We start from the raw sequence: 72,089 nt of genomic DNA, 5'->3' as shown, positions 1-72,089 counted from the left end.
GCGGAGAACAAACGTAGAGATTATGGTAGGGTACGAAACCACCTCAAAGTTATTCTTTCGGATCGATCTATTAAAGACTTCGTACTATAATAACACCTTGAGACACAAATCAACCAAAACCCTAATGTCATCTAGATACTCCATTGTCACCTCAAGTATCCGTGGGCATGATTATACGATATGCATCACACAATCTCAGATTCATCCAACCAACACAAAGTACTTTAAAGAGTGCCCAAAGTTTCTACCGGACAGTCAAGAACGTGTGACAACCCCTATGCATAGGTTCATGGGCGGAACCCGCAAGTTGGTCACCAAAACATACATCAAGTGGCACATGATATCCCATTGTCACCTCAGATAAGCACGGCAAGACATGCATCAAGTGTTCTCATAAAAGACTCAATCCGATAAGATAACTTCAAAGGGGAAACTCAATTCATCACAAGAGAGTAGAGGGGGAGAAACATCATAAGATCCAACTACAATAGCAAAGCTCGGGATACATCAAGATCGTGCCATAGAGGGAACACAAGAGAGAACACGAGAGAGAGAGAGATCAAACACATAGCTACTGTTACAAACCCTCAGCCCCGAGGGTGAACTACTCCCTCCTCGTCATGGAGAGCGCCGGGATGACGAAGATGGCCACCGGTGATGGGTCCCCCCTACGGCAGGGTGCCGGAACAGGCTCCCAAGAGGTTTTTGATGGCTACAGAGGCTTGCGGCGGCGGAACTCCCAATCTATCTTCTTATTCGATGGTTTTAGGGTACTTAGGCTTATATAGGCGAAAGAAGTCGGTTGGGGGGTGCTCGAGGGGTCCACGAGACAGGGGGTGCGCCCAGTAGGGGGGGGGGCGCCCCCCTATCTCATGGGCTCCTCGAGTATCTTCTGACGTGGACTCCAAGACTCCAGGATGATAATCTTCCAAAAAATCATGTTGCCAAAGGTTTCATTCCGTTTGGACTCCGTTTGATATTCCTTTTCTTCGAAATACTGAAACAGGCAATAAAACAACAATATGGGCTGGGCCTCCGGTTAATAGGTTAGTCCCAAAAGTAATATAAAAGTGTATAATAAAGCCCGTAATCATTCAAAACAGATAATAAAATAGCATGAATGCTTCATAAATTATAGATACGTTGGAGACGTATCAGCATCCCCAAGCTTAATTCCTACTTGTCCTCGAGTAGGTAAATGATAAAAGAAAGAATTTATGAAGTGTGAATGCTAGAAGGTGCACAAGTTTGATCAATGATAATTTCAATCACCTTTTCTAACATGATTATATGTCATAACAGTAGTTCATCTCATAAAACTTTTCATGATCAAGTAACAAGCTATTCACATGTTAAAGCATAGACCATAAAATTTCTTGAAAACTAGCAAACTTCATTCTTAGTCATCAAACAATTGCAATTCATCTTATTTTCAGGAAGGGTCTATGTTAGAGCTTTGAATTAGCAAACTTCACATACTCAACTATCATATAGTCTTCTACAATTGCTAACACTCACGCAATACTTGTGGTTATGAAGTTTTAATCAGACATAGAGAAAGATTGGGGCTTATAATGTTGCCTCCAAACATATTCACCTTTGGGTGATGTCAACAATAATAGTTCATGCTAACGTACATCCAATTTGATATATATATCAGGATCACCCTAATACAAAGTGCTTGCCAAAGGATAAAATGAAAAGGGAAAGGTGAAGATCACCTTGACTCTTGCATAGAGTAAAAGACATAAAGTAAAAGATGGGCCCTTCACAGAGGGAAGCAGAGGTTGTCATGCGCTTTTAGGGTTGGATACACAAAATCTTAATGCGAAAGAACGTCACTTTATATTGCCCCTTGTATATGGACCTTTATTATGCAGTCCATCGCTTTTATTGCTTCCATAACAAGTTCGTACAAAGCTTATTTTCTCCACACTAATAAGTCATGCATATTTAGAGAGCAATTTTTATTGCTTGCACCGATGACAACTTACTTGAAGGATCTTACTCAATCCATAGGTAGGTATGGTGGACTCTCATGGGAAGCACAATAGTATCTCTACTTGGTGCAAGGAATTTTGGCTAGCATGAGGGGGAGAGGCAAGCTCAACATGTTTGAATGATCCATGACAATATACTTTAACTGATATGCGAGAAAACATAACCCATTACGTTGTCTTCCTTGTCCAACATCAACTCTTTAGCATGTCATACATAATGAGTGCTCACAATTATAAAAGATGTATATGATAATATATTTATATGTGAAATCTCCCTTCCTTCAATATTCTTTCATGAATTGTTCAAATGACTAATACAATGCTTGCTAACCATCAATAAATTTACAACCTCTACTTCTTAGATGTGAAGTCATTAATCCCCATGTGATAAGCAAATGAAACATATATAAATTCAGATTTATGACATTCAACTCATTCAACCATTTACTCATAGGATATAAGTGAAGCATATGAGTAAATGACAAACCACTCCAAAAAGATATAAGTGAAGATCAATGAGTAGCTAAATAATTATGCAACTATGCAAAGACTCTCTCTCATTAAAGGATTTCAGATCTTGGTATTGTATTCAAACAGCAAGCAAAGCAAAATAAAATGACATTGCAAGGATAGCACAACTCATGTGAAGAAGCAAAACTTAGGCTCAACCGATACTAACCGATAGTTGTCGAAGAAGAAAGGTGGATGCCTACCGGGGCATCCCCAAGCTTAGATGCTTGAGACTTCTTGACATATTATCTTGGGGTGCCTTGGGCATCCCCAATCTTTAACTTTATGTCTCCTTAATTCCTATCATATCATGGTTTCTCTTTTTATCAAAAGCTTCATTCACAACAAACTCAACAAGAACTCGTGAGATAGGTTAGTATAAACCAATGCAAAACCTTATCAATTTCTACTGTAACAAATCACTTAAATTATTATTCAACATTGCATACTAAATTCCTCTGCATATTTAAAACTCCTATCCTCAAATAGAATCATTAAACAAGCAAACATATGCAAACAATGCAACCATAACAGCGATCTGCCAAAACAGTACAGTCTGTAAAGAATGCAAGAATATCAATACTTCCCTAACTCCAAAAATTATGAGAGAAAATTCCCACTGTAATAAATTTATCATAGCTCAATATGCAAAAAGATTCAACATTATACCATTCTCTGACTTTTCTAGGGAATTTTCGCAAGAGCGGTAAACTTTCTGTTTTCAAACAGCAACATGTATACTAGCAAAATAAGCATGGTAAAGGCTATCCTTGAATTTTTTTATTGAAAATAAGTATGAAAAACATTAATCTAAATAACAGCAAGCAAACACTAACAAGAGAAAATGACGCTCCAAGCAAAACACATATCATGTGGTGAATAAAAATATAGCTCCAAGTAAAGTTACCGATGAACGAAGATGAAAGAGGGGATGCCTTCCGGGGCATCCCCAAGCTTAGGCTCTTGGTTGTCCTTGAATATTACCTTGGGGTTCCTTGGGCATCCCAAGCTTAGACTCTTGCCACTCCTTATTCCGTAGTCCATCGAAGCTTCACCCAAAACTTGAAAACTTCAACCACACAAAACTCAACACAAAACTCGTAAGCTCCGTTAGTATAAGAAAATAAATCACCACTTAGGTACTGTAATGAACTAATTCTAAATTCATATTGGTGTAATATATACTGTATTCTAACTTCTCTATGGTTCATACCCTCCGATACTACTCATAGATTCATCAAAATAAGCAAACAACACAATGAAAACAGAATCTGTCAAAAACAGAACAGTCTGTAGTAATCTGTATCAAACGTATACTTCTGGAACTAAAACAATTCTGAAATAAATTGGTGGACCTGAGGAATTTGTCGATTAATCCTCTTCAAAAAGAATCAACCTAAAATCGCTCTCCAGTAAAAAATGGCAGCTAATCTCGTGAGCGCTAAAGTTTCTTTTTTTACAGCAAGATCACATAAACTTCACCCAAGTCTTCCCAAAGGTTCTACTTGGCACTTTATTGAAACAAAAGCTATAAAACATGATTACTACGGTAGCATAATCATGTGGACACACAAAAACAGTAAGGGTAAATATTGGGTTGTCTCCCAACAAGCGCTTTTCTTGAATGCCTTTTTAGCTAGGCATGATGATGGCAATGATGCTCACACAAAAGATAAGAATTGAAACATAACGGGAGCATCATGAAGCATATGACTAGCACATTTAAGCCTAACCCACTTCCTATGCATAGGTATTTTGTGAGCAAACAACTTATGGGAACAATAATCAACTAGCATAGGAAGGCAAAACAAGCATAGCTTCAAAACTTTAAGCACATAGAGAGGAAACTTGAAATTATTGCAATTCCTACAAGCATATGTTCCTTCCTCATAATAATTTTCAGTAGCATCATGAATGAATTCAACAATATAACCAGCACCTAAAGCATTTACAAGCATAGAAAATTTATTACTCTCCACATAAGCAAAATTCTTCTCATTCGTAATAGTGAGAGTATCATAAGAGACTTGAACACTATAGATTGTTTCCACATTAAAAGAGTAATGTTCAGAAAAAGTGTAATCATAATCATGAAAAGTTTTATAAATATAATCATCACTACTTTTTATAGCATAAGTTTCATCACAATAATCATCATAAGTAGCAACTTCGTTCTCATCATAATTGATTGAAACCTCTCCCAAGATAGTGGAATCATCACTAAATAAAGTTGACACTCTTCCAAATCCACTTTCATGAATATTATAAGATTAAACATCATCCAAAATAGTGGGATCACTACTTCCTAAAGTTGACACTCTTCCAAACCCACTTTTATCAATATAATCATCATAGGTACAAGGCATGCTATCATCATAACAACTTTGCTCATCAAAACTTGGGGGACAAAAAATATCATCTTCATTAAACATAGGATCCCCAAGCTTGGGAAAATCATTAATTTCAGCAAATGTATTCTTAAATATTTCATACTCATCAAACATAGCTTCCCCAAGCTTGACCCCTTTCATATCATAAGCATAATCACTCTCATCGTTAAAAATATGGATAGCACCAATAGTAAAGCAATTATCATCATCACAATGAGTAGTAGGAGCAACATCATTTGGGAGGGATACCTTATACCTTTGTTGCTCCTTCTTTTCTTTTTATTCTTCACATTATGTGTGGGTTCAACCTTCCTCTTTGAGCACCTTATTGATGAGATTGGTTGAATAGAAAGCTCCTCCTCGTTACCTGATTCATCATAAGAAATAATAGGAGGATATTGGGAAGTCTCTTCCCTTTCATTAGTATTCTCATCATCTTCTATTTGCTTTCTTTTCTTTAGGTACTTGGCAATATAAGGATTTCCAATGCAATTCACCGTATAATACAAATAAATCTTCTCTAGATCAATATCAAGGAAATGCTCAAGATTAAATTTTGGAATAAGCTTAGTTGCACGTTTCAATTCTTCATAACCCAAAAGCAATCTAAGTTCATTGTAATGAGAAAGGGAGATCAAATCATCCCAAATTTTGGACACGATCCGATCATGAAACAATTTGCATTGGAGATGTAAATGATCTTGTTCATTGCAAAATTCACAACGGGAAATATATCTTAAATTCTCCGCACTCTTATCTAGCCTTTCTTGCAATCTCTTAGTTTCTAAATACTAATGCTTCTTGCAATATATATCTTCTCTATTTGGTGTGTTCATGCAAACATGCACTCCACAAAAGTTGACATGCTTATGAGAGATATTTTCATCATGACTAGAGAAATCATCATTAGTACTATGGATATTCAAAGAGTTCATACTAACAACATTGCAATCATGCTCATCATTCAAAGATTTAGTATCAAGCATTTTATAGATTTCTTCTTCTAGCACTTGAGCACAATTTTCCTTTTCATCAAACTCAGGAAAGACATTAAAAAGACGAAGCGTATGAGACAAACTTAACTCCATTTTTTGTAGTTTTCTTTTATAAACTAAACTAGTGATAAAACAAGAAACAAAAAGATTCGATTGCAAGATCTAAAGATATACCTTCAAGCGCTAACCTCCCCGGCAACGGCGCCAGAAAAGAGCTTGATGTCTACTACACAACCTTCTTCTTGTAGACGTATTTGGGCCTGCAAGTGCACAGGTTTGTAGGACAGTAGCAAATTTCCCTCAAGTGGATGACCTAAGGTTTATCAATCCGTAGGAGGCATAGGATGAAGATGGTCTCTCTCAAGCAACCCTGCAACCAAATAACAAAAAGTCTCTTGTGTCCCCAACACACCCAATACAATGGTAAATTGTATAGGTGCACTAGTTCGGTGAAGAGATGGTGATACAAGTGCAATATGGATGGTAGATATAGGTTTTTGTAATCTGAAATAATAAAAATAGCAAGGTAACTAATGATAAAAGTGAGCATAAATGGTATTGCAATGATAGGAAACAAGGCCTAGGGTTCATACTTTCACTAGTGCAAGTTCTCTCAACAATAATAACATAGATAGATCATATAACAATCCCTCAACATGCAATAAAGAGTGATTCCAAAGCAACTAATAGCGGAGAACAAACATAGAGATTATGGTAGGGTACGAAACCACCTCAAAGTTATTCTTTCGGATCGATCTATTAAAGAGTCCGTACTAGAATAACACCTTAAGACACAAATCAACCAAAACCCTAATGTCACCTAGATACTCCATTGTCACCTCAAGTATCCGTGGGCATGATTATACGATATGCATCACACAATCTCAGATTCACCCAACCAACACAAAGTACTTCAAAGAGTGCCCCAAAGTTTCTACCGGAGAGTCAAGAATGTGTGCCAACCCCTATGCATAGGTTCATGGGCGGAACTCGCAAGTTGGTCACCAAAACATACATCAAGTGGCACATGATATCCCGTTGTCACCACAGATAAGCACGACAAGACATACATCAAGTGTTCTCATAAAAGACTCAATCCGATAAGATAACTTCAAAGGGGAAACTCAATTCATCACAAGAGAGTAGAGGGGGAGAAACATCATAAGATCCAACTACAATAGCAAAGCTCGGGATACATCAAGATCGTGCCATAGAGGGAACACGAGAGAGAACACGAGAGAGAGAGAGAGAGAGAGAGAGAGAGAGAGAGAGAGATCAAACACATAGCTACTGGTACATACCCTCAGCCTCGAGGGTGAACTACTCCCTCCTTGTCATGGAGAGCGTCGGGATGATGAAGATGGCCACCGGTGATGGCTTCCCCCTCCGGCAGGGTGCCGGAATGGGCTCCCGAGAGGTTTTTGGTGGCTACAGAGGCTTGCAACGGAACGACAGACCCTGGGGTCTGGATCGAGGATTTTATCCTGCATATCCACATGGCTCGTGGGGACGACCTCCATGCCATCAAATACCTTCCCCTCAAGTTGAAAGGACCAGCTCGGCACTGGTTGAAAAGCCTCCCCGAAATTTCAACCGGAAGTTGGGAGGAACTCGAGGATGCTTTTAGGGCAAATTTTCAAGGGACCTATGTCCGACCACCGGACGCGGACGATTTAAGTCACATAATTCAACAGCCCGGAGAGTCCGCCCGCAAACTTTGGAACAAATTCCTCACTAAGAAGAATCAAATTGTCGACTGTCCGGACGCTGAAGCCCTAGCGGCCTTCAAGCACAGTATCCGGGATGAATGGCTCGCCAGACACCTCGGCCAAGAAAAGCCGAGGACAATGGCAGCCCTAACAAGCCTTATGACCCGCTTTTGCGCGGGTGAAGACAGCTGGTTGGCCCGTAGAGGCACCAGCGACCCAAGTACATCCGAAATCAGGGATGGAAACGGGAAGCCACGGTGCGATAAAAACAAACGTCGAAAGGAAGAAAGTCCGAACAACACAATGGTCAACGCCGGATTCAGGGGCTCTCGACCCGGTCAACAAAAGAAGACACTTAAAGGCAGCAACGAAGGACCGTCCGGCCTGAACAAAGTCCTGGACAGACTGTGCCAAATTCATGGCACCCCAAAAAACCTGCGAACCACACTCACAGAGAATGCTGGGTCTTCAAGCAGGCCGGCAAATTAAATGCTGAACACAAGGGAAGGGAAACACCAAGTGAAGACGAGGATGAGCCTCACCAGCTGAACACTAGGGGACAGAAAAAATTCCCACCAGAGGTAAAAACAGTAAACATAATCCATGCGACTCACTTATCCACGAGAAGGCGCGAACGCGCGCTCAGAGACGCATGCGCTATGGAGCTCGTTGCACCCAAACTTAACCACTGGTCGGCCTGCCCGATCACCTTCGATCACAGGGACTACCCGACTAGTATGCGGCATGGAGGATCAGCTGCCTTGGTGCTCGACCCAATAATCGACGGATACCATCTTACTCACGTCCTCATGGACGACGGCAGTAGTCTTAATCTAATATGCCAGGACACTGTCCGCAGGATGGGGGTAGACCCATCCAGAATCAACCACAATAACACCACCTTTGAAGGGGTGATACCATGCGTCGAAGCCCACTGCAGGGGCTCCGTCGTACTAGAGGTGATATTTGGCTCCCCAGGCAACTTCAGAAGCGAAAAACTACTCTTCGCCATCGCCCCCCTCCAAAGAGGTTATCACGCATTGCTTGGGAGAACGGCCTTTGCCCGCTTCAATGCAGTACTGCACTACGCCTACCTTAAACTCAAGATGCCCGGTCCATGCGGCGTCATCTGTTGGGTAACGTTGCAGAAAACAAAAATTTTCCTACTCGTTTCACCAAGATCATCTAGGAGTTCATCTAGCAACGAGTGATTAGATGCATCTACATACCTTTGTAGATCGCGAGCGGAAGCGTTCAAAAGAACGGTGATGATGTAGTCGTACTCGACGTGATTCAAATCACCGATGACCAGCGCCGAACGGACGGCACCTCCGCGTTCAACACACGTACGGAACAGCCACGTCTCCTCCTTCTTGATCCAGCAAGGGAGGGAGGAGAGGTTGAGGGAGATGGCACCAGCAGCAGCACGACGGCGTGGTGTTGATGGAGCTGCAGTACTCCGGCAGAGCTTCGCTAAGCACTATGGAGGTGGAGGAGGTGTTGGGGAGGGAGAAGGAGGCAACCAAAGGCCAAGGTGTTCAGGTATGAAGTCCCTCCTCTCCCCCACTATATATAGGAGGGCCAAGGGGGGTGGCCGGCCCTAGGAGATCCAATCTCCTAGGGGGTGCGGCGGCCAAGGGGGGTTTCCCTCCCCCCCAAGGCACCTAGGAGGTGCCTTCCCCTCCTAGGACTCTTTCCCCCTTAAACCCTAGGCGCATGGGCCTATGTGGGGCTGGTGCCCTTGGCCCATTAGGCCAAGGCGCACACCCTACAACCCATGTGGCCCCCCGGGACAGGTGGACCCACCCGGTGGACCCCCGGGACCCTTCCGGTGGTCCCGGTACAATACCGATAACCCCGAAACTTGTCCCGATGCCCGAAACAGGACTTCCCATATATAAATCTTTACCTCCGGACCATTCCGGAACTCCTCGTGACGTCCGGGATCTCATCCGGGACTCCGAACAACATTCGGGTTACTGCATATACATATCCCTACATCCCTAGCGTAACTGAACCTTAAGTGTGTAGACCCTACGGGTTCGGGAGACAAGCAGACATGACCGAGACGACTCTCCGGTCAATAACCAACATCGGGATCTGGATACCCATGTTGGCTCCCACATGCTCCACGATGATCTCATCGGATGAACCACGATGTCGAGGATTCTATCAACCCCGTACACTATTCCCTTTGTCTATCGATATGTTACTTGCCCGAGATTCGATCGTCGGTATCCCAATACCTCGTTCAATCTCGTTACCGGCAAGTCACTTTACTCGTACCGCAATGCATGATCCCGTGACCAGACACTTGGTCACTCTGAGCTCATTATGATGATGCATTACCGAGTGGGCCCAGTGATACCTCTCCGTCATACGGAGTGACAAATCCCAGTCTTGATCCATGTCACCCAACAGACACTTTCGGAGATACCCGTAGTCTACCTTTATAGTCACCCAGTTACGTTGTGACGTTTGGCATACCCAAAGCACTCCTACGGTATCCGGGAGTTACACGATCTCATGGTCTAAGGAAAAGATACTTGACATTGGAAAACTCTAGCAAATGAACTATACGATCTTGTGCTATGTTTAGGATTGGGTCTTGTCCATCACATCATTCTCCTAATGATGTGATCTCGTTATCAATGACATCCAGTGTCCATAGTCAGGAAACCATGACTATCTGTTGATCAACGAGCTAGTCAACTAGAGGCTCACTAGGGACATGTTGATGTCTGTTATTCACACATGTATTACGATTTCCGGATAACACAATTATAGCATGAATAAAGACAATTATCATGAACACGGAAATATAATAATAATGCTTTTATTATTGCCTCTAGGGCATATTTCCAACATCATCACCGTTAACGAAAGTACAGAGCGTTCCTTACACACGGAAGAATACGCGATGGATCTAGCAGCCGGACTCTAAGCGGCCTCTAATACTAGAAAGCATGATTGGTCATTAAGACCATAGACACGGTTAGACGAGTCCGGCAGCCCAGATCAACCTGATCTAGGCGCCACACATGTAATCCCATAGAGGACACCACGGGCTATAGATAATTAATAAAGCCCAATTCTCGGCCTAACCTCATTAACATGCCAATGTCTAACACTTTTACTATCCATTAGTGATAACTAACTTTTCGCACGCTTATGTCATACTCTTCTCCATGAGTTTTTCTTTTTACAGACACCATTCGTGCGACACCCTCCCAGGCCACGGCACAACGGGGACAAAGGCGCAGACGTGCAGCAGGGCCCTGCTCAAAGGTCTCTTTAGATTAAGCCCCTATGTAAACCTTCTTTATTGTCTCTTGTTGCTTACACATCCCATGGGTACTACACCCACAAAGAATACTGCCGTTATTGGCATTTCGCCACGACAGACTAATGTACATACCTAGGAATACAGGGTTCATAATAAGGGGCGTTACTCAGCCCAGTAAAGTCCGAATACCTTCGGGAGTGTTCGGCGTCGCGAGTTTGGCCTTATATGCATCAGCTCCGAATCATGTCTTTGGTCAAATGTTGGGTTTGCCCGGCTCCTGGGTTCGCTGCCTTATGTTCCATTCTTATCGGCTAAGGCGGCCAAAGGAGAACTACTACGATTGTGCCCTGGTTATTCCAGATGAGCACCTCAGTAGAGAAAGTCGAAAACTGACTGTCATGGTATAGCGAGAGACTATTCAACCACTCGAGGACTTATCGGAATCTTTAGGATTTCTCCGCATTAACGAAGGACCGCTTCCCGGTCATGTACACACGCGCCCATATTCGGATGCACGCAAAGGTACCAGGGGCTACATAGTAGCCCCGCCGTCAAACTCCTATGGCTAAGTGAAAGTGTTACAGCTATATAGTCCGGTTGCCTAGTTCGACATGCGATCACCTCCTTAATGGACCAAGACGTTGGATCAAGTGTGATTACGCATACTTTTCGCGAACACCCCCGCATTGTGTGCGTGGGGGCTGAAGCCAATGACTGCTAACTTTTAGATTACACATATACATAAAAACGGCCGCACGGGAGGCACAATAATACTTTCAGGCAAAAAGTATAAATATCTGCTCCATAATTAAAATAACATTGTTTTTACAATGATAAGATTTGTCACTCAAACATGACATTCTTCGAGCACTGAGCCTCTATTAAGCGAGCACCTTCTACTACCTGATCCAAGTAGTGCTCGGACGAATCTTGGCCTCCCGCCGGATTCTGGGTCGCAATGATGGTGGCCTCCATATCTGTCCAATATGCTTTAACGCGGGCAAGGGCCATCCGTGCACCCTCTATGCACGCCGACCTCTTCATGGCATCAATTCGCGACATGGCACCAAGGAATTGTTGCACTAAACCAAAATAATTGTCCGGCTTGGGCCCCTTTGGCCATAGATGGTCTATCACAGACCGCATTGCAAGTCCGGATAGCCTGTGGAGCTCGGCCACAACAGCCATTCTCTCACTCAAAGGCAATGTGCGCGTTGGAGCGCTGAACTGCGACCAGAACAGCTTTTCCACTTCATCATCTCTTTGATCCTCAAAAAACTTGGCCGCATCAGCCGCACTCTTCGCCAAATCCGCATAGGCGTCCGCAGGACTCCAGCGTCGATCAAGAGGAGCGTACTTCGGATCTAAAAACTTCATCCGCAACAAATAGGGGTTTCCAGCCGCGATTTCTCCGGCCTGTCGAAGCTCCTCCCGCGCATCCCTAATGTCGGAATGCGTCTCCTTGGCCGCATCAAGGGCCTTCTTAAGGTCAGCCTTATTTGCCTGATTTTCTTTTTCAAGCAACTCATACCGGTTGGCGGCGTTTTATAGCTCCACAGCCATTTCGGCTATTTTGTCTTTGCTCCGGCGATGAGAAGCCTGTTCGGCTCTCAACTCTTCGGCGCCTTTAGGGCAGCCGCATCGCTGGCCCGGGCCTGTTCCTTGGCCAGGGCAAGTTCCGCCCTCAGGGCTTCCACGACATCAGCTCCATCTGCAGTCCAAACATATAACATTAGCATTATGCTCCTCCCAGTTTTTCCTACAAAAATAATAAGGAAAGCAGAGCACATACCCTGTGACTTGTTAAGCCGCTCGTTCACCAGTGTGATATCGACATCAATAGCTCCAATCTACCTTCTTAGTTCGGCAACTTCAACGGACCGGTCGGCTGCCGGATCCTTCGACGCGTGTGTATAAATACAGCGCGATCATTACTTACACAATATGATCCTCCGTTTGCCGCCTAGGGTGGACAACCAGAGTCTTAGGGGCTACTATCTATATGGAGCACACCTAGCGCGTGCGTCACAGCCAAAAAATTATGTATTTTTCAGTACATACCTCAAAGCCTCTGAGCAGGCTCGTAAAGGCTTCATTCAACCCGCTTGTGGCGGATGAAATCTTCTTGAGCACTGTGCTCATTAATGAACGGTGCTCCTCCAAAAGATCAGCTCACTCTAGAAGGCTCGTCAGTGTGTCCGACCGAACGCCGAATTGTGCTGGACCCTTCTTATCTCCCCCCGTGGGAGCTGAATGCTCTGGGCTCAGGCCGGCCAAAGTACTAGCTTCTGGCTTCGGCAGATCTGGACTCCTCCGTGACAACACCTCGGGGTCGCCCGCTGTCGGTGTCAAAATCGGCAGATCTTGGGTAGGGGGTCCCAAGCTGCGTGTCTTAGGATCGATGGTAACATGAACACGGGATTTTACCCAGCTTCGGGCTCTCTTGATGAGATAATACCCTACATGCTGCTTGATTGACTTTAATGAGTATAGGGGTTACAAGAGTTGATCTACCCTGAGATCATATGTTGTGGTCTAAACCCTAGAGGTATGATGAGTAATGTCATAATGATCTATCGACTAGCCTGGCCTCAGTTTATATAATGTACCAGAGGCCTAGGATAACAAGAGTCCTAGCCGAATATGCCGGTGGGGAGGAGTCCTTGTCTTGATCACAAAGTCTTGTAGAATCTTCCTTGTATGCGGCGGCCGTCCGAACTGGCCCATGAGTATACGTCCACGGGGGTCCTCGGCCCAATATAACTGATTGGGAGACGACGTGGTGAGTACCTCCTAGTCCAGGACACCGTCAGTATCCCCCTGAACCGGTCTTCAAGTTGGGGATGCTCCTCGATTCTTCTGAATGGTTCTTCATCTTCGGTCGTCGGTCTTGAAAACTGGTTCAAAAAATCTTCTTATCTCCAATCTTGAGGATCGCCAAAGTGAATCCGAAGAGTTTACACGTCGGGTATCCGAGGAGCCCCTTTAAGTTTTCGGCCTTTATCATTGCCTTGTTATTTTTATGCCACACCTCGGGTTTGAAGTTGTTCCCAGGCGGCAGTGTCCTCTTGCGTCCGAGCTCCAATGCCGAACTGCATTCGAGGTATGTTTGCAGCTGAGCACCAACACCGGACCGCTTTCGAGCTCCAACGCCGGAATGTATTCGAGCTCCACCGCCGGACTGTATCTGAGGAGTATTGTTACAGCCAAGCTCTATCGCTGAACTGCATCTGAGCTCCAACGCCGGACTATGTCCAAGCCCCAACGCTGGACTATATCCAAGGTGTCATAGATCACCTTGGTTCAAAAAAGTTGAAGGAGTTTAGCCGAGCTTAATGCCGGAAATGCCCTTTATGGAGCCAGCCATTGGCATCCGAGTTTTATGCCGGACTGCTTCTGAGGTGGTGCACCACCCCGACTGCGGGCTGATTTTTTGATCGGTGTAGTTTATTCTCTGCCGAGATATATAGCCAGTAGCCCTCAAGGTGTGTGTATCAGTCTAAAACCCGAGATGCACCTGAAGGATGACATAAGACCGCTGATCCCAGTAGCTCCTGAGACTCGGGTTGATTCGCAAAATCAACCTGAGGATCAACTCCTAGCTTGGTAGAATACTTCGGGACACAAAAAGCGGTGTGCAAAGTCCTCGAGACTCAGGTTGGGTGCGGCCGACCAACCTGAGGATCATAATCTCCTCAGAAACTGTATTGCACTTAAAATTTTCTGCATTGAAATGCAGTAGCCCCCGAGAAATTGGTCGGGTGGCAACACCAGATTAGGGGATCGATGTGCCTCTTTAATATTTATAAATAATGATAAGCCCGAAGCCCAGTAGCCCCCGAGCCTTAATGCAGACACGGGTGGCCGAATTGAGGATCGATATCCAGAGTAAAATCACAAATTATGCGCCTCTGGCCCAGGTTAGTGTTCGGCGACAGTTGAGGTCAAGCCGTAAACACTTCGGCCAATGTTATGAATGGCTCGTCATTTAATACAGTCATCGGACCGCTGACCAGTTTACGCTTATTGTGACAGTCAGTTTTTGGCTTTCTCCACTGAGGTGCTTAACCATGCGAGCTAGAAGCATGATCGCAGTGGTTCTCCCTTTGCACACCTAGCCGAACAAAGCGGAACGTAGGAGGCAAGCATAGGAGCCGGTCAACCCAACTATTGACCAAAGACACAATTCGAAACTGATGCATATATAGCAAGATCCGACAATTTTTGCTGAATCCCTAAAGGTGTCTGGCGTTGCACTGCGAGACTTATGCGGAAAACACACAAATAGTTGAAAAGTGCCATAGGATTTGAAAACCAAAAAACTTCAGTAAAAACTCGACGTCCGAACTAGATCAAGTGTTCGCTGCCAATCCGAAAATTGGAAAAAAAATTGTGCTTCTGTCGACCAAGAAGAAAACACATTTACAACTCATATATAAATTTTAAGAGCCCCCAAGTGACTTGGGCAAAAGAATTTTATGTACAATGATTGTATGTACCGAAGATCGTATATCATATTTGTGTTCACCCGAACTTTATACGTGTCTTAACCGACCGTCGGCTTCTCCCTCTTCGGTCAAGGACCGAAAAGTGTTATGTACTCCCCCTGTCGAGAATATCGACGGTGTTTCCGATAACCAGGCAATCAGGCCGTAAGGCTGTAACAGACAAAGCGCGCTCAGGGAACTTATATTATATTACTGACAAAGTGTAAGAAGCATCTTCGAAGAAAATAGTACCCCCACCGATACCTTTCTTCGGTAGCTCAATATTATTATGAGACTTGTGCAATAGATTTTTTATACTCATGAGTTCCGTTGTGTGCCGACAATTGTTGAAAACAGTTAGAGTGCTAGCTTTCGGCTTCACCCAGTCTGAGGTCCGGCTCGGATGAACCGATCGTGACAATCGCAGATGTGCTCCCTTTACTCCCTAGCCGAACAATCGAGAACGTAGGGGTAAGCACAGGAGCCAGGTAACCCAGCTTGCAAATCACTTAAGTCAACATGGTGCATATTGTGGCGTAATACACGAACAAGGAACGAAGCCGTACAAGTATAATCATATGCAAGAGGAAAAGCTCCATCAAGGGAGCCCCCAAATAAACGGGGTATTTGAATATGTGCGTCACAAACAAAGTTTTGACAAGGAACTTTGTCACAAACAACTTTGTGCCAAAAAGTATAATGCTTGTTCGAACCGAAAAAAATTTAAAACTGAAAGTTTTTGAGCATGAAAGCAACTTAGCTGGTTAATGTGCTCGGTATTGATGATGCGATTCGGGCTTGTGGTGGGGCGAAGACGCCCATTGATCTGCGACAGATCCGACAAGGTTTGCAGTCCTCGGCATGGCCGAGGTCCTAGCCCCCAGGCCCGAGGTGTCCGAGCCAGGAGTTCGGTACTCTGGAGTAGTGACCGCGCAACGCAGTCAAAATTGATTACCTGCACACATAAAACGGTGCGGTCTAGGAAATAATAATAATATATATAATCCTTGAATAATTGTTTTATGAGAGAATAATTTATTTAAAGAGATGTAGCCTGGCGCCGAAGCCAATGTCGATGCAGCGCATCGGCGTGACACAGTGAAGGCATGACAAAGGGTGAATTTGCAGGGTGGTCCGAGTTTCGGATGCGGCGTTCGCCGAACTGTGTACAAAAACTGACCGAACCACCACACGACCGTTTTTAATGTGGCCTCCATTTGATAGACCTGTGTACAGATGATGGAACAAACCAGAGTAATAATACTTTAAGAAAAATAAGCGAGCAAAAATTGTTAGGATTAATAGCACCTGGTTTATTTGTTGTAGTAGTCAGATGAAAAGCGACTCCCAAAATCGAGAATCGATCCGCATACCCATTGCCTGATGGGCGATAAAGCGACGGCATGGCGATGCCGGCAAAGGTTGGCTTGCCGAGACAAAGCCCCTGGTCCAGCTAACGTGACGAAGCTGGTCGGCTGGTGACGCCGAAGTCACCGGAGTATGTCTAGCCGAGGTGACGGAGCAGGCCGGTGAGGAGTTGTTGCAGCTGCCACGTCAGCCGAGGTGTTGAAGTAGTTCGGCGTGACGGATATTGGCTCGAAGAGGCAACAGTGCGGGCATGCCGACCCAGGTTGTCACTTGTGACGTGGTCAATGCTGGCTTGATGAAGTGACCATGCGGCGATGCCGGTGTGCCTGCTCTGTGTAATCCATGTAGAGGCGATGTTGGTGACGATTTATCCTTCGCGATGCCGAACTATTGTTCGGCTGGCCGAGATGATGATCCAAAGAAGATGAGCTCGGCTCAACAAAGCGACGACGTGTCTAGCGCAGGTCGGCCGCCGTGGAGTGATGTTGTCGAGCCGGTTTGACACCGGCGCGATGGTGAAGATCGTATTGTAAAAATAGTTTTAATATTAATGGGATGTGTTTGAGAATAAAACACAATACCCCATACGAAAACGTCCTTCAAAAAGGATGTCCGAAATCCCGTTCGTAAAGGAGATGAACTCGGGTTGGATTCGTTCTCGCGCAGAAAACAGATCCAAAAAGCGATGCATTAATCAGAAAGTTCCCGGAGTTTGGACGGTCGGATCGAGCTGAATTTTTGGCAAGTGGTAGATATGGGAATTCCGCAGCCGATCAACGGTTGGATCTTCCAAAGGACGTCCGAGCTAGATGCTGGACACCCCGCTCCAAACTCGTCCGGATTCTCGTCCAGATTCAACAGGGCTCCGGTATGTCGGAGATTGCCGGAGATTCCTCCATCGGAACTCGACGAAATTTTTGCAGGGATGTAGTAGACTTAATTCAGCATAATTCCACTGAAGCAATCGTTTAGGCGACACTCGAGGAGGCGGTGGCAGCGGATACGAGTTTGCTGTCAAGAAAAACAACACGGTCGCCCGAGGGCAATGTTGACGTTGAGCCCCCGAGCTCCATGGATGAATCCTCCATGATCTTGATAGAGATCAGAGTTGATGTTGATGAAGGCCCTCATCCGAACATGACGACCGGAGGTAGGGCGCAGTCTTCGGTCAAGCCAAGGTGACCAGTCGAGCTGGTGACGAAGAAACCGACGTCGCAGTTGACCTGCAGTCGAGCCATTGATCCTTTCGCCGGTCACATAGCGGAACTCTCAATGAAAGCACCATTGTCGGTGTCAAAACTGGCAGATCTCAGATAGGGGGTCCCAAGCTGCGCGTCTTAGGATCGATGGTAACATGAACACGAGATTTTACCCAGCTTCGGGCTCTCTTGTTGAGATAATACCCTACATGCTGCTTGATTGACTTTAATGAGTATAGGGGTTACAAGAGTTGATCTACCCTGAGATCATATGTTGTGGTCTAAACCCTAGAGGTATGATGAGTAATGTCATAATGATCTATTGACTAGCCTGGCCTCGGTTTATATAATGTACCAGAGGCCTAGGATAACAAGAGTCCTAGCCGAATACGTCGGTGGGGAGGAGTCCTTGTCTTGATCAGAAAGTCTTGTAGAATCTTCCTTGTATGCGGAAGCCATCCGAACTGGCCCATGAGTATATGGCCACGAGGGTCCTCGGCCCAATCTAACTGATTGGGAGACGACGTGGTGAGTACCCCCTAGTCCAGGACACCGTCACCCGCCTCACGAGGCGGAGAGGTTGGTGGGGTCTCACTCCCCATCATCTCCGGAAGGAGATCCCCCGAAGATGAACTCTGTTGAGAAGAGGTGCTAGCCGGACTGCAAAGAATAGATCTTGGTTATTGTTCTCGGAGAAGGAAGTAGTACCTTCGTATTTACGATTAACTTACAGCTCGGCTGAGGGCTGGCCCGTTGACGGGCATGGCACGGTGAGGACGCCCTTCGGGGCAGGGCCCCCTGGTGAAGCTTTCTTCCCTTGTTTGGCCACCTCCGTCTCCAAGTCTTCGGAGGCGGCCCTTTTCTTCCCGCGAGGGGAGGAGGCCTTAGATTCCCCTCCCCGACTATCCTCCTTTGGGGAGGTAGCAATTCCCCCGGTTTGGATGCGCAATGTGTGAAGTTCTACTTCTCTGTTCTTCCCTTCGTCTTTCCCCGAGGGCACTTTGCTTAGCACACGATTAAGCATATTGGCTATGGCGGACTAGGCGAGCCTTCGGGAAGTGGCGCCGGACACCTGATTCTCTCCGCCTTGCTGCGCCATTCCTGGCTGCGGAGGATTTTCAAAATAATGTTATGATAAATATAAACGAAGTGTTCGGTTTCTGGGTTACTTACTTGGGTATCTGGGCGATTGCAGCTCAGGCCCGCATCCTCGGTGGTGTCCGGACACTTTGCTTATGGTCCGAAGAATAACTTACATATCCCTTCGAGCGTCAGGCCGAAGAAGTGCAGAATAGTCCGCGGACCTTCCGGATTGAACTCCCACATCCGGAGAGGCCGGCGTTTGCACGGCAACATCCGTCGGACTAGCATTACCTGAATTATGCTGGCAAGGCTAATGTCCCTCTCAAGAAGCTCCCGGATACGGCTCTGTAGTGTTGGTACATCATTAGCAGGCCCCCAATCCCGTCCTATATTGGTCCATGACACTAGTTGAGGAGGAGGACCCGAACGGAAGTCGGGGGCAGCCACCCACTTTGTGCCTCTGGGAGCCGTGACGTAAAACCACATCCGCTGCCATAGATCGGACACCTCTGGGAAGGAGCCCTCTGGCCATGGAGCGTCTGTGTTCCTGCTTATTACTGCACCTCTGCACTCCGCATGTCACCCCTCAATCATCTTCGGCTTCACATTAAAGGTCTTGAGCCATAAGCCGAAGTGCGGGGTGACGTGGAGAAAGGCTTCGCACACAACGATGAACGATGAGATTTGAAGTATGGCGTCCGGAGCTAGATCGTGAAAATCTAGGCCGTAGTAGAACATGAGCCCTCTCACAAAGGGATCAAGGGAGATGCCTAAGCCGCGAAGAAAGTGAGAAACAAATACGACGCTCTCGTTGGGCTCGGGAGTGGGGATGACTTGCCCTGGGGCAGGAAGCCTATGCTTGATGTCGGCGGTCAGATATCCAACCTCCCTAAGCTTTGCAATGTCCTCCTCTGTGACCGAGGAGGCCACCCACCGGCCTTGGTTGGATCCAGACATGATGGAGTATCCGAGGTGCTTGAGTTTGGGTTTCGAGTGTTAGAACTCGAGATGTGAAAAGGCGCAAGCATGGTGGAAAAGAGGGATAGGCCTCGAACCCTTTATAAAGGGGGTGAATATCAAGCGTCATCAGCGTGACCGCTCGGGACTTGCCTAAAAAAACACGGAGTCCTACCAACAGGCGTCATGGGGCTGCACGCTCCCATATTGATGGGAAATCCCGCGATAAGAGGAGCACGATCTCTGCTTGGACAGGATGTGCCAATAAAACCGCCTCGCAATGCGTATCGAGGCAGGCCAAGAAAAACCGGTTTGTGTTGGACCAGACCACAGCGTAAGAGCACACCGTGCAAAAATTGCCAGCAGATCGGATTTATGAAGTGCTATGCTCTCTACAAAGTGTGCGAGAATTATCTCGCAAAGCCAGACACAATCATCGATCTATTTTGGAGTATTCGGAGATGGAACCCGCCTTGCAATGGCGAAGACAAACTGCGCGCCGAACTCATCGTCATTGAAGCCTGGTTCAGGGGTTACTGAGGGAGTCCTGGATTAGGGGGTGTCCGGACAGCCGGACTATATACTTTGGCCGGACTGTTGGACCATGAAGATACAAGACTCAAGACTTCGTCCCATGTCCGGATGGGACTCTCCTTTGCATGGAAGACAAGCTTGGCGATTCAGATATTATATTTCCTTCTTTGTAACCGACTCCGTGTAAACCCTAGCCCCCTCCGGTGTCTATATAAACCGGAGGGTTTAGTCCGTATGAGGACGATCACAACATTCATAATCATCATAGGCTAGCTTCTAGGGTTTAGCCTCTACGATCTCGTGGTAGATCAACTCTTGTAACACTCATATCATCAATATCAATCAAGCATGAAGTAGGGTTTTACCTCCATCGAGAGGGCCTGAACCTAGGTAAACATTGTGTCCCTTACCTCCTGTTCCCATTGGCCTTAGACGCACAGATCGGGACCCCCTACCCGAGATCCGCCATTTTTGACACCGACAATCCCCCTCCGGCAGGGTGCCGAAACGGGCTCCCGAGAGGTTTTTGGTGGCTACAGAGGCTTGCGGCAGCAGAACTCCCGATCTATCTTCTATGTCGATGTTTTTAGGGTACGTAGGCTTATATAGGCGAAAGAAGTCGGCCCGGGGAGCCTCGAGGGGTCCACGAGAGGGTAGGGCATGCCCAGGGGTGTGGGCGCTCCCCCCTATCTCGTGGCCTCCTCGGGGATCTTCTGGCGTGAACTCCAAGTCTCCCGGATCATATTCTTCCTAAAAATCACGCTCCTGAAGGTTTCATTCCGTTTGGACTCCGTTTGATATTCCTTTTCTTCGAAATACTGAAACAGGCAATAAAACAACAATATGGGTTGGGCCTCCGGTTAATAGGTTAGTCCCAAAAGTAATATAAAAGTGTATAATAAAGCCCATAATCATTCAAAACAGAAAATAAAATAGCATGAATGCTTCATAAATTATAGATACGTTGGAGACGTATCAGCATCCCCAAGCTTAATTCCTACTCGTCCTCGAGTAGGTAAATGATAAAAGAAAGAATTTATGAAGTGTGAATGCTAGAAGGTGCACAAGTTTGATCAATGATAATTTCAATCACCTTTTCTAGCATGATTATATGTCATAACAGTAGTTCATCTCGTAAAACTTCTCAAGATCAAGTAACAAGCTATTCACATGTTAAAGCATAGACCATAAACTTTCTTGAAAACTAGCAAACTTCATTCTTAGTCATCAAACAATTGCAATTCATCTTATTTTTAGGAATAGCAAACACCAAATACTCAACTGTCATATAGTCTTCTACAATTTCTAACACTCACGCAATACTTGTGGTTATGGAGTTTTAATCGGACACTGAGAAAGATAGGGGCTTATAGTGTTGCCTCCCAACGTATTCACCTTTGGGTGATGTCAACAATAATAGTTCATTCTAACTTACATTCAATTGGATATATATATCAGGACCACCCCAACACAAAGTGCTTGCCAAAGGATAAAATGAAAAAGGGAAAGGTGAAGATCACCTTGACTCTTGCATAAAGGTAAAAGACATAAAGTAAAAGATAGGCCCTTCGTAGAGGGAAGCAGAGGTTGTCATGCACTTTTAGGGTTGGATACACAAAATCTTAATGCGAAAGAACGTCACTTTATATTGCCCCTTGTATATGGACCTTTATTATGCAGTCCGTCGCTTTTATTACTTCCATAACAAGATCGTACAAAGCTTATTTTCTCTGCACTAATAAGTCATGCATAATTAGAGAGCAACTTTTATTGCTTGCACTGATGACAACTTACTTGAACGATCTTACTCAATCCATAGGTAGGTATGGTGCACTCTCATGGCAAAAACTGGGTTTAAGGATATTTGGAAGCACAAGTAGTATCTCTACTTGGTGCAAGGAATTTTGGCTAGCATGAGGGGGAAAGGCAAGCTCAACATGTTTGAATGATCCATGACAATATACTTTAATTGAGATGTGAGAAAACATAACCCATTACGTTGTCTTCCTTGTCCAACATCAACTATTTAGCATGTCATACATAATGAGTGCTCACAATTATAAAAGATGTCTAGGATAGTATATTTATATGTGAAATCTCTCTTCCTTCAATATTCTTTCATGAATTGTTCAAATGACCAATACAATTCTTGCTAACCTTCAATAAACCTCTACTTCTTAGATGTGAAGTCATTACTCCCCATGGGATAAGCAAATGAGACATATATGATTTCAGATTTATGACAATCAACTCATTCAACCATTTACTCATAGGATATAAGTGAAGCACATGAGTAAATGACAAACTACTCCAAAAAGATATAAGTGAAGATCGATGAGTAGCAAAATAATTATGTAACTATGTGAATACTCTCTCTCATTAAAGAATTTCAGATCTTGGTATTGTATTCAAACAGCAAACAAAACAAAATAAAATGACATTGCAAGGATAGCACAACTCATGTGAAGAAGCAAAAACTTAGGCTCAACCGATACTAACCGATAATTGTTGAAGAAGAAAGGTGGGATGCCTAACAGGGCATCCCCAAGCTTAGGTGCTTGAGACTTCTTGAAATATTATCTTGGGGTGCCTTGGTCACCCCCAAGCTTGAGCTTTTGTGTCTCCTTAATTCCTTTCATGTCAGGGTTTCCTAAATCTCAAAAACTTCATCCACACCAAACTCAACAAGAACTCGTGAGATAAGTTAGTATAAACCAACGCAAAACCTTATCATTTTCTACTTTAACAAATCACTAAGATTATTATTCAACATTTAATACTAAATGTCTCTGCATATTTAATACTCCTATCCTCAAATAGAATCATTAAACAAGCAAACATATGCAAACAATGCAAACATAACAGCAATCTGCCAAAACAGTACAGTCTGTAAAGAATGCAAGAGTATAAATACTTCCCTAACTCCAACAATTATGAGAAAAATACTACGCTGTAGAAGATTTATCAGAGCTCAACATGCAAAAAGATTCAACGTTAGATCATTCTCTGACTTTTCTAGGGAATTTTTGCAACAGCGGTAAACTTTCTGTTTTCAAACAGCAACATGTATACTAGCAAAATAAGCATGGAAAGGCTATCCTTGACATTTTTATTGAAAATATAGATGCAAAAACATTATTCTAAATAACAGCAAGCAAATACTAACAATATAAAATGACGCTCCAAGCAAAACACATATCAAGTGGTGAATAAAAATATAGCTCCAAGTAAAGTTACCGATGAACGAAGACTCTTGGTTGTCCTTGGATATTACCTTGGGGTGCCTTGGGCATCCCCAATCTTAGGCTCTTGCCACTCCTTATACCATAGTCCATCGAATCTTTACCCAAAACTTGAAAACTTCAACCACACAAAACTCAACACAAAACTCGTAAGCTCTGTTAGTATAAGAAAATAAATCACCACTTAGGTACTGTTGTGAACTCATTCTAAATTCATATTGATGTTAAACCTACTGTATTCCAAGTTCTCTATGGTTTATACCACTTAATACTAGCCATAGATGCATCAAAATAAGCAAACAACACACGAAAGGTAGAATCTGTCAAAAACAGAACAATCTGTAGTAATATGTATCAAACGTATAATTCTCAAACTCAAAAAAAATTCTGAAATAAATTTCTGGACCTGAGTAATTTGTCTATTAATCATCTGAAAAAAGAATCAACCTAAAAGCACTCTTCAGTAAAAAATGGCAGCTAATCTCGTGGGTGCTAAAGTTTCTGTTTTTTACAGCATGATTATAAAGACTTCACCCAAGTCTTCCCAAAGGCTCTACTTGGCACACACACTAATTAAAACATAAAAGCACATCTAACCAGAGGCTAGATGAATTATTTATTACTAAATAGGAACAAAAATCAAGAAAAAATAAAGTTAGGTTGCCTCCCAACAAGCGCTATCGTTTAACGCCCCTAGCTAGGCATAATGATGGCAATGATGCTCACATAAAAGATAAGAATTGAAACATAAAGAGAGCATCATGAAGAATATGACTAGCACATTTAAGTCTAACCCACTTCGTATGCATAGGAATTTTGTGAACAAACAACTTATGAGAACAATAATCAACTAGCATAGGAAGGTAAAAACAAGCATAGCTTCAAAATTTTAAGCACATAGAGAGGAAACTTGATATTATTGCAATTCCCACACGCATATGTTCCTACCTCATAATAATTTTAAGTAGCATCATGAATGAATTCAACAATATAACCAGCACCTAAAGCATTATTTTTATGATCTACTTGCATAGAAAATTTACTACTCTCCACATAAGCAAAATTCTTCTCATGAATAGTAGTGGGAGAAAACTCAACAAAATAATTATCATGTGAGGCATAATCCAATTGAAAATTAAAATCATGATGACAAGTTTCATGGTTATCATTACTCTTAATAGCATACAAGTCATCACAATAATCATCATAGATAGCAACTTTGTTCTCATAATCAATTGGAACCTCTTCCGAAATACTGGAATCACTACTTCCTAAAGTTGACACTCTTCTGAACCCACTTTCATCAATATAATCATCATAAATAGGAGGCATGCTTTCATCATAATAAATATTCTCATCAAAACTTGGGGGACAAAAAATATCATCTTCATCAAACATAGCATCCCCAAGCTTGTGGCTTTGCATATCATTAGCATCATGAATATTCAAGGAATTCATACTAACAACATTGCAACCATGCTCATCATTCGAAGATTTAGTGTCAAACATTCTATAGATTTCTTCTTCTAGCACTTGATCACAATTTTCCTTTTTATCATACTCATGAAAGATATTAAAAAGACGAAGCGTATGAGACAAACTCAAATCCATTTTTTTGTAATTTTCTTTTATAAACTAAACTAGTGATAAAACAAGAAATACAAAGATTCAATTGCAAAATCTAAAGATATACCTTCAAGCACTCACCTCCCCGGCAACAGCGCCAGAAAAGAGCTTGATGTCTACTACACACAACCTTCTTCTTGTAGACGTTGTTGGGCCTGCAAGTGCACAGGTTTGTAGGACAGTAGCAAATTTTCCTCAAGTGGATGACCTAAGGTTTATCAATCCGTGGGAGGCGTAGGATGAAGATGGTCTCTCTCAAACAACCCTGCAACCAAATAACAAAGAGTCTCTTGTGTCCCCAACACACCCAATACAATGGTAAATTGTATAGGTGCTGTCGGGGATATACCCCGCGGTATGACCCGGTCGGAGTCGTAAACCGGCCGGGACTTGGTAAACCGGCGGATGGTAAACCGGCAGACAGTTAAGACAGATGGCTAATTCAGACGGTAAACCAGCGGGTGTTAAACCGGCAGATGGCTAAGATAGACGGTAAATCGGCAAGTGTTAAACCGGCAGAGTTAAGACAGATGGTAGCACCGACAGGTGTTAAGTCAATCATAACCCGGCAGACATTGTTAAACCGGCAGACGTTGTTAAACCGGCAAACAATCTTAAACCGGCAGACAATGTTAAACCGGCAGACGTTAAGAAGCCCAGGAAAGGAAGTCAAAATAGTTTAAGTTAAAGTCCGAGTTGGACTCCACATGTAACCCGCCCCTTCAACTTATATAAGGAGGGGCAGGGCTCCCCAAAGAGGGACAAGCAAGAAACAATCTCTAGGGCTAGACACAACTAAAGGAGAGCTCGTTTACGGCGACTCCCTCATAATGATAATGAGATCTAGCCTCAAATAGCATGTAGGGTTTTTACCGGATGATGTTTCCCGGGGCCCGAAGCTGTCTAAACCCTTGTCTTGTGTTGTGTCTCTCGATTCCGCTCAACCCCTCTCAAGCTACCACATAGATGCGTCGGCCTCGCGACTAAGTCCTCACACTAAGTACATCTGACATGATAATTCGACGACAGTTGGCGCCCACCATGGGGCGCGCGCATGGTGGTGTTAAGTTCTTGGAGGGATCTTTTTCAGGGTTCGAGAAGATCGTAATTGGTCTGATGACAAAGAATAAACGCTGAAGAATTCACATCAACTATGAGTTTCATCAGTCAAAGATTGAAGAAGGTTTCCATAGCAGAATATACAAGATTGAGATCGAGAAATATTTAGGGTTGCATCTATGCATCACCATGTCCTACAATCGGTCGAAAGCTGGCAGTATATGTTTTTGTTATGCGCCGTCCGCACCGTCGATCCGCTGAGATCGGCAAGGGATCAGTTTTGCCAAGATAAACTGCCACTTTATGGTAATCTGCAAATCGCCGTTGCTACTTGAAATACAAACCGAATTCAAGATGGTTGGAGACAGCAATCACGTGTCACGCACGGTGGCGGTTTACGGCTACGCGAGATCTCCCGAATCGATCAACCTAGCAAACGTGTATAATGAATCAAGTATCCTTAGTGCTGATCGGGGTCACACACGTATAAGTTAAATATCCATAGCGCCTGATGGATGCCAACCCACCTGGAGATCCCATGTGCAACCGTAGTACTTGCATGGATTCCAGGAAGAGATTTAAAAAAAAGGAGAAGGAGAAGCTGTCCGAAAAGTCTCCATCGACAGGTTGGGCAGACCAAGACCAATTGGATTCAGACTACAGGAAAAAAACTGGCCTTCCTTCTAGCGCTAGCCGCCGCCCTCTGGACCGGCCACGACCCGGATCTCGCTATCGCTGCAGCTGTTGTTTTCTGCCTCAATGTGCCTTTTTTGCCTCGGATTCGCCAAGCTGTCCGCACTCCGGCCCGGATTACAAGCTCGTCCGCCCCTGCAGCTGGATTCAACAGCAACCGTCGAGTTGCCGGCCAGAAACACACCTCCGCGGCTAACTCGCCGGGGGACGGTTTGTGCCCACTGCGCCCCGCGCTCCTCACTCCTCCGCGGCCAAGCTCACCCTACCGTGGTCAAACCGCCGGCGCCCATCCACCTCGGCCCAGCCACCTGCTGGCCTTGCCCACGCCTGCGGCTAATTCGCCACTCATCGGATGTCAGAGCCGCTGTGCAGGTTCGCCCTGCCCCTCCTTCTCGCGGACAATTCTGAACCGGTCGCGCCTCCATCTCATCGCACGAGTTCACGGCGCGCCAAACCGCCATGCACGATTCTGAATCGTCGCGCCCCCAATTCACCATCAATATGGTGCACAGTAAGAGGAATTCAAAACTGAGGAGAATCTGTAAGTTGGTACAGCCGGACGATGATCCTTCTTCAGAGGATAAACAGATGCTAGCGACGAGGGATCCTAATAGCCGTTTGAAATTAGAGAGGAGGGAAGACCATGTTGAGTCCGATTCAACTAATGCATATGGGGTGTGAGCCAATTCAACCCGTACTTATGAGAATCAAGCCAATCAATTTATGAAGATAAGGTAATCCACACTACCGTGGGTACGGCCGCGTACTGCATCACTCCATCCAGCGCCGCCAGCTACGACCTCCGCCCCAGTCGTCTGCTATGGTACAGCCGCTGCCACAGTTAAAGTCGCTCGCCAATCTGCAAGTGTGCGGGGACGGGCGATAAGCCGGCACACATGGACAGCATCAGCTGATATCAGTGGTGAACCGGCGCGCGGGGAGCAGCAGTATCGAGACCCCCAGCAAGGAGAGGCGCCGACGGTCCGTGACTGGTTTGGCTCCGCCGCTGACTCCGACTTGTCAGCCGTCAATGAGTTTCCAATAAATCGCTCCCATCGGCCGTTGTCGACTAGTTGCCTTGGCCTTGACTTCGCCTTGCCGGAGGTGATCTTCAGCCGCGGCCTCGTTGAGCCACCGGCGCCCCTCTGTTTTCGCCACGGCCTCGCTTCCGGAGTGAGCCGTTTCCACAACCACCTCAAGTTGCTTCCGCGATGACCCGTCGTGGCATATTAAGCCGCCACAACCGCGCCCGACCGCCGGGTCACCACGCCTATTCCCGCCGTCTGGCCGCTTCCCGAGTAGCTGATGTACGGCTTCCGGAGCCACCGATGCGCCAAGTCACCTCCACCAAGAGTTGTTTCGGCCAGATCAAAGTTGGGTTCTTGAAGCCGCCGGCAGAGTCGCCGTACTTGTGCGCTGCCGGGCCTAACCTCGTACACCGCTCCGTTGGGTTCCAGAACTGTTGGTTGAGTCGCCGTACTCGTGAACCGCCAGTTTTTGACCCGCCAAGCCCCGGATTGTTATCTCTGCCACTGACTGCGAGCGCCATGTCCGTAGAGGCCGGGTTATCAATGGGGCGATTCTTCCGTGACGAGTCAACGCCAAGCCACGCCTGGTCTTGCTCCAAACCGCCCAACACCGTGAACCGCCAAATTGTTATGACTGCGACTCTGCCTCCGCCGGTGAACCGGCCTCCCACTTCAACCCACCGCCCGGCCGGCCTTGAGCCGCTTGCCACGCTGCCCTGTTAACCCGCCATGGGGTGCCTTTGCTTCGCCGTTTCTGCCGCGAGCGGACCCGGCCCCGCTCGCCTGATGAACCGCCACGCGATGAATTGCTGTACAGCCTCGTCAGGCCGGCCGCGCCTGAGCTGCTGTCTTCGGGTCGTGGCTCGCTCGAGTCTTGTTCCGCCGGAGTCCGATTGACCCGCCCAGAGAGACATCGACCTACAGCCGCGCCTGAGCCACCTGATGGCCTCTTGCGCCTGCCTCTATTGACCCGCTGGGCCGACGCACCCCTGCCGGGCAGCCTTGTCTTACCAAGTGCTAAAAAAAAAGAGAGACTGAGGGTCACGTGGATGTTATATTACATCACATCAGCGGAATTCAACGTTCATATACTATTCATTATTATATGGCATCAACATCTGTGTTCATCCGACAAAAAAGCCAGGTGATATCCATCTAAGTATATTTTTGGCACATATAGTTTTTGTCAAAAAGCAATTACTTTGGTGTGTCATATATTTTGTGCAGGACCATGATTAATTATAAGGGTGGTGCCATGGTGTGCTTATGGAGAATGCATTAGCATCGTCATACACTGGCGTCCGCGCTTATTTTCTATTGATTGGGTGTGCACAAGCTGCCACCGTGCAGCTCGATCTACATCGACTCGCTGGAACTATGTCCACGATTGACTCGCCTGTCCGCGTGTGCTATTTATTGAGTATGAGCAAGTCACTGCTTGGGTAGCCCGGTTTTTTCTTCCAGTACCTTGGAGGCAAATTATCATTCAGCCGCCGTCTGCACTGGATGGATCAATGGACATACGCACAAATCGCTGCCACTACAGTTTGGTCCACTTCAAACAGCCAGTTGGAAGGAACCATTGGCCGAGTTGCTGACACGGCTCATACATGATCATTTATAACCCGCCGCAGTCACCTCAACCTTCTGTGGATTTACATCGTGTTATCAAACACTAATGATATACATCTTCTGCTATGGTTAAATACAGAGAATCTCAAGACAACTACTTGAGTCATCTTAAAACTCGGGGGCTATGATGATATGATTCAGCAAGTCTTGCCAGTTTAAGCAAATTCAAGTGCCTCAGGACTTTGAAGAAAAAGATAACCCGGTCCCGGAGGCTACTATATTGATGAAAATTTAAAGGCCGTCAGAGAATTTCCGGCTCAAAAAGTATATGACAAAATTCCGGCTCAATGAAGAAGTTCCGGGTCATCAAAAAGGATTCCGGTTCAAAATCCGGTTCAAGACACATCTCTCTCTCATAAAGCGTTCAAGCTTTCCAAATATCCGGTTTACAATCCGGTTCAAGGGAAATTTATCTATCACGAAGCTTTGAAGCTCTAAAAAATCTGGTTCAAAAGCCAGTTCAAGGGGACATCTATCTCCCACAAATCTCTGAAGCTGTCAATATCCGGTTCAAGAAAAATTTATCTCTTGCAAAAAGTTAAAAGTTGCTGAAGAGGACCTGTTGCCATGATGCACGGTTCAAACATGGGTATCCCGCCTTATTGGCTTATCATATTATTGGTTACATGGGGGCTTCACCTTACAAAGCGGAGTTATGTCCATTAATCCGGCTATCACGCCACAGCATAGCTTGGGAGCTTCACACCCAAGGGGCCAAAGACAGTCTGGATGCTATGCACAGCTCAAACATAGGCACCCAATGAGCACAACTCATCACGTTACTTGGGGGCTCCTTGTGTCAAATACCAAGGAGTTTGAATGGACCCTTGTAGCTGGGTATCGACCCACGGCTTGGAAGCCTGGTATATTTACCTAAAACCCCGGGTTAACCTGCCTTCATCAAGTAAGACACTCCTATCCAGGTCATCCTGGCACGGCCCTCCGAACGTTTGACAGTTACTCTCATTGAGACCCTGCACTTGTCAAAGTTAAAATGGTGATTGGTTAGTTGGAGGTCCATCTTAAAAGGCTTTGTTAAATGGTTCAACTCAGCGGCCTGGCAGCCCACAAAAAGCCTCGAATTTGGGCCTGGCAGCCCTCAAAAAGCCTCGACTACACGGTTTTATTTGCCTTTGTCAAGAATTTTTTTCTTTTGATAAATTTTATGTTGAACCGGTGTCTATTGACCCGGCATGACTATCAGTCATCAAATTAACCCGGTGTTCATTAACCCGGCTCGACTTTCAACTACAAGTTGTCAGTACATAATCACTTATAATCCGGTGTTTATTGACCCGGCCTGGCTTTGGACTATAAGTCGCCAGCATATATTTGGATTGCGCCATTGGAATTATGCGCTTATAAATCATTGGGTATATTATTCAAATAGCCAACATGGCTGGATTTCTATTATGGTTATCAATAACCAGTATTATGATTAAGGTTTTCAAAGTCACTTTAGCGCAATGGCTATCATATTATCAATGGATATGATTTTTATTCTACAACTGAAGGAATAGTCCCGAGTTGCTGCAGGCTTACAACCCGGCACTTGAGGGCTACATTATTTAAGTTGAGATTACATCAAATATGCAAGTCTCATGTCGCTGCAAGCATGCACCATGACACTTGGGGGCTAATGCAAAGTCATTCTTTGTTCATCTTAGTGAAGACCCGGCTCATCACATTATAATGAGCCGGCCCTTGGGGGCTACCAATTGCTCCTGTCAAACAATTCAAGGTACAAAGATTTTTATTTATTATATTGAAGGGTCCACTGCTCAGTTGGTAAAGCACAAGGCTCTTAACCTTGTGGACGTGAATTCAAGCCCCATGATGGGGGTTACATCATATGATGTTATTTTCATTGAAGTATACATCAAAGTCCCAGCTCAATATTATCTTACTGAGCTGGCCCTTGGGGGCTACACGCTGTTGTTTAAAGTTTACAAGATTATATTTACAAAGTCCCTGCTCATTATTGCATAATGACCCGGCCCTTGGGGGCTACACTGGTTGAAGTTTTTTTTGAGCATCAGGAAATTACAAGTCCCAGGTTGCTGCAAGCATGACAACCCGGCACTTGGGGGCTACATATGTGGAATACTCAATCTGACTAATGATTGAGATGAACAACCTGGATTTCTTCAAGATTGTGATATTTATATTGAAGCAAGTCTTAAGCTGTTGCTATGCTATCTTCTTAAGACTTGGGGGCTACAAGTGATAGTCATATAAGAGGTATATCTTCAAGCTGGATGTTAATTACAAGTATGACCCGATGCTATCAATATTTATAAATCGGCAAGTTCTACATTCTTAAACCGGTTGAAGATCAGATGAGTATTTCAAGGACCAATATTGTTTTAAGCATTAGGTGCTGAATCAAAGGAGTTATTCTTCACAATACATTTTCTATGAGAAACCAATGTCAGCAAGTTGATTAAGAAGCTGGCCTATTAAACCGGATTTTCTAGAAGAAGGAAGCGACAAGGACTTAAGGATGATCAGGATCAGTTTAACATGGATAAATCCAGATTAAACTGGGGGCTAATGTCGGGGATATACCCCGCGGTATGGTCGGAGTCGTAAACTGGCCGGGACTTGGTAAACCGCCGGATGGTAAACCGGCAGACAGTTAAGACAGATGGCTAAGTCAGACGGTAAACCGACAGGTGTTAAACCGGTAGATGGCTAAGACAGACGGTAAACCGGCAAGTGTTAAACTGGCAGAGTTAAGACAGATGGTAGCACCGGCAGGTGTTAAGTCAATCATAACCCGGCAGACATTGTTAAACCGGCAGACGTTGTTAAACCGACAGACAATGTTAAACCGGCAGATGTTAAGAAGCCCAGGAAAGGAAGTCAAAATAGTTTAAGTTAAAGTCCGAGTTGGACTCCACATGTAACCCGCCCCTTCAACTTATATAAGGAGGGGCAGGGCTCCCCAAAGAGGGACAAGCAAGAAACGATCTCTAGGGCTAGACACAACTAAAGGTGAGCCGGTTTACGGCGACTCCCTCGTGATGATAATGAGATCTAGCCTCAAACATCATGTAGGGTTTTTACCGGATGATGTTTCCCGGGGCCCGGAGCTGTCTAAACCCTTGTCTTGTGTTGCGTCTCTCGATTCCGCTCAACCCCTCTCAAGCTACCACATAGATGCGTCGGCCTCGCGACTAAGTCCTCACACTAAGGACATCTAACGTGATAATTCCATGACAGGTGCACTAGTTCGGCGAAGAGATACTGATACAAGTGCAATATGGATAGTAGATAAAGGTATTTGTAATCTGAAATTATAAAAATAGCAAGGTAACTAATGATAAAAAGTGAGCGTAAATGGTATTGCAATGATAGGAAACAAGGCCTAGGGTTCATACTTTCACTAGTGCAAGTTCTCTCAACAATAATAACATAGATAGATCATATAACAATCCCTCAACATGCAACAAAGAGTCACTCGAAGGACACTAATAGCGGAGAACGAACGAAGAGATTATGGTAGGGTACGAAACCACCTCAAAGTTATCCTTTCTGTTCTATCTATTCAAGAGTTCGTAGTAAAATAACATGAAGCTATTCTTTCCGCTCAATCTATCATAGAGTTCATACTAGAATAACACCTTAAGACACAAATCAACCAAAACCCTAATGTCACCTAGATACTCCATTGTCACCTCAAGTATCCATGGGCATGATTATACGATATGCATCACACAATCTCAGATTCATCTATTCAACCAACAGAAAGTACTTCAAAGAGTACCCCCAAAGATTCTACCGGAGAGTCAAGACGAAAACGTGTGCCAACCCCTATGCATAGGTTCATGGGCGGAACCCGCAAGTTGGTCACCAAAACATACATCAAGTGGCACATGATATCCCATTGTCACCACAGATAAGCACGACAATACATACATCAAGTGTTCTCAAATCCTTAAAGACTCAATCCGATAAGACAACTTCAAAGGGAAAACTCAATCCATTACAAGAGAGTAGAGGGGGAGAAACATCATAAGATCCAACTATAATAGCAAAGCTCGCGATACATCAAGAATATCGTGCCATAGAGAGAACACGAGAGAGAGAGAGAGAGAGAGAGAGAGATCAAACACATAGCTACTGGTACATACCCTCAGCCCCGAGGGTGAACTACTCCCTCCTCATCATGGAGAGCGCCGGGATGATGAAGATGGCCACCGGTGATGGGATCCCCCTCCGGCAGGGTGCCGGAACGGGCTCCTGAGAGGTTTTTGGTGGCTATAGAGGCTTGCGGCGGCGGAACTCCCGATCTATCTTCTATGTCGATGTTTTTAGGGTACATAGGCTTATATAGGCGAAAGAAGTCGGTCGGGGGAGCCTCAAGGGGCCCACGAGAGGGTAGGGTGCGCCCAGGGGGTGGGCGCCCCCCTATCTCGTGGCCTCCTCGGGTATCTTCTGACGTGAACTCCAAGTCTCCCGGATCATATTCTTCATAAGAATCACGCTCCCGAAGGTTTCATTCCGTTTGGACTCCGTTTGATATTCCTTTTCTTCGAAATACTGAAACAGGCAATAAAACAGCAATATGGGCAGGGCCTCTGGTTAATAGGTTAGTCCCAAAAGTAATATAAAAGTGTATAATAAAGCCCATAATCATTCAACACAGATAATAAAACAGCATGAATGCTTCATAAATTATAGATACGTTGGAGACGTATCACCGGCCTCCCGAACGCCTCCCCGAACTCCCTTGCTGTGAGCTCCCGTGCCCCACTTCCCCCTGATTCCCCTCGTCCCCAACACCGTGGTCGTCGCCACACGCTGTCCGCGCCCAGCTTCTCTCCTGGCCGCGTCACCGCCTCGCACTGCCATGACCGGTGGGTTCCTGGCCGCCTTGGCCACGCCCCCTAACCGCTCTCCCACGTCGTCCGCCGTGGCCCCTGCCGTCGCTCCGCTCGCCGTGCCCGCGACGCTCAACCGAGTCGCGCCCCGCTGCTCTCCCCCTCCCCGCGTTGCTAGGCTACACTGCAGCCGCTAGCTGCCGCCGCCGCCGCCATGTATGCCCCGCGCCATGCCACTCCCGACCGACCCGCCGCCGCACGACCACGCTCGCTTCCGGCTGGTCGTCCCTCGCGCGCGCCACCCAGTCCGCTCCTTACCCCCGCCTTCGTCTGCCCTTGCTAGCGGCCCACTGCCCTGCATCTGCCTATAGCCGTCGGCCATCTCGCCTTCGCCGGCCAGCCTCGCCCCACGCCCAGGCGGATTCGGCCTCCACGGGCGTTCGCTACCCATTTCGCCCGTCGCCCGGTTGGCCCCAGTGGGCCTCTGACCACTAGGCCCGGGCCCCTGTTAAAAAAAGAGTTTAAAAATAATAATAATGATTAATTATGTAATTAGGCAATTAATTAAATTAATTAACCTTACTTAATTATACTAATGAACTAGATTAGTTAATTTAAACCTATTTAATTAACTAAGTCAATGACAGATGTGCCCCATGTGCCAGGTTTGACTTAGTCAACCTGTTGACCTACTGACGTCACCCTAACGTCATGCTGATGCAATAACTCCATTTAGGTTTAGTATAATTTCAGAAAATATTTAAACCTTTGAAAATTAATAGAAAATAATCCATAACTCGGATCGAAAAGCTTTGTACATGAAAGTTGCTTAGAACGACGAGACGAATCCAAATACGCGGTTTATTCATCCGCCACATGTCCCTAGCATAGCAAACATTGAAACTTTCCCCTCCGGTTCGTTTGTCTGAAAATGCCAAACTTTGGGAAAGCATTCCCTGATGTTGTTCCCCTTCACCGGTATCGTGTAGCAATGCGTTAGAACACCCCTAGCACCACTTATTGTTATGTCATGCATCTATGTGCTTTGTATTTACTGTTTCTTTCCCCTCTTCTTCTCCGGTAGACCCCGAGACCGCATCTGATGTCCCTGTGATCGACTACGTCAACGACGACCCTTCTTCCCTTTCAGTGAAGCTTCCAGGCAAGCCCCCTCTTTGATCATCCTAATATCGCCCATTCCATTCTCTCATGCTTGCATTAGATTTTGCTATTGTTATTGTTTGCTCCTATTCTGATGCATAGCCTGCTTTTGTAAGCTGCTCATTGTACCTTACCTGCTTATCCTAAACTGCTTAGTATAGTTTGGTTAGTGATCCATCAGTGACCCCCACCTTGTCCTTGTTGCCCCTGCTTCATCATCGATGACTCGATCAACATGATCGACGACCAGAGCCCGTCATCTCACATCACATCACGCCCCTTTTGTTGCTCGACTCTGTAGAGCTACTATCGAGTGTCAAGGGTAATACCTCGTAACACACTCCTGATGATAACTCTATAGTGTAGCTACTCGGTCGTGGTCATCGAGGGTGATTCCTCCTTCACCACCCCTGATATGACTTTGTCATGCAACCTCTCAAGTGTGGACCTCGAGGGTGATTCCTCCCACGTTCACCTTGATGATTACATCGAGTGGAATCCATCGAGGGTGATTCCTTGGGTTCCCCCCCTTGATGTTTTGGACACACGGTAACCCGAACTTCACTTGAGATCATTGTTGAAGTCAGGTCGACCCTGAGGGGTACCCATTGTTGGGGAACATAGTAATTCAAAAAAATTCCTACAATCACGCAAGATCTATCTAGAAGATGCATAACAATGAGACGGGAGAGTGTCCACGTACCCTCATAGACCAAAAGCAGAAGTGTTTATTTAACGTGGTTGATGTAGTCGAACGTCTTCATGATCCAACCGATCCAAGTACCGAACGTACGGCACCTCCGCGTTCAACACACGTTCAGCCCGATGACGTCCCTCGAGCTCTTGATACATGTTCCTCTGGTATTCGGGAGTTGCATAATCTCATAGTCTGAGGAACATGTATAAGTCATGAAGAAAGCAGTAGCAATGAAATTGTAACTATCATTATGCTAAGCTAACAGATGGGTCTTCTCCACCACATCATTCTCCTAATGATGTGATCCCATTCATCAAATGACAACACATGTCTATGGTTAGGAAACATAACCATCTTTGATTAACGAGGTAGTCTAGTAGAGGCATACTAGGGACACTATGTTTTGTCTATGTATTCCCACATGTACTGAGTTTCCGATTAATACAATTCTAGCATGAATAATAAACATTTAAGGAAATATAAATAACAACTTTATTATTGCCTCTAGGGCTTATTTCCTTCACCCGCGAGTTCATGTGAAAGTCAGGCGGGCCCGGAGAGCACCCGCGAGTTTTCTACAAGGCACGACCGGGCATTCTGGGCCCTTGCAGTAAGTCCACGAGACCATTAACTTGTTAATTGACACTCTCATTTATGTTGGTGCTGAGTTGGTCACTAACCATTTACTTGTTAATTGACACTCTAATTTGTGTAGCTAATTAATGCTCTAACTGACCATTAACTTGATAATTGACAATCTAACTTATGTAGCTAGTACCAGTACAATGCCTAGTAGATGAATTGTTGTGTGCTTAGATATGGAAATTGCAATGTAAATATTTGATGTTAGTTTTCAAAGGCTAGCACATGAAATTGCCATAGGCTCTGTACTTTGAATTAAGTTTTGCTTATCTGCTAGTTTGCAATTGTTGAATTAGTTATGAATGTCAAGGATTCTTACATTTAGCTTACTTTAACAGGGAGCCATAAGCTACGGAGTAGTCTAGTGAGTTGATGGGCCTTAGCTTGTCATACTACATAACTTCTTGACCAAGCTATGTGACATGTTTCATGAGCAAAACTCTGGCAGGGTGACAGCCAAGCAACCCTATGGCATAGAGCTAGCTAATTTGAAGGATACTCAGCATCTCTGCAAGCCTTATCAAAAAATGGTGGTTGATCTTATCAAGTTTTTTGATTAACATGATGGGGTTAGCAAGGTGGACTACCAGAAAGCAATGGATGCTGAAAAAATTGAGAAGACGAAGGAAGATCTAGAGATGGAGCTCAAGATGGGTAGGTTTAGGCTTGCAAAGGAGCAAATGTGTATCCTACAAACTCAAGTAGATATAATGAAGAACAACAGGATTGCCATGATGAAATCGAGGTTGGAAGGGATCTACTTGTAGAAGAGAAGGAGCAAAGGTGATGTCCACAGGATGCGCAACATCAAAACCTACAAACCCTGGTCCAAAAACTCTATAGGAAGACCTTCAAAACATCATTTACTTGTTAATTTATTCTAGATATTAATTATTTTAAAATATAAATACATTTTATCTATCATCATCTACTCATTACTTTCTACTGGGCAGTTGCCCATGCATTGTAGTGGGGGAAAGAAATGATGACTAATTGTGATTGATTGTTTTGGTGAATTTATTGTGGTATCAAATAATTAATCATCATCCTTCTAATGAATTTAAATTTATTGTGTTACCAAATAATTACCGATCATGATTAATTCCTTCCCATGAATTTATTGCGTTACCAGATATTAATCTGATTAGACCGATCAGATAAAAAAATGTTATTAAAGAATATCAGTAGGGATAAAAAACCGGTGGAAGGTGAAGTTAATGTAAGTAGAGGCTGGATGAAGGAGTGGTGTGCATAAAAAGTGAAAGATGGAACGTGAGGTTCTTTTAAAGTAATAATTAGATAAGTAGAGAATAACTAGCAAGACTACCGTGATTGACATCTGCACTAGAGTTGTCTGGGACACATGTAAACTATTTATATGTTACAATGCTACTTGAGGGAGAAGATTCATTACCATTAACTGGTTACCTTCTCAAGCGAAAACTTGCCACTAAGCACACCTCTAGATAGGATTCCAAACAACAAGGTCTAGATAATCTTCCTTACTATTAAAGGGGAGTTTGCAATGGTGATCATAGGTTGGCGCGTCGTATGGTATTCGTATTCCCTCCAACCTCCATTTTCTTTCGGCCACCACTAAGCATCAGACCCGTCATACACTGTTGGATGCAAAAGCCTAGATGGGTGGTTAGTTGGATGGAATCCCTGGATGGTGTCGCTGGATGAGCACCTTTCTTCTTTACTATTAAAGGAGAGGCTGTGGTGGTGAGCATAGGTTAGTACCTCATCTGGTATTCGTATTCCCTCCAACCTCCATTTTCTTTCATGTGACACCCTGGTTTTTGCCACTTTTCTTTCTCTGGAGTTTATTGCATATTTGGTTTGAATTTGAGTTTTTGAATTAACTCATTTGGACATAGCACTTGGGCATTCTTTTTGATTTCACCCAAGTGACTCCCATCACTCCCAAAAACATCTCTTGTCCTCATATCTCTCGAAGTCATATCATTCATTTTCTCTTTGAAAATGAATGATTTTCACTTCTGCTCCAAAGCAACCCCTATTTTTCTTGCTCCTAAAAATCTGAGAAAATTCTCAAATATTCTTTGAATCATGTCTCAACTTACTATACAAAATTATCCTATGGTCATGTGGGGAATTTTTGCTGTAAAAAATCATTTCTCTTCTGGTCAGGGAAATCACTTTGTGAAGGAAGTGTATTTTTGCCTGATCTTTTTGAGCTGAAATTTTTATACCATAGTGACCTTCCTAGCAAACCCTTAATCTCCAAGTTTCAGCTTTTAACCCCTTCTACATTTCTCTCAAATGACTGCAACATTTCCTGTCCAGAAACTTGTCAGTGAGCTCAAGTCACCTCTGGTCGATCTGGCAATGAACCAACACCTCAGGGTGACCTAACACTACAAGGACGTGGGACTAGACATGATTTTGCAGCTCTGGTGCACTGATACGTCTCCAACGTATCTATAATTTTTAATTGTTCCATGCTATTATATTACCCGTTTTGGATGTTTATGGGCTTTACTTTACACATTTATATCATTTTTGGGACTAACCTACTAACCAGAGGTCCAGCCCGTATTGCTGTTTTTTTGCCTATTTCAGTGTTTCGAAGAAAAGGAATATCAAACGGAATGAAACCTTCGGGAGCGTGATTTTTGGAACAAATGTGATCCAGAGGACTTGGAGTGGAAGTCACACAACAATCGAGGCGGCCACGAGGGTGGAGGGCCCCCCCTACTGGGTGCGCCCCCTATCTCGTGGGCCCCTTGGGAGTCCACCGACCTACTTCTTCCTCCTATATATACCCATGTGCCCTGAGAACATCAGGGGAGCCAACGAAAACCTAATTCCACCGCTGCAACCTTCTGTATCCGCGAGATCCCATCTTGGAGCCTTCGCCGGCGCTTCGCCGGAGGGGGAATCAACCATGGAGGGCCTCTACATCATCTCCAAGGCCTCTCCGATGAGTTGTGAGTAGTTTACCACAGACCTTCGGGTCCATAGTTATTAGCTAGATGGCTTCTTCTCTCTCTTTGGATCTCAATACCATGTTCTCCTTGATCTTCTTGGAGATCTACTCGATGTAACTCTTTTTGCGGTGTGTTTGTCGAGATCCGATGAATTGTGGGTTTCTGATCAAGTTTATCTATGAGAAATATTTGAATCTGCTCTGAATTCTTTTATGTGCGATTATGTTATCTTTGCAATTCTCTTAGAATTATCAGTTTGGTTTGGCCTAGTAGATTGATCTTTCTTGCAATGGGAGAAGTGCTTAGCTTTGGGTTCAATCTTGCGGTGTCCTTTCCCAGTGACAGCAGGGGCAGCAAGGCACGTATTGTATTGTTGCCATCGAGGATAAAAAGATGGGGTTTATATCATATTGCATGAGTTTATCCCTCTACATCATGTCATCTTTCTTAATGCGTTACTCTGTTCTTTATGAACTTAATACTCTAGATGCATGCTGGATAGCGATTGATGTGTGGAGTAATAGTAGTAGATGCAGGCAGGAGTCGGTTTACTTGTCACGGACGTGATGCCTATATACATGATCATGCCTAGATAATCTCATAATTATTTGCTTTTCTATCAATTGCTCGACAGTAATTTGTTCACCCACCGTAATACTTATGCTACCTTGAGAGAAGCCACTAGTGAAATCTATGGCCCCCGGGTCTATCTTTTATCATATAAGCTTTCAATATACTTTTATTTGCATCTTTACTTTTCCAATCTATATTGTAAAATACCAAAAATATTTATCTTATCATATTATCTCTATCAGATCTCACTTTCGCCAGTGGCCGTGAAGGGATTGACAACCCCTTTATTGCGTTGGTTGTGAGTTCTTGTTTGTTTGTGTAGGTGCGTGGGACTTTTGAGGAGCCTCCTACTAGATTCATACCTTGGTTCTCAAAAACTGAGGGAAATACTGACGCTACTATTGCTGCATCACCCTTTCCTCTTCAAGGAAAACCAACGCAAGCTCAAGACGTAGCAAGAAGGATTTCTGGCGCTGTTACCGGGGAGGTCTTCACTCAAGTCAAGACATACCAAGTACCCATCACAAACTCATCTCCCTCGCATTACATTATTTGCCATTTTCCTCTCGTTTTCCTCTCCCCCACTTCACCCTTGCCGTTTTATTCGCCCTCTCTTTCCCAATCTCCTCCCTCTTTCACTTGCCTTTTGTTTTCTCGTGTGTTGGATCGTTTACCTTGTCGTTATGGCTAGTCCTTTGTCCGCTCCTTTGTCTCTCGAGTTTGAAGTTCCTTCGAGCAAAGACAAGGAGAAAACTTAAAAGATGCTTGGTATAGGATGATAGAGTCTTATCATAATTGCACCTTAGAGGTAAATTTCAGGATTTTACTTCGCAATTTTTATGTTGGACTAGATATGTCCCATAGACAACTCTTGGATTGTATTGCCAAGGGTAATTTTATTGAAATTGATCCCAATATTGGGCATGGAATCATAGAGGGAATAGTGGGAACACTATCTCAAAAAGGGGGAACGCAATCTACCCAAGTAGAGACACAAGTTTTCGGAAAGATTTCGAAGTAACAAAAATCTTACAAAAGTCTCTTGAACCCCTTAAGAGTATTAGTGGACATCTTCACCGCATGAATATGTTGATTACCCTTTGCAATAAACGGTTGGATGCTTTAGATCTAAAAATTTCCGAATATGAAGGGAAACGTAAAGAACCTCCCGGATTCGAGCATGATTCTTCCAAGAAATTAAAAATCAAAGATGGCACTACTTAGATCTATCCTCGATTTTATGCCTAGCTAGGGTCGTTAAACGATAGCGCTAGTTGGGAGGCAACCCAATTTTATTTTTGTGTTTTTTGTTTTTGTTTCTGTTTAGTAATAAATTTTGCATCTACCTCCTGTTTAGATGTGTTTTTATGTTTTAATTAGTGTTTGTGCCAAGTAGAACCTATAGGATAACCTATGGTGATAGTTATTTTGATTCTGCTGAAAAACAGAAACTTTGTGCGCACGAAAATAATCTTAGTAATTCATAGAAACATGCTTTTGCATTGATTCGTTTCTCTGTAGATCAATAGACAAATAGACCAGGACTTGCTATTTTGGTAGGATTATTAGAGTTACAGAAGTATTCGAGAGTTACAGATTACTACAGACTATTCTGTTTTTGACAGATTCTGCTTTTCGTGTGTTGTTTGCTTATTTTGATGCACCTATGGCTAGTATTAAGTAGTATGAACCATACAGAACTTGGAATATAGTAGGTTTAACACCAATGTAAATAAAGAATGAGTTCATTACAGTACCTTAAGTGGTGTTTTTTTCTTTCTTTCACTAATGGACCTTATGAGATTTCCTGTTGAGTTTTGTGTTGTGAAGTTTTCAAGTTTTGGGTAAAGATTTGATGGATTATGGAATAAGGAGTGGCAAGAGCCTAAGCTTGGGGATGCCCATGGCACCCCAAGATACTCAATAATAGCCAAAAGCCTAAGCTTGGGGATGCCCCCGGAAGGCATCCCCTCTTTTGTCTTCGTTCATCAGTAACTATACTTGGAGCTATATTTTTATTAGCCACATGATATGCGTTTTGCTTGGAGCGTCTTGTATGATATTAGTCTTTGCTTTTTAGTTTACCACAATCATCCTTGTTGTACACACCTTTTGGGAAGAAGCCCACTTGATTGAAATTTATTAGAACACTCTATGTGCTTCACTTATATCTTTTGAGCTTGATAGTTTTTGCTCTAGTGCTTTACTTATATCTTTTAGAGCACGGCGGTGGCTTAATTTTGAAGAAATTGTTGATCTCTCATGCTTCACTTATACTCCCTCTGTCCCATAATATAAGAATGTTTTTGGCACTAGTGTAGTGTAAAAAACGTTCTTATATTATGGAACGGAGGGAGTATTATTTTGAGAGTCTCTTAGAACAGCATGGTATTTGCTTTGGTTATAAAATTGGTCCTAGAATGATGGGCATCCAAGTTGGGTATAATAAAAACTATCATAGGAAGTGAATTGGATGCTATGATCAATTTTATAGTTGATAATTGTTTTGAGATATATAAGTGGTGATATTAGAGTCATGCTAGTTGGGTGATTATGAATTTAAAGAATGCTTGTGTTGAAGTTTGTGATTCCCGTAGCATACACGTATGGCGAACCGCTTTGTGATGAAGTTTGAGCAGAATTTTATTTATTGATTGTATTCCTTATGAGTGGCGGTCGGGGACGACCGATGGTCTTTTCCTACCAATCTATCCCCCTAGGATCATGCGCGTAATACTTTGTTTTTGATGACTTGTAGATTTTTGCAATAAGTACATGAGTTCTTTATGACTAATGATTGAGTCCATGGATTATACGCACTCTCCTCCTTCCACCATTGCTAGCCTCTCTTGTGCCGTGCAACTTTCGCCAGTACCATACACCCACCATATACCTTCCTCAAAACAGCCACCATACCTACCTATTATGGCATTTCCATAGCCATTCCGAGATATATTGCCATGCAACTTTCCACCGTTCTGTTTGTATGACACACATCATTGTTGTCATATTGCTCTTTGCATGATCATTTAGTTGACATCGTATTTGTGGCATGGACACCTTCATAATTTTCATACATGTCACTCTTGATTCATTGCATATCCCGGTACACCACCGAAGGCATTCATATAGAGTCATACCTTGTTCTAAGTATTGAGTTGTAATATTGAGTTGTAAGTAAATAAAAGTGTGATGATCTTCATTATTAGAGCATTGTCCGAGTGAGGAAAGGATGATGGAGACTATGATTCCCCCTCAAGTCGGGATGAGACTTCGGACTTTAAAAAAAATAAAAAAAAGAGAGAGGCCAAATAAAAAAGAAAGGCCAAATAAGAAAAGAGAGAAAAAGAGAGAAGGGACAATGCTACTATCCTTTTTACCACACTTGTGCTTCAAAGTAGCACTATGATCTTCATGATGGAGAGTCTCCTATGTTGTCACTTTCATATACTAGTGGGAATTTTCATTATAGAACTTGGCTTGTATATTCCAATGATGGGCTTCCTAAAAATGCCCTAGATCTTCGTGAGCAAGCGAGTTGGATGCACACCCACTTAGTTTCTTTTGTTGAGCTTTCATACATTTATAGCTCCAGTGCATCCGTTGCATGGTAATCCCTACTCACTCACATTGATATCTATTAATGGGCATCTCCATAGCCCGTTGATACACCTAGTCGATGTGAGACTATCTTCCTCCTTTTTGTCTTCTCCACAACCACCATTCTGTTCCGCATATAGTGCTATGTCCATGGCTCACGCTCATGTATTGCATGAAAGTTGAAAAAGTTTGAGATTACTAAAGTATGAAACAATTGCTTGGCTTGTCATAGGGGTTGTGCATGATTAAATACTTTGTGTGATGAAGATAGAGCAATAGCCAGACTATATGATTTTGTAGGGATAACTTTCTTTAGCCATGTTATTTTGAGAAGACATGATTGCTTGATTAGTATGCTTGAAGTATTACTATTTCTTATGTCAATATGATCTTTTGTTTTGAATCATTTGGATCTGAACATTCATGACACAATAAAGAAAATTACATTGAGAATTATGTTAGGTAGCATTCCACATAAAAAATTCTGTTTTTATCATTTACCTACTCGAGGATGAGCAGGAATTAAGCTTGGGGATGCTTGATACGTCTCCAACATATCTATAATTTTTGATTGTTCCATGCTATTATATTACCCGTTTTGGATGTTTATGGGCTTTACTTTACACATTTATATCATTTTTGGGACTAACCTACTAACCGGAGGCCCAGCCCGTATTGCCGTTTTTTGCCTGTTTCAGTGTCTCGAAGAAAAGGAATATCAAATGGAGTCCAAACGGAATGAAACCTTCGGGAGCGTGATTTTTGGAACAAACGTGATCTAGAGGACTTGGAGTGGAAGTCACGCAACAATCGAGGCGGCCATGAGGGTGGAGGGCGCGCCCCCCTATCTCATGGGCCCCTCGGGAGTCCACCGACCTACTTCTTCCTGCCATATATACCCACGTACCCTGAGAACATCAGGGGAGCCAACGAAAACCTAATTCCACCGCCGCAACCTTCTGTATCTGCGAGATCCCATCTTGGAGCCTTCGCGGGCGCTCCACCGGAGGGGGAATCGACCATGGAGGGCCTCTACATCATCTCCAAGGCCTCTCCGATGAGTTGTGAGTAGTTTACCACAGACCTTCGGGTCCATAGTTATTAGCTAGATGGCTTCTTCTCTCTCTTTGGATCTCAATACCATGTTCTCCTTGATCTTCTTGGAGATCTATTCGATGTAACTCTTTTTGCGGCGTGTTTGTCGAGATCCGATGAATTGTGGGTTTATGATAAAGTTTATCTATGAGAAATATTTGAATCTGCTCTGAATTATTTTATGTGTGATTAAGTTATCTTTGCAAGTCTCTTCGAATTATCAGTTTGGTTTGGCCTACTAGATTGATCTTTCTTGCAATGGGAGAAGTGCTTAGCTTTGGGTTCAATCTTGCAGTGTCCTTTCCCAGTGACAGCAGGGGCAGCAAGGCACGTATTGTATTGTTGCCATCGAGGATAAAAAGATGGGGTTTATATCATATTGCATGAGTTTATCCCTCTACATCATGTCATCTTTGTTAATGCGTTACTCTATTCTTTATGAACTTAATACTCTAGATGCATGCTAGATAGCGGTCGATGTGTGGAGTAATAGTAGTAGACGCAGGCAGGAGTCGGTTTACTTGTCACGGACATGATGCCTATATACATGATCATGCCTAGATAATCTCATAATCATTCGCTTTTCTATCAATTGCTCGACAGTAATTTGTTCACCAACCATAATACTTATGCTATCTTGAGAGAAGCCACTAGTGAAACCTATGGCCCCCGGGTCTATCTTTTATCATATAAGCTTTCAATCTACTTTTATTTGCATCTTTACTTTTCCAATATATATTATAAAATACCAAAAATATTTATCTTATCATATTATCTCTATCAGATCTAACTTTCGCAAGTGGCCGTGAAGGGATTGACAACCCCTTTACTGCGTTGGTTGCGAGTTCTTGTTTGTTTGTGTAGGTGCGTGGGACTTTTGAGGAGCCTCATTCTGGATTGATACCTTGGTTCTCAAAAACTAAGGGAAATACTTACGCTACTATTGCTGCATCACCCTTTCCTCTTCAAGGAAAACCAATGCAAGCTCAAGACGTAGCATGCACCGCGTTGTACCAGTGCATGCGGTGACCGCGTGTGTCCAAGGCGCCTGTCATGCGTTCAGCGCGCTCTGCGCATCGGCAACGCCACTGCTCCGCCCGTGCGCCCACCCCAAGCCAACCTAGCATGTCTTTCATCCTCTGCTGCCTCGACTCGTCCCTCCCAACTACTCCCTGGCTCTTCCCGACACCAGCGACAGGCGCTGCAGACACGTACACGACAGAGCAGAGAGCACAGTGCACCCGCGTGATCGTGTCATCCCTCTCACGCATCCTGTGCTTGGCATCACTCCTCCACTGTGCGTGCGTAATCACCAGTGACCTCTCCCATCACTCTGAGCTCCTCTCATCTCCTCTCGCCTTCTCAAGAACCTTCCCGATGGAGCCGAGCTCGGCCACCCACTCTCCTATAAATACATCACTCCCCGAGCTTCTCCAATCATCCCAAGCTCATCCATCGGCCACATATCGACTAGTTTAGCTCTACGGCAAGGCCGGGCAGGCCTCTTGATGCCGTTCCTCACCAAAGCTCACCACGGACCCACCCCCTCGGTGGTCCACTCCCTCCGGCGATTTTCGACCCCTCCTGTCTGCTCAGGCGTGCTCGTTGATACGTCCATTTTGCATCATGCTTTTATATCAATATTTATTGCATTATGGGCTGTTATTACATGTTATGTCACAATACTTATGCCTATTCTATCTTATTTTACAAGGTTTACATGAAGAGGGAGAATGCCGGCAGCTGGAATCCTGGACTGGAAAAGGAGCAAATATTAGAGACCTATTCTGCACAACTCCAAAAGCCCTGAAACTCCACGGAAGTTATTTTTGGAATTTATAAAAAATACTAAGCGAAGAAAATACCAGAGGGGGGCCACCCAGCATCCACGAGGGTGGGGGGCGTGCCCTACCCCCCTGGGCGTGCCCCCCTGCCTCGTGGGCCCCCTGGCAGGCCTCCGGTGCCCATCTTCTGCTATATTAAGTCTTTTACCCTGGAAAAAAAATCATAAGAAAGCTTTCGGGACGAGACACCGCCGCCACGAGGCGGGACCTTGGCGGAACCAATCCAGGGCTCCGACGGAGCTGTTCTGCTGGGAAACATCCCTCCGGGAGGGGGAAATCGTCACCATTGTCATCACCATCGATCCTCTCATCGGGATGGGGTCAATCTCCATCAACATCTTCACCAGCACCATCTCCTCTCAAACCCTAGTTCATCTCTTGTATCCGATCTTTATCTCAAAGCCTCAGATTGGTAGATGTGGGTTGCTAGTAGTGTTGATTACTCCTTGTAGTTGATGCTAGTTAGTTTATTCGGTGGAAGATCATATGTTCAGATCCTTTATGCATATTAATACCCCTATGATTATGAACATGAATGTGAGTAGTTAAATTTGTTCCTGAGGACATGGGAGAAGTCTTGTTATAAGTAGTCATGTGACTTTGGTATTCGTTCGATATTGATGAAATGTATGTTGTCTCTCCTCTAGTGGTGTTATGTGAACGTCGACTACATGACACTTCACCATTGTTTGGGCCTAAAGGAAGGCATTGGGAAGTAATAAGTAGATGATGGGTTGCTAGAGTGACAGAAGCTTAAACCCTACTTTATGAGTTGCTTCGTAAGGGGCTGATTTGGATCCATATGTTTCATGCTATGGTTAGGTTTACCTTAATACTTCTTTTGTAGTTGTGGATGCTTGCAATAGGGGTTAATCATAAGTGGGATGTGATGACCCACAAGTATAGGGGATCTATCATAGTCCTTTCGATAAGTAAGAGTGTCGAACCCAACGAGGAGTAGAAGGAAATGACAAGCGGTTTTCAGTAAGGTATTCTCTGCAAGCACTGAAATTGTAGGTAACAGATAGTTTTGTGATAAGATAATTTGTAACGGGTAACAAGCAATGAAAGTAAATAAAGTGCAGCAAGGTGGCCCAATCCTTTTTGTAGCAAAGGACAAGCCTAGACAATTTCTTATAATGAGAAAAGCGCTCCCGAGGACACATGGGAATTATTATCAAGCTAGTTTTCATCACGCTCATATGATTCGCGTTCGGTACTTTGATAATTTGATATGTGGGTGGACCGGTGCTTGGGTACTGCCCTTACTTGGACAAGCATCCCACTTATGATTAACCCCTATTGCAAGCATCCACAACTACAAAACAAGTATTAAGGTAAACCTAACCACAACATTAGACATATGGATCCAAATCAGCCCCTTACGAAGCAACGCATAAACTAGGGTTTAAGCTTCTGCCACTCTGGCAACCCATCATCTACTTATTACTTCCCAATGCCTTCCTCTAGGCCCAAATAATGGTGAAGTGTCATGTAGTCGACGTTCACATAACACCACTAGAGGAGAGACAACATACATCTCATCAAAATATCGAACGAATACCAAATTCACATGACTACTAATAGCAAGACTTCACCCATGTCCTCGGGAACAAAAGTAACTACTCTCAAAGCATAATCATGTTCATGATCAGAGGAGTATTAATATGCATTAAGGATCTGAACATATGATCTTCCACCAAGTAAACCAATTAGCATCAACTACAAGGAGTAATCAACACTACTAGCAACCCACAGGTACCAATTTGCGGTTTTGATACAAGATTCGATACAAGAGATGAACTAGGATTTTGAGAGGAGATGGTGCTGGTGAAGATGTTGATGGAGATTGACCCCCTCGCGATGAGAGGATCGTTGGTGATGACGATGGTGATGATTTCCCCCTCCCGGAGGGAAGTTTCCCCGGCAGAACAGCTCCGCCGGAGCCCTAGATTGGTTCCGCCAAGGTTCCGCCTCGTGGCGGCGGAGTTTCATCCCGTAAGCTTGCTTATGATTTTTTCCAGGGTAAAAGCCTTCATATAGCAGAAGATGGGAACCGGAGGGCCACTAGGGGGCCCAGGAGACAGGGGGAGCGCCAAGTAGGGGTGGGCGTGCCCCCACCCTCCTGGCCAGGGTGTGGGCCCGCTCTGGTGTTTTCTTCGCTCAATAATTCTTATTGATTCCAAAAATAACTTCCGTGGAGTTTCAGGATTTTTGGAGTTGTGCCGAATAGGTTTCCAATGTTTGCTCCTTTTCCAGCCAAAATTCCAGCTGCCAGCATTCCCCCTCTTCATGGTAAACCTTGTAAAATAAGAGAGAATAGCCATAAGTATTGAGACATAATGTGTAATAACAGCCCATAATGCAATAAATATTGATATAAAAGCATGATGCAAAATGGACGTATCAACTCCCCCAAGCTTAGACCTCGCTTGTCCTCAAGCGGAAGCCGAAATCGAAAAATATGTCCACATGTTTAGAGATAGAGGTGTCGATAAAAATAAAATACGGACATGAGGGCATCATGATCATTCTTATAACAACAACATATATAGATTTTTGTCATATGGTTTCTTATGCTCGAGTAACAATCCATTCACAATGTCAAGTATGGTTCATAAACTTCATTGGGAACTAACAAACTATAATCTTAGTCATTGAAGCAATTGCAATTTATCATAACATCAGAAAGAGTCAAGAATAGAGCTTTTCAGCAAGTCCACATACTCAACTATCATATAGTCTTCTACAATTGCTAATACTCACGCAATACTTGTGGTTATGGAGTTTCAACCGGACATTGAGAAAGATAGGGGCTTATTGTGTTGCCTCCCAACATATTCACCTTTGGGTGATGTCAACAATAATAATTCATGCTAACTTACATCCAATTGGATATATATATATCAGGATCTTTCAAACACGAGGAGCTTGCCAAAGGATAAAATGAAAAAGGGAAAGGTGAAGATCACCTTGACTCAAGCATAAAGTAAAAACATAAAGTAAAAGATTGGCCCTTCGCAGAGGGAAGCACAGGTTGTCATGTGCTTTTAGGGTTGGATGCACAAAATCTTAATGCAAAAGAACGTCACTTTATATTGCCACTTGTGATATGAACCTTTATTATGCAATTCGTCGCTTTTATTACTTCCATATCACACGATCGTATAAAGCTTATTTTCTCCGCACTAATAAGTCATACATATTTAGCGAGCAATTTTTATTGCTTGCAACATGACAACTTACTTGAAGGATCTTACTCAATCCATAGGTAGGTATGGTGGACTCTCATGGCAAAACTGGGTTTAAGGATATTTGGAAGCACAAGTAGTATCTCTACTTGGTGCAAGGAATTTTGGTTAGCATGAGGGGGAAAGGCAAGCTCAACATGTTGGGAAGATCAATGACAATATACTTTGACTGAGATGTGAGAAAACATAAACCATTACGTTGTATTCCTTGTCCAACATCAACTCTTTAGCATGTCATACTTAATGCGTGCTCACAATCATAAAAGATGTTCACGATAGTATATTTATATGTGAAAACCTCTCTTTCCTTATTACTTCCTATTAATTGCAACTATGACCAAAACTATGTTTGTCAACTCTCAACAACTTTTATGCCTCATACTTTTTATATGTGAAGCCATTACTATCCATAAGATCAATGTGAACCCTTTTATTCTTTTTATTCTTTCTACTTTCTCAAGAGCATAGCAAAATAGCAAAGCCCTTGACTCAACACTAATCTTTATTATAGATAGCTCACGGACTCGATTACAAAAAGAGATCACAAGGCAAAACTCAAAAACTACTTGATACCAAAATTTCAATCTACTAGATCAAGATATTACTAAAAGGATCGAACTAAGTAAAATGGTAAAGATAGGACTGTGATGGTGATACGATACCGGGGCACCTCCCCAAGCTTGGCAGTTGCCAAGGGGAGTGCCCATACCCATGTGATTATGTCTCCTTCTTCATAGTTGGTGTTGTCATTTTCTTGGCGATGATGCCCCTCAGGATACGATTCTCCTCCTCGAGCTTATTGACTTGTTGTTTGAGATCCATAATTTCTTTGCGGAGCTTGCCCGTAACGGCTAAATCTCCCTTTACCCAAGGACGCTGCATAGCTTCTGGAGAACAAGTGACGCTCTTTTTCATGTTTTCATAAGAAAGAAATTTAACGTCGGAAGGGATGACCGAATTTGAAATAGCCGAGCTATGTAGTTCCCCCATCATGAATCCTGCTTGGAAGCGAGAGGTAACTTCTTGATCTTCCTCCATGGCATCTATCCTTTTCAAGTCGGCCTCCATCTCATCCTCCGTTGATGGTCCAAAGTGATAAGCATCGCTATTTGCTCCTGGACCGGGTGTCGGGTGAGACACCCGACTCTCCCCGACTGACTCTTGAGAAGACATCTTGCTCTTAATCTGCAACAGGAACAGCTCGAAACAAAAACAGAGGAGTTTTGCGTGATACGGTGGTCAAAACCTTTGGGATATTATATAATGAATTTTTACCGACCAAAATACATAACATACAAGAAAACAGAGTCCGGGATGTACACGAGGTGCCCACGAGACAGGGGGCGCGCCCAGGAAGGGTGGGCGCGCCCTCCACCCTCATGGAGGCCCCGTGTCCTTCCCGGATTACTTCTTGATTCCTAAAATTCTTAAATATTCCAAAACGGAGAAAAATTGCCATTAGAATTGTTTTGGAGTCGGTTTACTTACCGTACCACATACCTATTCCTTTTCGGAGTCTGAAACATTCTGGAAAGTGTCCCTTATGTATTCCTCCAGGGTTACAGTCTCAATAATAGTAGTTTAAACATTGATAGGATTACCTGAGATATAATGTTTGATTCTTTGACCGTTCACCACCCTCGGACTTGTGCCTTCGAAGTTGTTCATTTTTATGGCACCGGAATGATATACCTCCTCGATAACGTCAGGACCTTCCGATTTAGAGAGAAGTTTTCCTGCAAAAAATCTTAAACGAGAGTTGAATAACAACACATAATCACCTACGTTAAATTCTCGCTTTTGTATTATTTTGTCATGCCATCGTTTAACTTTTTCTTTGAACAGCTTGGCATTCTCATAGGCTTGGGTTCTCCATTCATCAAGTGAGCTAATATCAAATAACCTCTTCTCACCAGCAAGTTTGAAGTCATAATTGAGCTCTTTAATAGCCCAATATGCTTTGTGTTCAAGTTCAAGAGGTAAGTGACATGCTTTTCCATAAACCATCTTATACGGAGACATACCCATAGGATTTTTATATGCAGTTCTATAGGCCCATAATGCATCATCAAGTTTCTTGGACCAATTCTTTCTAGATCTATTCACAGTATTTTGCAAAATTAACTTGAGCTCTTTATTGCTCAACTCTACTTGACCACTAGACTGCGGGTGATAAGGAGATGCGATTCTATGATTAACATCATACTTAGCAAGCATTTTACGGAAAGCACCATGAATAAAATGTGAACCACCATCGGAAAAATAACTTCTTTAAGCATTTTAAAAGAAGTGTTATGATCAACACTACTAGTTGGAATAGCTTCTACCCACTTCATAACGTAATCAACAACAACTAAAATATATGTGTGTAACCATTAGAGGCAGGAAAAGGTCCCATATAATCAAAGCCCCAAACATCAAATGGTTCAATAACAAGAGAATAATTCATAGGCATTTCTTCACGTCTACTAATATTACCTATTCTTTGACATTCATCACAAGATAAGACAAACTTACGAGCATCTTTGAAGAGAGTGGGCCAATAAAAACCGGATTGCAATACCTTATGTGCAATTCTATCTCTAGCGTGGTGTCCTCCATATGATTCAGAGTGACACTTGCGTAGGATTTGTTCCTGTTCATGCTCAGGTACACAATGTCTAATAACACCATCTACTCCTTCTTTATAAAGGTGTGGGTCATCCCAGAAGTAATGTCTTAAATCATAAAAGAACTTTTTATTTTGTTGGTATGTGAAACTAGGTGGTATAAACTTAGCAACAATGTAATTAGCATAATCAGCATACCATGGAGCAGTACGAGAAGCATTAATGACCGCTAATTGTTCATCAGGAAAGCTATCATCAATAGGTAGTGGGTCATCAAGAACATTCTCTAACCTAGACAAGTTGTCTACAACGGGGTTCTCAGCTCCATTTCTATCAATAATATGCAAATCAAATTCTTGGAGCAGGAGAACCCATCTAATAAGTCTAGGCTTAGCGTCTTTCTTTTCCATAAGATATTTAATAGCAGCATGATCAGTGTGAATACTAACTTTAGAATCAACAATATAAGGTCTGAACTTATCACATGCAAACACAACTGCTAAGAACTCTTTTTCAGTAGTAGCATAATTTCTCTGGGCAGTATCAAGAGTTTTACTAGCATACTGGATAACATTCATTTTCTTATCAACTCTTTGCCCTAGAACAACACCTACAGCATAATCACTAGCATCACGCATAATTTCAAAGGGTAAATTCCAATCAGGTGGCTGAACAATAGGTGCATTGATCAAAGCTTTCTTAAGTATTTCAAATGCTTCCACACAATCATCATCAAAGACAAAAGGAATATCTTTTTGCAATAAATAAGTCAGAGGCCTAGAGATTTTAGAAAAGTGCTTAATGAACCTCCTATAAAAACCGGCATGACCAAGGAAACTTCTTATACCTTCTATGTCCTTGGGACATGGCATCTTTTCAATAGCATCAACTTTAGCTTTATCAACTTCAATACCTCTCTCGGAAATCTTATGCCCCAAGACAATGCCTTCATTAACCATAAAGTGGCACTTTTCCCAATTTAAGACGAGACTAGTGTCTTTACATCTCTGCAAAACTCGATCAAGGTTGCTCAAGCAATCATCAAAAGAGGACCCATAAACGGAGAAATCATCCATGAATACCTCACAAATCTTTTCACAAAAGTCGGAGAATATAGCCATCATGCATCTTTGAAAGGTAGCAGGTGCATTACATAAACCAAAAGGCATATGTCTATAAGCAAAAGTACCAAAAGGGTAAGTAAAAGTAGTTTTTGATTGATCCTCCGCTGATACAGGTATTTGAGAGAAACTAGAATAACCATCTAGAAAGCATAAATGTGTATGTTTGGATAGTCTTTCTAGCATTTGATCAATAAAAGGTAAAGGGTAATGATCTTTCTTAGTAGCCTTATTTAATTTACAGAAATCAATTACCATCCTATAACCTGTAATAATTCTTTGCGGGATCAATTCATCTTTATCATTAGGAACGACAGTAATACCTCCCTTTTTAGGAACGCAATGGACATGACTTACCCATTCACTATCAGCAACGGGATAAATTATACCTGCCTCAAGGAGCTTTAGTATCTCCTTTCTTACCACTTTTTTCATCTTGGGATTTAACCGTCGTTGAGGATCTCTACCTGGTTTGGCATCTTTCTCCACTTTTATTTTGTGTTGACATAGAGTGGGACTAATGCCCTTGAGATCATCAAGAGTATATCCAATAGCAGCACGGTGCTTCTTCAGAGTTTTCAATAATCTTTCTTCTTCTTGCTCTGAAAGGTTAGCACTAATAATAACAGGATATATTTTCTTTTCATCAAGATAAGCATACTTAAGATTATCAGGTAATGGTTTGAGATCAAACACGGGATCACCCTTGGGTGGAGGGGGATCCCCTAGGATTACAACAGGTAGGTTGTGTTTCAGAATAGGACCCTATTGAAGGAACACTTCATCTATTTCCCTTCTTTCATTCATAAACATATCATTTTCATGGTCTAGCAAATATTGTTCTAACGGATCAGTAGGAGGCACGACAATAGAAGAAAGACCAATAATCTCATCCTTACTAGGTGATTCTTTATCACGGGGTTGTCTACTAAACTTAGCAAATTAAACTCATGAGACATATCCCCTAAGCTAATTGTAACAACATCCTTTTTGCAATCAATCCTAGCATTAATAGTATTCAAGAGGGGTCTACCAAAAATAATGGGACAAAAGCCATCTTGTGGGGAACCAAGAACAAGAAAATCAGCAGGATATTTAACTTTCCCACACAAGACTTCAACATCTTGAATAATCCCAACTGGCTTAATGGTGTCCCTATTGGCAAGCTTAATAGTAACATCAATATCTTCTATTTCAGCAGGTGCAATATCATGCATAATTTCTGTGTATAAGTCAAAGGGGTATTGCACTAGCACTAGCACCCATATCACATAAGCCATGATAACAATGATCTCCTATTTTAACAGAAATAACAGACATGCCTACAACAGGTCTATGTATCTTAGCATCTGGTCTAGCAATATTAGCAGCCTGTTCACAGAAGTAAATAACATGCACATCTAAATTATCATCCAAGAGATCTTTAACCATAGCAATACTAGGTTCCACTTTGATTTGCTCAGGATGTGTATAAGTTCTAGTATTACTCTTACGAACAACAATTGAAGTTTTAGCATGATCCTTCATCCTAACAGGAAAAGGTGGTTTCTCAACATAACTAGTAGGGACAATAGGATCATTATAAGTGATAGTCTTTTCTTCAATTGTAATAAGTGCAACTACTTTTACTTCAATGGGAGGATTATATTTAAACCACTTCTCCTTAGGGAGATCAACGTGAGTAGCAAAAGATTCACAAAAAGCAGCTACTATCTCAGAGTCAAGTCCATACTTAGCGCTAAATCCACGAAAAACATCGGTATCCATAAAAGATTTAACACAATCAAACTTAGGTGTTATACCTGACTCCTTACCATCGTCGGAACCCCAATCTTCAGAGTTGCGTTTAATTCTTTCCAATAAATCCCACTTGAATTCAGTAGTCTTTAGCATATAAGAACCAGCATAGGAAGTATCGAGCATGGTGCGATCATTGAGAGAAAGCCGAGCATAAATTTTTTGAATAATCATTTCTCTTGATAGCTCATGATTGGGGCATGAATATAACATTGACTTAATCCTCCCCCAAGATTGAGCGATGCTTTCTCCTTCGCGAGGCCAGAAATTATATATGTAATTACGATCGCGATGAACAAGATGCATAGGATAGAACTTCTGGTGAAATTCCAACTTCAATCGTTTATAATTCCAAGATCCCATATCATCACATAGCCTATACCATGTCAATGCATCTCCCTTCAAAGATAAAGGGAATACCTTCCTTTTGACAACATCATCGGGAATACCTGCAAGCTTAAATAATCCACAAACTTCATCCACAAAGATAAGGTGTAAATTGGGATGCAATGTTCCATCTCCTACAAAGGGATTAGCTAGCAGTTTCTCTATCATACCCGAAGGAATCTCAAAGTAAACATTTTCAGTAGGTTCAGTAGGTTGAGGAGCAACTCTTTTCTCTACTGGTCGGGGTGAATATACCCCGAACAAGCCCCTCAAAGGATTAGTTTCCATAGTAACAAGTGACAGAAAATTTTAGCACACTATATAAATGTTTCCTTACCAAGTTCTACTCACCAAAGGCGCTTCACTCCCCGGCAACGGCACCAGAAAAGAGTCTTGATGACCCACAAGTATAGGGGATCTATCATAGTCCTTTCGATAAGTAAGAGTGTCGAAGCCAACGAGGAGCAGAAGGAAATGACAAGCGGTTTTCAGTAAGGTATTCTCTGCAAGCACTGAAATTGTAGGTAACAAATAGTTTTGTGATAAGATAACACTACAAAAAAATACACTTCCGTGATGATACGTGTTTTTCACAGTAGGTCGCGTTTTTTGTGATGCATGTACATCCATGAAAAATTTATGACAAAATCGAGATAGTCATACCTGTGCTGTTGTGGAAGTGTTCGATGACATTACCAAAATTATCATCACGGAAGTGTCCACTTCCATGATGATAAATCGCGCATCATAGAAGTGCTTTCGTCAAGGGTGACCGACACGTGGCATCCACCGTAACGGAACGCCGTTAAGCTATCGGGTCGGGTTTTGGATCCGATAACCCGTTAACAGCCCCGACCAATGGGGATTTTCCATGTGTAAAATCATCATTGGCTGGAGGAAACACGTGTCGGCTCATTGTTGGGACAGATGTCATCCACTCATTGGACAGAAGGCGCCTATGATAGGTCGACATGTGGCACGGCCCAATAGAGGCCCATTCCTGTGAAAAGGCCGGCCCGTTTGACTTGGTCAAAAGGTGACGGGCCGACCCATGGAAAGCCTGTTAACGGCCTGTTCGCATATAGCCCATTTACAGCCCGCTAACCCAAGGCCCATTACGCTCTATCTGAATTAGGCCCAGTAGCGTCATCTGGGCCATCCAATATGATTCCAGCCCGTTTTCACTTCTGGCCCATGTATGGCCCATGACGTCTTTCGGCCCATATGAGGCCCTATGTAACTCTTGGCCTATTAACGACCCGTGGTGATACTGGCCCGCAATGAACAGTGTATTACTTTAGACCCATTAACGACTCGTGGTGAAACTGGCCCGTAATGAACAGTGTATCGCTTTATACCCATTAAGGGCCCGTTATTCAGTTGGGCCGTTTCCAGCCCATGTTATCTTTCGGCCTTCTCAGAGCCCATTTATTCTTGGGCTCATTTGCAGCATTCGGTTACTTACGGCCCGTTACCGTCATTTTCTACTTGTGGGCCAAATTCAGCCCGTCGTTACAGCCAGCCCATTTGTGGTCCGTTAGTCTGTTGGGCCATTTTCATAGCATCACCAAATACGGCCTATTAACGGCCCGTTATGGTCAGCCACTAAAACGTACAATTTCCATTATAGGCCCGTCTACGGCCCATTAAAGGCTAGTACAAGACCCATAAATGAGTCGGTGGCCCATGGATCCTACGTGACGTAGAAGGCCCATGGATCCTGCGAGACGTAGAAGGCCCATGGACACTGCGAGACGTAGAAGGCCCATGGATCCTGCGAGACGTAGAAGGCCTGTGGATCCTACGAGACGTAGAAGGCCCATGGATCCTACGAGACGTAGAAGGCCCATGGTCGGGCGAGTTGGCCCCCGTTTGAATGATATAGCATATTCAAAAAATTATCCTACTCAATACTATCACCTCTAAAAAGCATACACTATACAACAAAGAGATCAAGGCATAGAAAGGTAGAATAATCCTACACTATACAATAAAGAAATTACAGCCGATTATACCCACTGGGCATTATGGTAAGGCACAGGTGATAATAAAGCATACACAAACAACAAATTACATACACTGGGCAAATACGGCTCATACATCATGGACGCGCATCAACTTAACTCCATTTGAACTATAATCTCTTCAGAAATTAGGATTGGCCGGATTCAGATAGCACAAATTTCAGTCTGCAAAATCTCCAATTCCTTCATGGTTACCTCGGTGTCTTGTTTCATTTTTTTGACTCCTGCATCTAATACCTGCATGTCCAGTCTCAACTTGTTGATTATACATTGACAATCATGTACACGTTGTCTTGCCACCTCTAGTTGATGCTCGAGAACGTCAGCACATTCCAGTTCCAATCCGTAATCATTCAGTAACAGCCATGCCGCACTGCTCGCAGATTTTTGTGTTGATGTCACTTCATCCTGAAATGTTTCTGTAAGTACACATGACTAGGGCAAAAATATAGTTACAACAGTGAAGCGAACATGGCACTATTTTGTACTACATGGCAAAACAGGACTAACAATAATGTTACACATCACTTTCACAAAAAAATGTGACACGTCATGAAGCATAAGCAGGTGATATTTTAAAAATTATAAAAAAGATAGTCTGTGCAGCATGCATATAGAAATCCCTCTTAGCTCACCAGAGGAGCATGATGTTGGGGCCCAATCGAAAACACAGACAAGTTACAAATTTAGACAGCATGTTGCGTATAAGTAAGCAAGCAGTTGGCCATTTTGTACCTCAATTAAAGTCTTAGGGAGCATAATGAATAGTAGAGGGTTTCATACAAACATACTACAATAGGCAAAACTATGCAATCATTAGCATAGTATAAACTAGATTGTGAGCCTCATGCAATAATAGTTGGTTAACAGACTTCAAAGCTTCAGGCACACTTCGGCCGAGTAATTAAATGGTAAGGCCTTTAATTATGTCAACTAATAGTGATACAAGTACCGAACATCAGGCATAATTATTTGGGCATCTCATTAAGTGAGGAAAAATAAAGCAATTGAAAAGAGAAAATTAACTATGCCTGAAACAAACAAGGAATTGAACTGTTGAGTTGCATACAGTGACTTACCTTAGCAGGTTGAAGAGGCCCAGCGCAGCTCCTACTTCTCTCGCAAGGCTCCTTCCTAACATCTTGTACTTAGAAATCCTGAATCTTATCTTCATTGCACCCCCCTCTGCAAGGTGACACAAACTAGTTACTCGTCTCCTTGGAAGATAAATATGCATACTTTCCAGTCTGTGAACACAAAAGGATGAGATTATAACAAAACAACACCACATAATGAAACATGCCACATCTCTTGCACTTGCACACAATGAAATGAGCATTTACTATGTCTGCACTATGTAAAAACTAGGCATACCTTCGAACTGGATCTCCAGGTACTCTTAGAGAGCCTACTGTAGTGTACATCCAAACCTTTATTCACCTATGAGTTAGACAAGGCCCCACTACAGTAGCCCTTAGTGTTTAAATCATTGACAAGCTCTGTTAGAGTGTTAGGTCAAGAACAACAAGTAATCAAAGCAAACAGTCCTAGTATGGCTGGCTGATGCAAACAAGCAATTGAACAGATGTGTGAGCAAATCTTACATATCAAGAAAAGAAGCAAAGAAGGAGGCTTAAAGACCATCACTTGACTGGCCAGATTTAAGGGGCATTTAAACATCATGTGCAACGTATGAACTAACATAAACATTGCATATTCCAGATTCTACAATGGAATGCACATGTATTAGGTTATGCCATGTATGATGATGCCTAAATGTACAGATAACAGGCAGGAGTGATTCATCATTGCACGCACAATTGAATTGCAGGTTAAGGGCCAGTTCGATTCCGCCTTTTCAGGGTATATTGTCAAAATAAGCCATAAAAGATGTAAAGAAGTCATTTTTGAGTTATGGGCTTGGGCTTAACTAATTTTGCTTTGGAGGGGGGGTGGTGTTTCGGGTAGAACCTCACTAAAAATTGAAGGGAAGGGGAATAGTGAAATGACTCTGTTGTCTGCCTATATTACACTCAAAAAGCAACTGTTGACGCCTGTGTCACACCTGACCCTAAATTAAAAACAAACACGCAAGCATTCATTGCCCTGCCCGCTTGCATCTCCTCTCCCCTTTCCCTCTACCTCGATCCCCTGCCTGCAGCACTAGGGTTCCTCCAGCGAGCCATCGCCACTGGTCCCATCTGGCCTGGTCCTCGACGATGCTGTGTCCAGCTAGGCTACATGGCCGGTGGGTAGGGGCAAATCTCCCTGGCTGCTCCTCCCTCTGGCGCCGCCCCTCATTCTCATGGTCTCCAGCAGCTGCTCCACTGTGGTTCGTCCAACGCACTACTCCAGCGGGCGCTGCACAACTACGGCTGATGCCACACTGCGGTAGAAGGCACCTTGTTCCCCCTCCCCTCCTCCCAGGCCATGGCCTTGAGGTGCTGTTGAAGGATGAGCTCATCCAACAAGGTGAGGATCTCCTCTGATTTTTTGCCAAATTTTCATTCTGATCCACTATACGATGAATTGCTATGAGCTGCTTCTGCTGCTGCTATATGATGCATTGCTATGAGCTGCTCCTGCTACTGCTATATGATGAATTGCTATGAGATGCTACTGCTGTATGATGAGTTGCTATGAGCTGCTGCTGCTGCTATATGATGAATTGCTATGAGCTGCTGCTGCTGCTATATGATGAGTTGCTACAAGCTGCTCCTGCTGCTGCTATATGATGAATTGCTATGAGCTGCTCCTGCTACTGCTATATGATGAATTGCTATGAGCTTCTGCTGGTATATGATGAATTGCAGACTGTATGATGAGTTGCTATGAGCTGCTGCTGCTATATGATGCTTTCAGGTGGCGCTACTATATGATAATAACTAGCCACTTGGACCATCGAATTTCAACAAATAATTGTTCTTCATTTAAATGTGGGTCATGCGTTCTTTGTTTAAATTAGGCAATGGGATCTCTATGGAAAACATTGACCAAAGTAGTTTGTGCCAAGTAGATGGTATCTTTGTATTTGTATTTTGAGAAAATAGTGATGGCCTGTTTTCCTATCATATTAATTACTGCACTGGGTTCAATTTGTGATGTTTGCAAGTCAAATTAATTTCCATATGTGCAGCAAAATGAAAAATATATATAATGCAATCTAGACTTTCCACTGATCATACCAAAGATAAGCTGAAAACGCAATGAAAAGAACTAGTTGGCGTATTACATGGAGCTTATATTCACAGGTGCTTATTTTCTTAGGATAACTCGTAATAATTGTCCCTAAGAAACTTGGCTAATAGAACTGACATACAAATAACATGTCACGATGATTGCAATGGAGGAGTGACATACCATAGCACACTGTATAGGCTCACCGCTGCCTCTCCTTTTTTTTGCGATGTTCCATGAAATTGCCACATACATCTTGTACTTTTTCATTGTGTAACCCTATCTGCAAGTTGACACGGCTAATTTCAGACATCTCTACATGATACTACATTGCATATCCCTTGCGCATATTTAAAGCACCAATTAACGATTGTGTGCGTACCATAAACTAGCCATGACTCTGTATGCTGGACTGGCAGGCACTCTAAGGGAGCCTAATGTAGTGCACTGGAATTCCTACATGCCACCTACGATTTTGTGTAATGTACTGCCCGTGTTCCTAAATATATGTCTTTGTAGAGATTCCAGTATGGACCACATACAGATGTATATAGATGCATTTTCGAGTGTAGATTCACTCATTTTGCTCCGTATGTAGCCTATAGTGGAATCTCTAGAAAGACTTATATTTAGGAACAGAGGTACGAGGTAGTATCATGTATGACATCTACATATCTAATTTAGCAGCCAGTAGTAGAAATCATTGTCTGCACAAAGGGATTACTGGTCGAAAATCCTAGCAAAGCACGCTGGCAGGCACAGAACAATACAAGAGAGAGAGACGCGCTTACAAGATCATAGCAATGCCTCACTCCAGGATCTTGGTTGGCCAAGCTGTTAGATCCAGAAGAAACACCGTCCTTGTAGTTTTTGCCAGCTGCATAACAGGTAACAGCGACCGGTTAGTATATTTGAAGTACATCGGGCAGGTGATGCTGGACGGGTTTAAAGGTGACAAGTACCTAGTCCGTGGCGGGTGCTTGGCATCTCTCTAGACGGTGGGAATCAGGTTAGAAACGTAGAGGGTGATGACGCTGCGCTGGCTGTTGGGGTCCGGTAAGGAGATCTAGAACCGTCGAGTAGGGTGTTTGTGGAGCGGCTCCGGTAGGGTGGACTACGATGTGGGCGAAGCGGATCTGTGGCCGTGGACGAGGGCGTAGGTTAAGCTGCTCCGGTGGTTGGTGATAACCCACAAGTATAGGGGATCGCAACAGTTTTCGAGGGTAGAGTATTCAACCCAAATTTATTGATTCGACACAAGGGGAGCCAAAGAATATTATCAAGTATTAGCAGCTGAGTTGTCAATTCAACCACACCTGGAAACTTAGTATCTGCAGCAAAGTGTTTAGTAGCAAAGTAATATGATAGTGGTGGTAATGGTAACGGAAGTAAAGATAGCAAAAGTAATGTTTTTGGTATTTTGTAGTGATTGTAACAGTAGCAACGGAAAAGTAAATAAGCGAGAACCAGTATATGGAAAACTCGTAGGCACCAGATTGGTGATGGATAATTATGCTGGATGTGGTTCGTCATGTAACAGTCATAACATAGGGTGACACAGAACTAGCTCCAATTCATCAATGTAATGTAGGCATGTATTCCGTATATAGTCATACATGCTTATGGAAAAGAACTTGCATGACATATTTTGTCCTACCCTCCCGTGGCAGCGGGGTCCTATTGGAAACTAAGGGATATTAAGGCCTCCTTTTAATAGAGAACCGAAACAAAGCATTAGCACATAGTGAATACATGAACTCCTCAAACTATGGTCATCACCGGGAGTGGTTCCGATTATTGTCACTTCGGGGTTGCCAGATCATAACACATAGTAGGTGACTATAGACTTGCAAGATAGGATCAAGAACACACATATATTCATGAAAACATAATAGGTTCAGATCTGAAATCATGGCACTCGGGCCCTAGTGACAAGCATTAAGCATAGCAAAGTCATAGCAACATCAATCTCAGAACATAGTGGATACTAGGGATCAAACCCTAACAAAACTGACTTGATTACATGATAAATCTCATCCAACCCATCACCGTCCAGCAAGCCTACGATGGAATTACTCACACACGGCGGAGAGCATCATGAAATTGGTGATGGAGGATGGTTGATGATGACGACAGCGATGAATCCCCCTCTCCAGAGCCCCGAACGGACTCCAGATCAGCCCTCCCGAGAGAGATTAGGGCTTGGCGGCGGCTCCATATCATAAAACGCGATGATTTCTTCTCTCTGATTTTTTCTCCCCGAAAGCCAATATATGGAGTTGGAGTTGGCGTCGGAGGGCCACCAGGGGGCCCACGAGGTAGGGGGGCATGCCCTAGGGGGGGGGGGGCGCCCCCACCCTCGTGAACAGGGTGTGGGCCCCTTGGCCTTCATCTTTGGCGAGGATTTTTTATTGTTTTTTCTAAGATGTTCCGTGGAGTTTCAGGTCATTCGGAGAACTTTTATTTTCTGCACATAAAACAACATCATGGCAATTCTGCTGAAAACAGCGTCAGTCCGGGTTAGTTCCATTCAAATCATACATGTTCGAGTCCAAAACAAGGGCAAAAGTGTTTGGAAAAGTAGATACGACGGAGACGTATCAACTCCCCCAAGCTTAAACCCTTGCTTGTTCTCAAGCAATCCAGTTGACAAACTGAAAGAGAAAAAGAGAAACTTTTACAAACTCTGTTTGCTCTTGTTGTTGTAACATGAAAAGCCAGCATTCAAGTTTCAGCAATATTATGAACTAACCATCCTAACAATAACACAAATGTCTCACAATTATTCATATCAATAACATAATCAGCTAGCGAGCCATAATAGCAAAACTCGGATGACAACACTTTCTCAAAATAATCATAACATGATATAACAAAATGGTATCTCGCTAGCCCTTTCTGAGACCGCAAAACATAAATGCAGAGCACCTTTAAGGATCAAGGACTGACTAAACATTGTAATTCATGGTAAAAGAGATCCAGTCAAGTCATACCCAATATAAACCAATAATAATGAATGCAAACGACAGTGTGCTCTCCAGCAGGTGCTTTTTAATAAGAAGGATGATGACTCAACATAAAAGTAAATAGATAGGCCCTTCGCAGAGGGAAGCAGGGATTTGTAGAGGTGCCAGAGCTCGATTTTAAAATAGAGATTGAATAACATTTTGAGCGGCATACTTTTGCTATCAACGCAACAACTATGAGATGACGATATCTTCCATGCTAAACAAATTATAGGCGGTTCCCAAACAGAATGGTAAAGTTTATACTCCTCCTCCTCCACAAGCATCAATCCATGGCTTGCTCGAAACAACGAGTGCCTCCAACATTCAACGGGTCCCAGGGGGAGTTCTGTTTGTGATTATTTTGATTTAGTTTGCATAAAGCATGGGACTGGGCATCCAGGAGACCAGCCACTTTTCTCGTGAATGAGGAGCGGAGTCCACTCCTCTTGAGAATAACCGCCTAACATGGAAGATAAGGGCAGCACTAGTTGAAACATGAGCTGCTGGAGCATACAAAACAGAATTTCATTTGAAGGTTTGGAGTTTGGCACATACAAATTTATTTGGAACGGCAGGTAGATACCGCATATAGGTAGGTATAGTGGACTCATATGGAACAACTTTTGGGGTTTAAGGAGTTTGGATGCACAAGCAGTATTCCCGCTTAGTACATGTGAAGGCTAGCAAAAGACTGGGAAGCGACCAATTGAGAGAGCGACAACAGTCGTAAACATGCATTAAAATTAATTTACACCGAATACAAGCATGAGTAGGATATAATCTACCATGAACATAAATGTCATGAAGGCTATGTTGATTTGATTCAACTACATGCGTGAACATGTGCCAAGTCTAGTCACTCAATTCATTTAAAGGAGGATACCATCCCATCATACTACATCATAATCATTCTAATAGCATGTTGGCACGCAAGGTAAACCATTATAACTCATAGCTAATCAAGCATGGCACAAGCAACTATAATCTCTAAATGTCATTCAAATATGTTTACTTCATAATAGCTAACTCAGGAATGATGAATCATCATATTTACAAAAACAAGAGAGGTCGAGTTCATACCAGCTTTTCTCATCCCAATAAGTCCATCATATATCATCATTATTGCCTTTCACTTGCACGACCGAACGATGTGTATAATAATAAGAGTGCACGTGCATTGGACTAAGCTGGAATCTGCAAGCATTCAACTCAAGAGAGAAGACAAGTAATATGGGCTCTAAGTTAAATAATCATTCATGCATATATGAGCCACTAAGCATTTTCAATATGGTCTTCTCGACCCCCAAAAGAAAGAAAAGAAAATAAAAACTATTTACACGGGAAAGCTCCCAACAAGCAAAAGAAGAACGAGAAATATTTTTGGGTTTTTCTTTTAGTTACTACAGCAAAGAAATAAACTACTACTATTTTGTTTTTGTTTTTCTTAAGGTTTATTAAACACACAAGAAGAAGGCAGGAAAACAAAAATAAACTAGCATGGATATTACAGTGAAAGAGTATGAGCACCGACATCTAGCAATGAGTGTGTGTGAACATGAATGTAATGTCGCTGGGAAATACGTACTCCCCCAAGCTTAGGCTTTTGGCCTAAGTTGGTCTATTGCCAGGGATGACCTGGCGGATATCCGTAGGTGAAACTGGGGTCATACTGTGATGCAGCGGCTATGGCCGCCTAAGCTGTAGCGTGGCGTCGAGCAGCCTCCGCTCTCCTCTCGTACTCATCTGCCTCCTCTTTGGTAATAATATATCTTCCTTTTGTCTGAAAATCAAAGAAGGCAGGAGCAGGAAGAGTAATATGGACTACATGTCGTTTGTTAAAGATTAGTCGATACTGGAGAGGTGGTTCAGTCCTCTCAAAAAACTGGTGGGAAGCCATAGAATCAAAATCTAAATAGGTAGGGGGTAACCCCATATCACCCTCACGAATGTCTATTTCAAGAAAATTAGCTAAGCGAGTTGCATAAATTACTCCAAAGAAATCTCCATTATATCTGTTATGATGCAACCTATGAGCTACGATGGCTCCCATATGATAAGATTGGTCTCCTAACACAACACTTCTGAGAATGCTGAGATCAGGGACACACATGTGACATGCTTCATTCTTAGCATTAATGCATCTACCTATAAAGAGAGCAAAATAATGTATAGGAGGAAAGTGAATGCTCCCTAAAGTGGATTGTGTTATATCTCTAGATTCCCCCACAGTTAGTCTAGCAAGGAAGTCTTGAAAGTGCACCTATCCCTAGGTGGTTTTGGTAATTCATAACAACATATAGCTCATTGAGCTAATGCTATTCCAAGACAAATATTTCAGGAAAGCTCAATGAATGGCATGGCATGGATGATGAAAGTGGATCCCTCAAAATATTAAGGACAAAGGATTGGCTCAAGCTCAAAAGCTCAAGACTCTACATTTTACATTTTAGTGATCCAAGATCACATTGAGTCTATAGGAAAAGCCAATACTATCAAGGAGGGATGAGGTGTTGCTTAATGAGCCTCTTGCTTCAAGTGCTTAGTGATATGCTCCAAAAAACCCTCAACTAGTTTCTCACATCCACATATGACCTAAACCCAAAGTCAAACTCGGCCCCACCAATTCTTTCTATCCGGCGCCACCGAGTTCAAATGTCATAGCCACTGCCACAAACCCTAGGAAAATCGGTCTCACCGATAGGGATCTCGGTCTCACCGAGATGGGATTGTAATCTCTCTGTTTCCCTTCGTAACATTTCGTCTAACCGAAGTGAGCGACCGGTCCCACCGAGATTGCAATGTAAACTCTCTGTTTCCCTTTCGTAACATTTCGGTCTCACCGAAAAGAGCGAATCGGTCCCACCGAGTTTACCTGACCAACTCTCTGGTTAGCTAATTACCAAAATCAGTCTCACCGAGTTTGTGTAATCGGTCTCACCGAGATTACGTTATGCCCTAACCCTAACCATATCGGTCCTACTGAGTTGCATGTTGGTCCCACCGAAATCACTAACAATCAATAGGTTTACTGAATCGGTCCGACCGAGTTTGTTGATTCGGTCCCACCGAGATTGGTAAATTGTGTGCAATGGTTAGATTTTGTGTGGAGGCTATATATACCCCTCCACCTCCTCTTCATTCGTGGAGAGAGCCATCAGAACAAACCTACACTTCCAACTTACCAGTTCTGAGAGAGAACCACCTACTCTTGTGTTGAGGCCAAGATATTCCATTCAACCATATGAATCTTGATCTCTAGCCTTTCCCAAGTTGCTTTCCACTCAAATCTTATTTCCACCAGATCCAAATCCTATGAGAGAGAGTTGAGTGTTGGGGAGACTATCATTTGAAGCACAAGAGCAAGGAGTTCATCATCAACACATCATTTGTTACTTCTTGGAGAGTGGTGTCTCCTAGATTGGCTAGGTGTCACTTGGGAGCCTCCGACAAGATGTGGAGTTGAACCAAGGAGTTTGTAAGGGCAAGGAGATCGCCTACTTCGTGAAAATCTACCGCTAGTGAGGCAAGTCCTTCGTGGGCGACGGCCATGGTGGGATAGACAAGGTTGCTTCTTCGTGGACCCTTCGTGGGTGGAGCCCTCCGTGGACTTGCACAACCGTTACCCTTCGTGGGTTGAAGTCTCCATCAACGTGGATGTTCGATAGCACCACCTATCAGAACCACGACAAAAACATCCATGTCTCCAATTGCGTTTGAATCCTCCAAACCCTTCCCTTTACATTCTTGCAAGTTGCATGCTTTAATTTCCGCTGCTCATATACTCTTTGCATGCTTGCTTGAATTGTGTGAAGATTGCTTGACTTGTGCAAAGATAGCTAAAATCTGCCAAAGTCTAAAATTGGGAAAAGGTTAAGTTTTTAATTGGTCAAGTAGTCTAATCACCCCCCTCTAGACATACTTCAAGGTCCTACAAGTGGTATCAGAGCTTTGGTCTCCATTTGCTTTGATTTCCATAGATTTTGGTGGTCATAGCCTTGGTTTCACAACCTAGGAGAGTATGGCGTCTAGAGAGGGAAATTATCACCATAGAGGTCCTTACTTTGATGGCACTAATTTTGCTAGTTGAAAGCATAAGATGAAAATGCATATTCTCGGACATAACCCCGTCGTTTGGGCTATTGTGTGTATTGGCTTGCAAGGTGAATTCTTTGATGGGAGAGAGCCGAACCATGAAGCTAGTGCGGATGAATTGAAGATGCTGCAATACAACGCTCAAGCTTGTGATATCCTCTTCAATGGCTTGTGCCCCGAAGAATTCAACAAAATCAGCCGTCTTAAGAATGCAAAGGAAATTTGGGATACTTTGATTGATATGCATGAAGGTACCGACTCCGTCAAGGAATCCAAGTTGGATGTGCTCCAAAGTCAGCTTGACAAGTTCAAAATGAAGGTTGGTGAAGGTGTCGCTGAAATGTACTCTAGGCTTGCTCTTATCAGAAATGAGATTGCCGGCTTAGGAAGTGAAGAGATGACCGACAGATTGATCATCAAGAAGATCCTAAGAGCATTGGATGGAAAATATGATACCGTGTGCACATTGATCTAAATGATGCCAAATTACAAAGATCTCAAGCCAACGGAAGACATTGGAAGAATTGTTGCTCATGAGATGTCACTCAAGGATAAGGAGGAACTTCACAACAAGTCAAGTGGTGCTTACAAAGCCTCATGTGAAGCCCCCACATCATCAAGTGAGAAACAAACCTTCAATGAAGAATTGAGCTTAATGGTGAAGAACTTCAACAAATTCTACAAGAGTAGAAGCAAAGAAAGAAGCTCTAAGTCAAGGTCCTACAATGACAAAAGATCTTCTAGTCGAGAGCACAATTGCTACAATTGTGGGAGACCCGGACAATATTCCAATGAGTGTACGACACCCTACAAAAGAAGAGAAGATTCTCCAAAAAGAAGAAGTAGAAGAGAAGAATCACCACCAAGAGAGAGAAGGAGTAGAGATGATCGTTATGAACGAAGACCCTCACGGAGAAGCAAGGATTCGGAAAGGAAGGACAAGTCATCAAAGAGCTACACAAAACGAAGACATCAAGCTCATGTTGGTGAATGGGTATCCGGCTCCGACTTCGACAATCACTCCGAGAGAAGCTATCACTCCGACTCCGAACATACTCAAGATGAAGGTGTTGCCGGTCTAGCACTTGTGTCAACCAACTCCTACGACATATTTGATTCACCAAATGAAGGAATTGGAAGATGCTTCTTGGCCAAAGCTCCTAAGGTAACACACCCCGAGTATGTTGATTTTAATAGTGATGAAGATGACTTGTTAGGTGATGATGATTTACTTATTGACAACTCTAGTAATGAATACTATGATGAAACGTCAATTAATCATGCTAATCAAGATAAAACGAATGACAATGATAAGGAGAAGATTGAGCTTCTAACTAAAGAACTAAACACTCTTAAGTTAGCTCATGAAACTATCTTCGAAGATCATCGAGAACTTTTAAGGGCTCATGAGAAGTTACACTTTGAAAAGCTCAATCTTGAGCAAGAGCATGAGTTCTTAAAGGCAATCAATGATGATCTCTGTAAGAAAAGTTCTTCTTACATTTCCAAGCGTTTACTCTTATCTACTTACATGCCTCAAGTCAAGTCTAGTAACAAGAACAAGAAAGACTTCCTCTAGTAGTAACAATAATAATGCTAAATCCAATATTGTTGCTTCTAGTAGTTTTCTTGATTCCACTAATGATTCTCTTAGCCAAGTTACACTTGAGCAAGAAAATAGCTTATTGAAGGGAATTATAGAGAAAGGTGTATACAAGAGCCTTGCCGAGAGTAAGCAATTCGAGGAAATTGTACGCAAGCAAGGAAGGCACCGGAAGAATCAAGGTGTTGGTTTTGAACAAAAGTTCAATGCCAATGGAGTTGAGTGGGAAGAAGATCAATACCCCAAGACGAAGTTTGTTCCTCAACCAGAGAAGTATGATCATACTTCCTTCAAGGGAACACAAGCACAAGATGATCTTCCACCACAAGACCACAAGAACAAAGGCAAGGACAAGCTTCAAGAGGAGATTGATGCATTTGAAGAAGCACCTAAGGCCTTGGTCAAGTGGGTTACCGAGACTACGTCAAGTTCTACTTCATCAAGTACGACTACAACTCCAAGGATTCCCATCAAGATGATGTGGATCCCGAAGAAGAAGAACTAGAGTGTTCTTGAGGGTGACTCTGCCAACATTCCTCACTCATATCATTATGGCAAGGACAAGTGCAATCAACTTCCATATCTTGCACTAGTTCAAGGAGTCACAAACCCTCATGTTGGTAAGGCAAGGGACAAGGTAACCTAATGTTTTCATGGACATCATCTTGTGTGTGCATCACTCTATGTCTATGGATATTCTTGTTCGTTCCTTGTGGGACTAACCCATGTAGGTATTGAAAGTGCAACTCACTCCAAAGGATTGCTCCAATGATCTACATCAACATTGAGCATCCACATCTTCAACACCTACATGAAGTCATCATCGACAAAACCCAAGGTTAGTTCATCCCTCTAAGGGGGGATCTCACATCTAGGGGGAGCTTAACTCTAAGAATTGAGTCAAAGCAACTCTAATGATGTGAACACATCAATGCATTATGTAAAAGTGGTAACCCCACTTGAGCTGAAACGATGAGTATGACCTATGATCAAATGTTCTCATTTGACTCCTAAGTCAATATACTCATATATAGATGACCTAGTCATCGCCAATTGTTTGATAGATGCTAGAATTGGTTGTGCAAGTTTTGCCACATATTTCATTTGCCATTTTATTGTGTGAGCATGTTGGTTGTTTATTTTACTCATTCAAGGACATCCACTTGTTGATTTTATTGATTGGTTTCTTTTTCTTTGGCCAAGTGGATGGACAAGAATGCCTAAGAACCTTCTCTAGCTATCTATGCTTTTCTTGTCTCAAACTCTATTCATGCTACATCACCAAATTTGATCAAGTCAGATTTGAACCACTCTGTGTGAGGAGCACTTGGAGTCCCCAATTCGTCATAGACTTAAACTTCCAAAACTTCTTTGTGCTTTTCGGTCTGACCGATTCTTCCATTTCAGTCATACCGCGATCACTAAGTCGATCTAGGTTTTCAATCTCGGTGCAACCGATTTGAACTTTTCAGTCACACCGAGTTGCTGTAACTGTCAACAGTTATGCATCTCGGTGCCACCGAGTCATTCCACTCGGTCACACCGACAGTGTCGGGCTATATATTCACACGGGCAAAAATTTGGAAAACTTTCTCCAAACCTCTTTGCCCGCGCTAGCTCACTCTGCCTTCTAGGTCTCCGGATCGTTGACTTCGTCGCTAGCCGCCTCCTGTCGCTGGTCTCCGCCGCCGTCAACGGATTTCATCTCCGCTGTTGCCGCCGTAGGGAGTTCATCGCCGAACTAGGGTATGAACTCGATCATAGTGCTATCCTTGTCTGATTCTCAGCACATTGTGTTCCTTATGATTCTCGCCACGATTGAAACACCTC

The sequence above is a fragment of the Triticum dicoccoides genome, chromosome 5B (genome assembly GCF_002162155.2).
Source record: "Triticum dicoccoides isolate Atlit2015 ecotype Zavitan chromosome 5B, WEW_v2.0, whole genome shotgun sequence".
Classification (NCBI taxonomy): Eukaryota; Viridiplantae; Streptophyta; class Magnoliopsida; order Poales; family Poaceae; genus Triticum; species Triticum dicoccoides.
This window is presented reverse-complemented; position numbering follows the sequence as displayed.